Genomic DNA, 72,089 nt, shown 5'->3' with positions numbered 1-72,089 from the left:
TCTTGGTCAAATGCCCCCAGAGAAAGAGCCGGAAGTAATGAGAAGAAAATATTGTACAAGGACAAAAACCAATCGTTATACGCAGGTTGTGCAGAGAATGATGTGTGCGCCTCAAACAAGATGAGAGTAAAACAAAATACAAAGTTCTTGTAGAAGTAGTAGCATATCTGCAAAACAGCAACCGTAGGCAACGCATCAACTTTTCTATTTTGACCTTAAGAATGCTGATTTTAAGAATTGAGTAATTTCCCTTCTCTGACCCCTACCGCCCAAACTGATAGTGGACAGCTAATGTGCTTCACTAATTGAACTTGGCCTCTGGAAGCCAAAGGCATCCTTGGGGTGATTTCATAGTTCCTACATGGTGGAGATGATGGGGTCGCTCTATGAATTTTCCTTCCTTTATCGCATTGCACTCAAAGGTTGAAGGGACATTGTGTATCAATCCGATTGCAAGGACCAACTTGATCCTTCTTCTGTTTCTGTTTTTTTTTTATTATTGTTTTCGGTGTGTGTTGTTTTTTTTTTTTTTTTTTTTTTGGGGGGGGGGGGGGGGGGTGCAGATAGGGCTTAAAATGGTTTGGTTTGGGCCGGATCTGAGTATATCCATATCCAGATCTGAACTTTTTATCTGGATCTATATCGAATCCAACTTTGATCCTATAAGCTAAAACCATATCTGAATCATTATGCTTTCACTAAACCTGGATCCAGATCTGACTAACCGAATTACTTGATTTGGGTCAGATAAAATCCGACTGTTCAACATTATTTTGCTATATTTCTTTTCTAATTGCTATAATATTCTATTTTACCATTATAATTTATTTATTTTATAAGAATCCATGGTATATTAATGTAGTAGAAAAAAGATGTTTAGAAAAACATAAAAATGTAATTTTCAAAGCAATATATCATTTAGATCTAAGTGGATATAAGGATAGATCCGTCTCCAACCTGGATCAAGGAACATCAACCAACCCATATTTGATCCATTTTTTATTTGGATCTACTCCAAGGGTCCAAACCAGCTAGATTTGGATCACTCAGACTTCGGATAAATCCAACCCATTTTATGCCCAAGGTGCAGGATCAACAAGTTGAACGAAAAAAGACTCACAAAGCACTCCCAATCAAGTTCAATGCATTATGGAAAGTTAGTATACAAGGTATGAATGCCATACCATTGTAGAGATCCGTCTGTAGCACCAGTGTCCATGCACAAGTAGCAAACGCTCCAAAAATCGGAACTGGGCAATAGCAATGTCACTTGACATGACTGCCTGAGATTTTCAACCACAGAAGAAGATATTTAGAAAGAAAAAAACGAGGCAAAATAGAATCAACAAAGAAAATTTATTTACAAAAAACCACATCATGACATTGAGTTATTGATTGAGAATTCACCTGCATTCCTTCAACACCGCTAATACCAACTCCAATATCTGCTTCTTGAAGCATTCCCACATCATTAGCCCCATCACCAATTGCCAATGTCGTCTTACCGGTTCTAGTTTTAACGAGTCTCGTAACCTGCATTGGTTATTCATAGCAATTCCTTAAACCAAGTCATTCCTTGAGGAAAGAATAAAGAAAATTTTAAATTATATGCCACATCCATGTGAAGAAAAATATTTGAGCTTACAAGTGCTTTCTGTTTTGGCGATGAGCGGCAGCAAATAACAGATGCACAACCAATTGCTACTTCTAGAAACATGTTCTTGACATCATCCTCGAGAGCATAAGCTAGTGATTTCCCATCGATGATCAAAGCAAATGCACCATAGCTTCCACGTGATGCAGTAATTTGTGCCTTTGCCTCAATTAACTGATTGATAACACTTGCCTTCGATACCTAAAAGAAGGATCAATGGAATATGTTTTTAGGTGCCATAATGCATGTTTTTCAATACATCATGAGCTTGAACCCATGCTTCAATTGCACCGCGGCCATATTAAAACAGTGTTGCTTGAACCCATGCTTCAATTGCATCGTGGCCATATTAAAACAGTGTTTGGTTCTCTCATCATCAACTTTTGTACTCAAGATGCCGCAAAGTAAGATCCTCCTCCCCCCCCCTCCTTCTTTCAAAAACAAAAACAAAAACAAAAAAAGAAGGGAATATAAGTTTACTTTAGCAATTGTGTCTTTGACCTCTGCTTTTTCCAATGCTTTAATTTCTGGTGTCTCCAAGTTGATAATTATTTGCTCCATTCCTTGTCTAAGCAAACTACAAGCGAAACTGCACATTTAACTTAAGAGTAAGATATTTGGACAATTGGTAGGAGAAACTAAGCACCATATTAAAATTAAAATTAAAATACCCTCTCATACCCAATATTGATGGCAGTTTCCATCTTATCTCCTGTCAAAACCCATAGTTTTATTCCAGCTTGAGCAAGCCTGTCGATGCATTCAGGAACCTACAAGATAAGAAGAAGAGAATTCACTTCCGATTCCCAAATCCAATATCTATGATGTTTTCAAAACTCGGTTTGAAATCTCATCTCGTTCATGGAGGAGACCGATTTGTCTCGGATGAGTCAACTCATTTCAGATGATATAAACCATTTAACTTGGTTACAATGATTTATTCACATATACATTTATACAAAAATAATTATAACTTTTTTTATATAAAATAAGTTAGATAAGGAGATGTTTACTCATAGAATCATGTTTTATTTATATAATAGATATTTAAATAAAAAATTTTTATTTATTTTAATGAAATTATACAAAATCCCAGTTGACTCGGTTGAGTTTTACTGACTTGGATGAGATTTTCAAAATATCGTCCGAGTCATCTCGTTTACCTGGTGAGATTCCACACAGTTGAGATACCATGTCTATTCGTCTCGTTCATGGACAAGACTGAGAGTCATCTCAGTCTCTGACAAGATTTAAGACCATGATATCTACCATGCAATCACTAACAGTCCATTTCTTTGAGATGTTCTACTTACCCCATTTTGGAGTTTGTCCTCAACAGCCGTGGCACCAAGAAGAACCAAATCCTTCTCTATCTTCTCTGCCACTTCATCAATCACTTCATTCCGATCTGCACTGACTGAGTTCTTGGCTTTGGTGAATTCCTCATTAAACTCTTTGTATTCTTCCTCACCTAGTTCACGATATGCAAGTACCAATGTTCTCAAACCTGCATCAGCATACTCATTCAAATGGACCATAGTCTGCTCTTCAAACTCCCTCCCATTCTTTGCAAGCCTTTCAAACATGACACTGCTTAGGAAAAAATGTTGCAGAATTAATTGTAAATATTTTGTTTAATAGTAAGCAACAATAGCATTAAGTTAAAGTTGGTGTTGAACTTTACATACCTGTCAGCACCTTTACAAAGTAGGAATAGCTTGCCCTCCTCATTTCTTACTATCACAGACATCCTCTTTCTTGAGCTATTGAACTCCAAGATATTCAAAAGCTTATACGATCTGCAAAAAGAAAAATATATGAGACTAAACGTACAATCACTTTCAAGTTGTATAATCGCCTTGAATAGAATATATATATGGATCAGGATCAAGAGCCAGGTTTTTCTGTAGTGGGGGCAAACTATGGTTAGTTGTATAGTGAAGATGAATGGTTTTAGGGAGAAATCAAGAGGTTTTTAGTTAGAAGTTGAAGAAAATGATATTTAGGTCATTTCCAATAAATATTTGAGAAGAGCATGTAATTAGTTGAAAATGTAAGGGTGTCTCAAACATCTGTGGGGGGCAAAAATTGGAGGGAGGTGAGGGTGTGGGGGCAAATGGGGAGAGAGGTGAGGGAGTGGGGACAACTGGGGCATGTAATTAGTTGAAAATATAGGGGTGTCTCAAAGTTCTGTTGGGGAAATTGCCCCCAGCACTCCTTAGTGGCTCCACCTCTGTCAAGAGCTAACTACTTGGCTAACGTATTTTGTCCTATATGGGTTAGAAGTTTTGGAATGGGATGATTTTGGTGAGGTTGATCTCTATGTTAAGGAGATCCTCCTCACCAAAAATCAGCTCATTCCGAAACTTCAAACCCCAATTTACAAAACACGTTGGATGGTGATCCTGCCCTAAATATATATATGGGAAAAGGTTGCATGGACCGAGGTCCACATTTGAGCCATGTGGACTGCCACATTGATCCAAATGACACCTCATCCCCCTTGATTTGTGGTCTAGATTGGGTTTGAAAAAAATATCCTGAAAAAAAACATATTTTGGGGCTAGATCTTGAGTTTGAAAATGGACGACCACTGAACTCCTAGATTTAAAATTTAAATACAACAGTGAAAAAATCTCTGTTTTCAATTTTGTTTTTTTGAAAGTTCATAAAATTTTAAGCTCTACATGCACGTGGCACTTGATGGTGGTTTTGGGCATCACATTAGCATTTGTTTGGTCCATATAACCCCATATATATATATATATATAGGGGAATGCTAACGTCTAATACCTCATGGGGAGGTTAGTAATTTCCACTACATTCTTTTTCCAATAATACTCTTACCTATTTTATCTTTTAGCGAAAAAGACAAGGGTATATTAGTCTTTTACCTAATAAATAAATTTATTATGCCTTCAATAAATGCATTTATTATGTTTGCATTGATTGCCAAAGCTTTTACTACAAACAAGACATTTAAAATGCCCTTCATATATATCTATATGCGGGCTTCGACCCATAGCTCAGTTGGTTTGTCACATTGCAACACAACTTTGAGGTCATAGGTTCAAGTCCAGTTTACCCATCTATATATATATATATATATATATATATAGGGAGCGGTTCGGTAGCCCTAAAGTTTGCCAAGTTTAGTGCCAAACATTTTTTGTAAATCACTTTTGATGAGGTTAGAAGTTTTGGAATAGGCTGATTTTTTGTGAGGATGATCTCTACGGTGAAGAGATCATCCTCACAAAAAATCAGCTCATTTTGAAACTTCTAAGCCTAGTTTACAAGTTGAAGAATCGTGGACCGTCCAATTTTTGTAAATCACTTTTGATGGGGTTAGAAGTTTTGGAATAGGCTGATTTTTGGTGAGGATGATCTCCTCATCATAGAGATCATCCTCACAAAAAATCAGCTCATTCCAAAGCTTCTAACCCATATTTTGAAAAATGTTTGGCACCAAACTTGGCAAACTTTAGGGTTGCTGAACCGTCCCCATATATATATAGGTTCCTCTCGGATTATCAAACTGTTAAAACAAACCATAACAATTGCATTTGGAGGTAATCTAGTAAATGGATTCTAATGGGTATCCAGATTGTACTACTTTTGTTCTTATCTATTCTGTTTTTCTGCGTTAACGATCTAAAAGAAAGTAATTAATGAATAAACCCTGCATCTGGTTGATGTGATTTTGAACATTTCATCATAAAAGAATATCATTGATTAGAATTAGATAGTCTAAATGGACCCACATGTGTGCTACATAGAAACTAAAGAGGATAGAATAACGAAGTTAGTTTTCATATAAATAATGGGCTAAGATTAATTTTATATGCATAGGATCAGAGAATCTAACCTGTCGACTTTCATGCCAGACACAGGATTCAACTCATGCAATGAGATGCTTGTTTGTGTCCTCTGGTAAAATTCAAACCCGAATTCTCTCGCCGCAATCACAAAAGCTGCCTCATCTGGTGACTCAGCTTCGTATGAAATCTTCCCCGTCTCTTCATCCACTTCAGGTATGGCTGTATGACAAAGAGCCAATAAACAAAGGAACTTCTGAATGACATCCGAGAGAGGTTCGTTAACCCATTTTCCATTCATGATCCTTTCATCCTTAAAATTAAACCCTTTGATGGATGGTATTGTATCTGCATGATCATCTACCACCTCATGAACCATTGGTGACCCTTTTCTTCTAATCATTGACCTTTCAACCTCCGTCATGCCACGGCCATAAGCCGTACCAGCCACAGAACACTTGAGAAATTCCATAGAATTGCATGTCAGAGTTCCTGTCTTATCAGAAAGTATCGTGTCAACTTGACCGAGCTCCTCATTCAAGTTTGACGTACGGGCATGTGCGGGCTTGTCAGTTTCCTCATAGTACATGTGTAGGTCTTGGTTGATAAAGTGGCTCTGAAGAATTTTGACAATTTCTATGGAAACATATAGGGAGATGGGGATCAAGCTATTATACAACATCAAGACAGTAAGAAAATGTAGAATTGCTGCAATGGGTGCTCTTTTGGGATCAAAGAAAATTTTGCTTTCGTCTGGTTTAAGATACCATCGTTTCATCTTGCCATTTTCTAGGTCTTCCTTAGTTTCAATACCAAAGACAATTGATCCAATGGAAGCTACAAAGAACATAATACAAAACAAGAAGTAGACAATCTTATCCATCTTCCTCTCGACTTTGCTTCTCTTAGATGGCGGATCCATTGAATTTTGAATAACTTTTGTGTCATTACCCGTGAACATAACAGCCCCGTAAATGTAGTCCGTATTCCGAAGCTTTGAATCCCTAAGGAGAAGTTGTTGTGGTGTAAGGGAGTATTGTTGCTCTTCAAAATCCATAGTGCCAACAAAAGTGTATAGGTTTGCATTTGGGTCTTCACATTTAACTAAAGCCTTGAAATCCTGAAAGCTAGAGTCCTCATGTAAGCCCATAGTTACCTCTAATGCTTGTTTGAGTTTCAAATTGGTTTCCCCATCAAGGTTCATGGTCTCAACATAACAGATGGAATCTTCATAACTGGATGAGAGTAAAAGCAGGTCGGCTGGAAAGAATCCATCCTTCTCTACCTTCACTATATCTCCAACTCTAAGATTCTTCCATTCTGTATAAATAAAAATTCCATTTCCGCGGTGCACTTTAACCTTTCTGTTGTTCACCTCAATATCCTGAAAACATTTCCATATAATAAATTATGGACAGAGTGTAAAATCTTGCTAACAGATAAGAATGTACATGATTATTATAAATCTGTGTGTGAGTATATATATGTTTCCACCCACTTAGAATTAAAAAAAGAAAAGAAAAGAAAAGAAGGGTAGTATTTAGAAACAAATATGTACTAGAACTAACTCTTTTAACAGTTAAAACAATTAAACGAGGGAGAACATACTAGGGGTGCAACTTGGTCCAGTTCCAACCAAGAACCGAACCGAGAGCTTTGGATTGGTTTGGTTTGGTTTATAATGAACTTCGGTTTGGTTCCGGGTTAACAAAATGGAGAACGACCAATTTGGTTCAATGCTTTGTATAGAACCGAACCAAACCGAGAACCGAATTCTTATATTAATAAAATTATACATAATATTATTAATCTATTTAATAAACTATACCCATTTTTTATGGATAAATTGATTTTTTTTTTTTTTTTTTTTTATGGATAGATTAATAACATTTTTTTTTTGGATGGATGGATTATGACTTTCTTTAATTGCTAGAAAAACAATTGACTTTTGTTTGAACGGATTCATTAATGATATTTTATTTATTGATGGTTAGAATAATGATGAGATTTCACATTCATATTTATTTATTTTTATTAAAAATATGTTGATTCAATTAGATTTTTAAGATATTGGCAACCCATAGAACCGAACCAAACTGATCTTAGCTCGGTTCGGGTTGGTTTGGTTCTATGGCAATCTGGTTCGATTCTGGTTCTCATTTAATGGAACCGACCTAAGTCGGTTTGGTTCTGATTTGACCCTAAACCGAACCAAGTTACACCCCTGGAACATACAATATTATTGAAATTGCAAGTATACTGGAAGAATTGAGACCAGAAAAGGAAATTAGACTGTCATCTTGAGTTTTGAGCTAATATAAGCAATGTGAACTAAACCAAGGATGTGAAGGCATTGTAACCGACAGACTGTACAATGATGAGCCACCTCTCATTTCAATTGAACAAATTCTTTCTTGGGGAAAGAACCATTGATGACGAAGAAAAACAAAACCCAAAAAAAAAACTTATTTGGGGATGGGGGGCAATGACTGAAGATCTAAATAGACAATGGGTTTTTTCTTCCGCTTGACCATTCGAAACCTCAAAACTTTCCACAGACCAGTACAAGGATCAAACCCTTTAAATTTTAAAATAAATACTTTTCCATATAGGTGTCTTGAATATGAAAGAAACAACTAGGTTCAAACCAATTTCAGATCAATAACTTAACTAAATGATCATCATACTTATCAGTAAGGTATTAAATTTCAATTTCAACGTCTATTTAGGTCATCTTGGAAATGTAAATATGTCAACCAATGTGGAAATCAATACAATTTTCAAGGAAATGATGGAAATATTATAAAATGATAGAAATGTTAAGGAAGTTTCCATTGAAAGTGTAGGAAATAATAAAAACAATCTCAAAAGTCATCAAACTATAATAAACAGCTACCTCTCGAATATAATATAATAAGCAGTCGTGAATTATACAAATGAAGATTAGTAAAATTTCATGACACGTTGGCATGAGTATCTAAGAGCCTGACATGTGTGTACCATATGAATATTTCGATCAAAGTTTACCATTCATCGAAAATATTTCCACTAAAATCTTGCTTTTTTATATCTACCATTTGGTTATTTCGGTCAAAATTCACTATTCACCGAAATATTTTGTGAAAATGAAAAGTGACTTCCATCGAAATATATACATAAAGAAACTGTCAGGTTAATTTTCATGTTGGACCTTGTGGAAATGAAAATATTTCAGTATATTTCGTGGAATATGTCGAAATTTAATACCATGCTTATCAATCACATAAAGATTCGAGAAAGTTTAAGAGCTAGTTAATTGAATTATAAAACAAATATTGGTATTTAAGTTACCTGCTTTTTCCTCCTCCAATCTTCCACGGCTTCTTTAATCATCGTTGTCCCAATCACAACCAGAAGAGGAATGATTGCACTAACAGCTGAGTAGGGCGCAAGGGGTGTGAAGGCTAAGCATCCGGTAACGAGGAAGAAAAAGTTGGCAACTCTCCTAAATTGCTCGAACAAGGACTTAGGGACGAAATTCGCGAGTGTGTACTTTGTAGTTCTAACATAATTGCTTCCATAATTGAGGATTTGAGCCTCAGAGCATCCTGGGTTATTGCAAAAGACCTCTCTCGAGAAACCTGGTCCGCCAATATGCAAACTTTCGTCCTTGATCGATGGTCTACTACACGAGAAGGATAAGATTTTGCTGAAATGTACCTTCTTTCTTATAGCACCTCCAGTCATTCTCTCTCACCACCAACTGAAGCTCTATTGGGGGAAAGAAAAACTGAAAAATCAACCAAACAAACACTCAAGATTGCTAATTCAAGAGCAGAAACTCCTTATAAAATGCAGATTCTTCAAGAACTACAGCAACCCACCAACAATTACAAGAACCACAACTCCAGAACATCAATTTTTTTGCTAAAAAAAAGCCACCACCACCACCAATGCCCAAAAACCCTAGAGAAAAAAATGGAAATAAGAATATAAAACAAAAATCCTTCAGAGAATCAAATATGTAACAAAGCTCAGATTAATTTCACAATTGTAGGACCAAATAACATAAAAAGATTTACTCAGATTCGGACCAAACAACAGAGATAGAAGCTTGAAACAGCACCAACCCCTTTTAAACTAAATTCCTTTTGCACAAAACTGTAATTTTTGTCCGAAAACGAAAATACCCAGAAATAATCTTCCAAACCCATAAATCAAAACTCCGAATGATACACATTTGAAGAGTCAAAAGGGGAAATTTAATGTTTTTGTTAATATCAAGGCCATGGTGAGAAGCTTTGACGATTAACTTCGATCCTATCTCCCAATTTGACTTTAAAACACGCTTACAAGCTTTCGATCTCAACCCCAGAAACTTTCAACATCAATCACTTCTTCTAGAATGAATCCAGCTTTAAAATTGTAAATAAAAAGAAAATATATGAATCCACGCGCCAAGAACTTGAATTTCGGGAGAAATATTGCAAATTGTTACTAAAAAAGAATTAATTAAGTACAGAGATCCTGAGAGTTACTTTTCAGGTAATAAGGGCGAAAGGTTCGCGTTTCCAAGATCTTCTATGAGCCGCAATGGCGCGGAGGACGCAAACGTGTGGACCAGCCGGTCAGGTCAGAGCTTCACACGTGCTTCTTCTTTTTTCTCAATTTTAATCATATTTTCATGGAAAATAAATTAAACACCCCCACTAGAAAGAACCCTACATGGACTTCCATTAAAATTACAGATTTGCTATTGCCACACCTATTTTTACTAACGCCACACCAACTGTGTGCCATTCTTTGATGCCTCATATAGGAATTGGTGTGGCAATAGTAGCTCTCAAAGACTATGATGTAACCCTTTGCTTCTCCTAAAAATCATTTATCTTATCTTTTATGATAAAAATTTTTGGGGCATGCTAGTTGTTGATCACTTAGTACTAGTTGCACCCTGTCACTTAAAAAATCTTCATTGCATTCAATTCATATGGATTGCACTCCAAAAAAGAAAGGAAAAAAATATGCACCTAATCTTCATTTTCTTTATTTTTTTATCAACCAAAGTCTATGATTGATTGCAATGTCATTCATCTTCTTCATCACCACTCCAAAAAGATAATAAAAAAATAATTGCAATCCATTTTTTATTATCTTTATCTTTTTTCTTATCGATAAGCTTGTTTTTAATGAGTTCAGTTACTCAGTGTTGACAAGATTTGAACTTAGGCCTCTGGTATCATCACCCAAAGACTTTACCAATAAACTTAGCCATGATTGACAACACCTAAAGAATAAGAGTAGATAACGGCAAAGTGAGTTGAAGGATAATGTACTACAACCATCTATGGAATGCATCTAATACAATTAAGATAAGAATTTTACCCAAAAAAAGGGTATATTTTTTAGGTTGGGATTTAACCAACAACTTGTGATTTGCAAGTAATTGATCCATTTTTCTTTAACTTGTTCAATCTCTTCAAATTTGTCTTCAAACCATCATATTCAACTTCATTCTTGGCAAAAACTCCTAAGTTTTATTTCCGGAAATATACTCTTGAATCTCTCCCAAATCCCAATTTGTAGAAGTGTAACTATGTGGAAATATCACATATCTTATTTTATTATTTTCTAATTTTATTTGTGAAACATTTCTCTTTCCCTTTTTAAATGAACTAGTGAACTGCACGCGCATTACACGTGAAATATTGTATAACTTCATTACATTGTATACTTTTCTAGAATTAAAGTGTATATATTATTTCAATGAAAATACAGTTGGATTTATTGATATTTCAATTTCACATTATTTTTAATGATGGGGTCCAAGTTATAAAAAATCTCTCAAATGCATAGAGGTAAGCAGACAAACATATTATAAAAGACTAAATGAAACTTAATGTCCTCGATGATGTCCTAACTTGCATTATTTAGTGCCTTCATAGTACCATTATTCCCAATAATTGGTAAAGAAGTAGGCTTCCACTAATGAAATTTAAAGCTAATTAGATGTTTGGAGTTTAGTGGTAGGAGGCAAGGTCAGGACCTCTATTTCAATTAATCTATTGAGAAAGAGAGATAGTACCTCCCCACAAATCTTGTTCTTTTCTTTATATTGAAGATTGAATAGGGCATCTACATCATTACCCTGATTCATGTTCTTGACAAATTATATCAAAAACGTCTTGCAAAGGTGATAAAAGGATGATACCGACTTCGTTTGTAATAACCTAAACCAGGTCAATGCTACTCCTTGAAGACTTGCAGAGAAAGCTCGATAGTGTTTTGTTTCGTATTGTAGAGTCGTCACTTGCTAGTAGTAATAAAGGTGGTTGATGGGGTCAGTCGTACCGTCATGCTTATTAAAGCTTCGCATGTTGAAATTCCTCGGCATAATGGCATCATTTCCTTGATAAATGGTGTGACCTGAAAATTCTTATGGCTGAGAATATCATGTAATCTACCGATCTATACCTCCCTGAGGCAAGTAGCTCTCTGAAGTCTTCCCTTTTCTTCCTGAGAAATTCTACAACATCCTCCCTACTGATTGTGTCTCCACTTGCTCAACCTACCTGAAGATCTTGTTCTAGTACCTAGCCTTATTCTTGGTTCCAACACATTGCCCCTACTAGCATATGAGCTTCTTGATGATAGGCCCCCAGAGGATGTAGATGATATTCTAGTACCTCTTGATGTTCATGAGCTACTTAGGGGGCCTCCCTATATTTGTTTTTGGTCGTGTGTTCACGTTTAGCCTCACTTGGCATCGTGTTGCTCTTGTACAACTTGTTAAATGAGGCAACTCCCTCAAATTTAGCACGACCATTTGCGCCCTCAATTGTGTTATTGTTATTCGCAGCCTGGAGGTCACCTTCATTGTTTGTTTCCTATGTAATAGTACAACGACACATTGTCTCTATAGTTAGGCAAATGTTTGGACCTCCAGTTGTGCCCTCAACAACATTCTCTCGTTGTAGTCCAACATGTGATCCCATTGCTCCAACAAATTTTGTTGCAGTCCTTTCATCTGGGTATAGAGGTTATGGAGTGAAAGTGACTTGGTAGAACTAGATTGTTCATCCAAATATATGGGAATATAATGAGAAGGTCCAAGAGTATTTGAGATGTTGTCCATGTATTTTCCAGTAGAATTTGTTATTGTGTGGGTGTGTGGCAAGATAACTTTCAAAAAATTTCCAACAGACGATGCCAAAAGTATGGAAAGCTTTTTTGACTTCCTTTATATAATGGTGGTCTGAATCTCATCTTTTCCTTTGTGGCTTCTGGGATAGTAAAAGGTAAGAAAGTGAGAAGGATGGACCCCGATGTGGTGCTTGCCAAAAATCCTCAGAAGTTTAAGTCAGATATTCAGTGTAAAGAAATAGACAATAAGTATAGATGGTGTTGAACATTAAAATTGCATAAATAAAAAGGTATGGAGAATGCATGTTTTGTGTCCTAATCTAAACTTCGAACCCCCCTAATTTTTTAGAAGGGATTTTACAACCCAAACCTAAGGACAAGTGTCATCACACGGTTGGTCTTAGTAAGATGTCATGTTGGACGTGAGTTGGATAGTACTTACTTTAATTGGGGATTGTGTCCATGCCTCATTAATGTCTTCAATCGAGTTTGATTGGTAGTGTTTTAATGCATTAAATGTTGAGTAGGCATGATTATATTGTTTAGAGGTGGGTGAGTCAGAGAATGTCACTTCCACTTTTGATTTCATAAATACTTGTAGATATCAGGTTTAAATGGTGGGTTTGTTGCATGAGAGAGTTTAGATCACCATTAATGTTTTGTCTCATTGTACCTAAAATGTTGAGGCCGAATTAACAAATTTATCGATCTAAGAATTGACATGTTTCACTTTTAGCCACTTGGGCACAAGAACGATCGCATTATTCCTTAGATTTATCCCCTCTTGGAAAATGTTGAATGTTCTTGTTTTAGATGCTTGATTCATACTGTGTTAACTAGGGATTGTGAATATACATGTTTTTTCCCTTTCTAGTTATGCTCGATTTTTGTTAAGTACCGTTTTCGATTTTGGTTGGTGCTTGTCATGATGCATAATGATTCCAAGGACTTTGCACACAAGTTAAATTCAACATTTCGTATTAGATTTGTCCTTCTCTTCAGGACACATGTCTTAATTCCGCGGTGGGATAAAAATGGTCTCCACAAAAGAGTAAAAGAAGAAATATAGTAAAGTTAGAGGGTATTATTAACAAAGGGATGAGGAGGAGGAAAACAATAAAGTTGAAAGTGGGCAAGAAAGACAAAAAAAAAGGATTGTCTGGACTCATACCTTTGTCTCAATCTTTACACCCCACAAAATTGTCGTATAGTAGGACTTACCATTGTGTTTTATTTTATATCTAACTATGATAAATTATAATATAGATTATTGGGAGGAGTCAAGCCTCCCGACGATTTTAGATCCCAATCCTGAGCCCGATCCTAAACATTATTTCGGTTTAACCCAACCCGATAAGTAAATGAGTCTAATAGCATTCTACCCAAATTTGATGAGTCAAGTTCAGTCAATGAAAATCCTATCCATTGATAGTCAAGATGATTATGTTATTTGACCCACAAGCATGGTTTTAAAACTCAGTTTCACGTCTCGTCTCGTCCAAACTCGATACTGAGTCGTCTCAGACGAGTTTTCTGACAAATTTGAGACGTCTCGTGAGACAAATCAAAAAATTGAATGTGAGTCCTAAATCTCGGTCAAAAAAGTGACTTTGTGAGTTGATCTTGTTCAGTTCCAATACCGAGTTAACTCGGGCGATATGTTTCGTTCTCGGACGAGTTTTAAACCATGCCCACAAATGCTAATATGTTAAATCCCAACATTAATCAGTACCCAACGAAACCTAAATCAAAACACTTTTCACTATCTTTCCTCATCTCCTTATATCAACCATCAGGTACTAACCCAATGGTAGCTGATGTCATTGATGTAATCTCTATAATAGAGAAGAAACCCATGTAGTAATGGTTTGGGTCAAATCATTGGGTCGATCGTGATCCAAACCCAAACCCAAAAGATTAAAGAGATGAGAGATTGAAAGATAATTGGGTTGAGAGAAAGAGATATGAAGTTGCAAAAGGGAGGTAAAAAATGTCCCATGAGAAGAGAAAATTGTAAACGTACCTACAAATTAAACCCATGTCAAGACCCATGTGAATGAAGTAGAATCTTGAAAGCAAGTTTTAAGAGATGGAACCGCAAGGGGTTGGCCTGGTGGCGAGCCAAGCCTTGATAAGTTCCTTGGGAAGAGTAGCTCAAGTGTTTAAAACCCCACAAAGTTATGAATTTCTTGGGGTCACCCACCAAGGTCCGATTGACCCTCGACTCAACCTGTCACACGTACAACTTTCTAAGGGGGCGATGCGTGTGATCACAAGATTAGTCTCACCTGAATGGTGGGGATACCCACGATATATTAAAAAAAAAAACCTTTTAAGAGATGGAACTCAAGAATATTGATGATTAGTTGATTACGAGGATAACAAACCAAAATCAAGTTTGAAAAATGGAGGCTCCAAACCTAAATTCAAACATTTTTCCAGAGTGATCAAAATATGAATTGGGTATAATCTAAATTTAAAAAAATCATTTTTCAGTCCAAGAGCCTATATGAGGTTAGAAATACTTTGATTTGATCAAAACATAGTATTTTGCCTAAAAAAATACTAAAAATTATTCAAAATTACCAAAATGCTTTTAATCATACAAAACCCACGCCATAACCAATTTTTACCAAAAAAATAACTTCAAAAACAAAATGTCAAAGATAAAAAAATAAAACAAACAAAAAGGGGGAAAAAGAAAGGAAATGAGAAAGAAAAGAAAAAAAACTAATGAAAAAGAAATGAAAAGAGAATATAATAAAAAATAAAAATAAAAGTAATTAAGGCCACCTCAACTCAAACTCACTCTACCCACCTTGAATCAACTCATAACTTGACTCACCCCAGTATCTAAAAATAAACCCCAAACTCAATCCCACCAACTCACCCGTTTCTCATAACACTAAGTAAGGATGCAACTTGATTCGGTTTGAGGTCAAATTGAAACTAAACCGACATAGATCGGTTCTACAAATTCGGAACAAAAATCGAACCAACTATCCCCTAGAACTAAACCAACCCAAACCGACCTTAGTTCGATTCGGTTCATGGTTCTCATAAATCAAGGAGAGTTAGCGTTCAGTTTGTATGAAGAAAGAACTTCAATCGTGTCGTTTGTAAGAGCTTCATTGGGGGGAAAACTTCAATCGAGGATATAAAGCTTCAATGGAAATCATTCAATCAATCTAAAATCTATTCAATTTCTTTGACTTTGAGTTTTTTAAGTTTGTAATCGATCTTCAATGGAAAACTTCAATGGAGGAGGAGTGAATGAAGGAAAAAAGAAAGCTTCAATGGAAGAGGAGTGGATGAAGGAGAAATAGGGTGACTTGATTGAATTAAATTATTTATTTTTAATTTGGTCTCAAAGAGTTTGAGTAGCCTTATTAATAGAATACATCTTGAGGCTATGTTGACCGAGGATAAGGCTAGGTAAGGTATTTGTAATGCCATGAAATTTATTATGTATACCGAGGAGTTAAGTCAACTATATTGACATGTTTTCTTATTAAGTTCTAAAATAAAATGAATTATTAAAAATAAATCATGATATTATTAATCTAAAATAACAATTTCTAGAAGGAGAATTTGTTAAATGAAATGTACCATTCGAGGAACCTTATCATGATTATAATCAAAAAATTAGAACATTTAATTGAAATGGATAAAACTCAAAATTTTATAGGAAGTTTACATGGTCAAACAGACATTATCATTGAATTCAAAAGCATTGAAAAACATAGTTTAGACTATAGGCATACTTAAATATGAGTTTAATATGATAAGTTATGAAAATATTAATTTTATTAAAAAAACTTACAATATAAGGGGTATTTTGATAAATAGAGAAAATTTAGTGAGGAACGTCGAAAATCCGAGAAACACAGTATGAATTAGTTTAATATAACAGACATAACGGAGAAAAAAAAATATATTGAAAAATAATAATAATACTTAATTATTTTTATATTATTAAAATATTAAAATAAATTATTTTATTAAAATTTGATTTAATTATAATTATTTATATAAAAGGGATATATTTAAAATTATTGAACTGTTAAAAGGGTGGATTAATTAAAATAAATATAAATATTATTATATTATATTATATTATAATATATTATAAGTTAAAAGGTGTTAAAAGATTTGATGCATAGTTGCATTTCGTTTATATATTATAATATAAAATATTATATTATTATAAAATAAAAACAAGTTGATGTTCATTATGCTTGTGAAATTGAAATCGACATAGAGATGAGTAAGTTCGAAAGTAGATTTGCACATGTTGCGTTCAATCGAGATTTAAACGCATTTAGGATGAAAATTAAGATTCGATAATAAAGATGAAAATATCAATGACTTCAAGATCTACTTAGTCATTAGATTATTTAGTCAAATCGCTAAGAAAATTAATAGAAAAATTATTTTTATACCATAAGAATGCGTAAAATCCAATTGCCAAGGTAGGAAACTTATAATTTTAAATTCGTAGTATAATTTTTAATGAAATTTATTTTATTTCAATTTTAATAGTTATTTTCAAATTTATTATGATTTAAATTCAAAATCCATGCATCGAGTTATAGAATAATTCGTTTTATATATTTTCTTTGATATTTAAATACTGCGAAATACAAATAAATAAATTTGTGTGAGTATAACTAGAAAATCAATTTGTTTAACAAATTGATGTCTATGCTAATTTTCGTAGAGTGTTCGTTTTAAAACTATTTAAATATTTTTTTTAAAAGTATTTTCATTGGGTGATTATTTATTAAAAAAAATTAAATGTTTATAAGTTTAAATTTGAAATCAAGAATGAAAGTCTCGATTATTTATAATCAATAATGGGATTCTCGACTGTATGCATTTGTGTTGAGGAATTTTCAGGTTTAGAGTGCTTTTGAACACTAAGTAATAGAGCATAAGATGCAATTAAGACGGTAACCATAGGATGGTAAACCTACATATTTACTGTTTTTAATATACTACTACATGTTTATAATTTTAAAATACCTGGGAATATCGTCACACTTAAAAATTTATTTTAATTTATTTTAAATAAATTTTAAAAAATATAATTATTATTTTTATTATCCATTAAAAGGGTAATGAATGCCCATAAGATTAATCGGTAACTCTTTCTGGAAGCAACCAATTAATTAAGAATAATAAGGGTTTGATATTATTTTCGGTAATATGGGATACCACTTGATAATATCTTTGTACTTATTATTCGAAAAATTTCTATCTTATTTTTATTGAAAAATAAAAAATTATACTTTAAAGATGATTTGTAGATGATTAAATTAATTAAGGACACATGCATATTGTGGCGCCCCGCCGAACGCTAACACAAATCCCCATGTCAGATCTCGAGGTATTATGTAACACCTCGAAATTTCGGCATGGTCTCCTCTGTTTATGTTAGCATTTCAAGGCGTTCAACCTGCACCTGATAACCGACATACAATCCTGCATACATATATAAAATATAATACTAGCGGAAGCTTATATACGTCTAATAACATACGAAAGATCAGAGTGCGGAAGAATAACTAGAATACAGGATTATACAAAATTTCTCACTCTAACAGAAATCCTAACACTCAAGACAGAATCTATAAAACTATTTGGGGGATTTGACACCACTAAGGGTATAACCCTAGTACTTACCAGGTGACGAATTCTGGTTGTCTATCTGACCAATCAAATGATCCACATTCGTACTCTATACTTGTCTCGCCAAGCTCTGAATCTGAAACTAAAAAAAATGGAGAAGGAAAGGGTGAGTAACAATGGTTACCCAGTAGGGAAACAAACAATTTCTGCCAATAACCCCTCCTAACATGAACGAATAAGCATACTGAATCATTTTAAAATAATCAAAGTTTTACAGAAGAAATTACGATTAACTGGTACATATAGCTAGGGATGAACAACTAAACATTTTAAAACTCACATTACATCGATCAGCAGTACTCACTATAACATTATCTTTTTATACAAATCTAATTGATCAAAGGGAAATAATAAACATGGATTTCATTTTATATATCAAAATAAACAACAGATACATAATACACAATGGTGGAGTATTGGAATTAGAGTGTTGGGATTCACGACTGGATCGCTCCCAGTCGGGACATGATGTTATAATTTCTCTCTGACTTTTAGTTCCTGATTTTGTGGCCGGTCGCTGTACTTACCACGCTTAGTTGACCATTTATCCGGCTCAGGCTGGCCGTTTGACGTGACGGTAAGCAATAGGTCTCTTTTCGATGTGTCAGAACGTTCGACTACTATAGATTGTTAGTGATCACTGATCAATCATCTTCGTCTATGCCTATCAGGCGTACATGTGATTCCCAAATATACAAACCATTCGTATACGACCACCTTTACATTACAAGTTCACTGGTAAAGATAGAGAGAAATAAACCCGGATTCCAGTTGTGACTCCACTCTCATACGCGTCCCATACCACGTATAAGCTTGGTGGCCCCTACCGTACATCCCAGGATAGTACACCACTCCGGATGATATGACGCACTATCCCTTCAGGCATTCACAAACTCTTTAACAGCTCACAAAATAGTTACATATATATATATATATATATATATATATATTTTCATTTGAAAACAAAAGAGAAATTAACAATACAAGGTTGAGAATAGATATCCAGTTTCCTACCATGCAAGTGTGGCCACCTGGCCTAAAATAAATAACATAACGGAAATGTAAACAGCGCCTCGTGCTAACAGAAAGGAAATAAACATGCAACCAATAATATTATCCATGGATATCTGTTCACCAACCTACACCCAACACAACAACGTAAAATGCAGACATCACCCCTCGGGTGTGACTCTGACATTTTACCGTTTCATACCCTTTTTCCCTTTTTTCGATTTTTACAATTTTCAATCTCTTCAATAAAACATCCATTTTCTGATATTCATCAACTCAATATGAGTTCATTGAATATTAAATCACATTTTCCAACTAATGAATTTATTTTTATCAATAATATTGAAAAAGAAAACAAATTTTATATCAAAACGGGATCCGAGCAGTGCATAAGACCCAATTGATGGAAATAACCCGTTAAAATATCCTACCCACGTATAATTTGTTAAAAATACAATTAAACATATCAAACATGCAATTTCTGACGTGAATTGTTGAAATAACAAAAGAATTCTATATTTTAGAAATATATCCAAAACTTTTCCGATAAAATCATAAATGCAATTTTCACAATCTATGATTACTAATAGAAATTGAGAGTTCCTTACAATGTCTAGGCGAAAAGATCAAAGCGTGTGCGCGGAAATCGAGACGGACCGAACTTTGAAGCAGTTGATTTTCGAAACCGGCCCGGTGATTTCGAAGATCTTGATGTGTTCGTCTCTTCTCCATTCTACGGCGAAAGACGGTTTGACCCCGAAATCGATGAAATTCGAGGTTGAAGTTTTCGAAATCCACGTATATACGTACGGCTGATTTTTGACGATACGGGTTGAAAAAGACGAGAAAACGGAATGAATTTGATTGGGTTATGTAGAGAATGAGGCTGCGGACGTTTCTCCCTTCTGAGTCGGAAGACGGTTTGACCCCGAAACGGACGAAATCCGAGGTCAAAGTTTCAAAATTTTCGTATCCAAATACGGCTGATTTTTGACGATATCGGGTGAAATAGAAAGTGAAATGAAGAAAGGTTGGGTGGGTTTTGTAGATAACGTAGCTGCGGACATTTCTCCCTTCTGCGTCGATCGTCAACGGCGAGCCGTTTGTGAGAGATCTGAGGTGGAAGATCAAAGTGAAAAAAAAAATTTCGTTTTTATATGTTTCGGCCGTATGGACGCGTTGGGGAAGATGAGTTTATAAAAAAAAAATTAAAATATTATTTATATGAAATTTGGGACGAATTTGGTATTTCGCCTATTGTTTTGATCGACGATAACTTGGCCATTCGGACTCCAAAACTGACGAATGAATACTCTATTTCGCCTAATTTTTCATTCCGGATCTAATGGTGTAGTCAATTTCTAAAAATTATGTCTCCATCAAAAATTTACATTTTTAGCCTGAGGTGACCCCTAAACTTGATGTCGTTTTCGTTTTTGACGATAATTCGACTTCCTGATCTCCAAAAATGACAAATAAATAATCCATATTCAATAATTTTTTGTTACGAATCCAATGGTATAATCGAATCTTACTAATTCTTTCTCTAACAAAAAGTCACTATTTTAGCCTGGTCCGATCCGGTAATCGAGGATTTTACAACTTTTATATTCGGACTCGCATTTGAGCGTGCTTACAAGCTAAACTATGTTTTTCGATCATTTTGAATCTAATGGTAAGGTTTGATTCCATTAAAAATGATCAGAACAAGGTCCTACAGTTTTACCCTAAGTCCCACTTTCAAGATTTTCTTACAATTCCACTATTTATTTTCCTCGAGATACGAATTAAAAATTCGTGATGTTACACATATCATAGAGGTACGATGAAGCTGGCTTGTCAAATGATTATTTATAATCAAATGATTGATTTTCGTTAGGGATCAACGGCTAACCTGAGTCGAAAAACATGATCAACCAATGATGGGAAATTACTAGACCGACCATAAAATCAGGAACTAACGGTAAGTTCCATACTGGTTAAGTATTGGAGCATCGATATACAGATCGATACTTTTATATCATCGCATATCTCATCATTCTTATTACATAACCATTAGAATTAATGTTCTTATGACATATTTATGTTTATTTTTTTCCATTATGAGATAAAGATATTTCGTTATTGTTTTATTAAAATTAGTTTGTTTCGAGTGTTATTCATTTTATTTATTTATTTAAAAATCTATATTATTTATAATAGATTAGCTTGTTTATCTATTCACATTAGGACTATTAATTTGAAATGTGAGTTTATTATTGAGTAATTTCCCTATTACTCACCCTATCAATAAAATATTACAGATGTCACAGTTATCAAGATATTTATTCTTGATGAAGAACATTATATAAATGGATCGCAATATCAAGATGATGAACACTATTTTTATTATATGTGAGTTAAGATTTGAGTTTAGTGAAATTATTTTTTGTAGTTTTGAATTTTATTGTATATATTATCATACGTATGTTGGGTATTTGTGTATGTATATGTTCAAAGAGTGAGAGTTAATGTTTATGACGTGGACAATTGTTTATTGATATGAGATGCGTAATTAATCTATGTACACTTTTGAGTTGTAATTAGAGTATGTTTTTTTGAAGTGATATATATTTATTATGATGGTAATTGGAATGCAGTGGATATATGGATTTTGATTATACAAATATATTTATACATGTGAAAATTTTTAATAAGTTCAATTTTTAGGAAAAATTCTATCAAAATTAGTTGGAATAAATTCATATTGTATTTAACCTTTGAAGATCTTAATTTGAAATTTTTTTTCATTCCACCTTCGAGATTTAGGAAAATCTAAATCCTAAAACGGGGGTGTGACAATATTGTTTTCTCCCTAAGTTATTAATAAGGGTAGTGAGATCCTTGATTTAATTTTTGATTTGACATAAAACTATCTCATTTATTTTTGATTTGATATAAAGCTGTATCATTTAATTTAAATAGAGTTGTGTCATTGATGAGTTAGAATAAAATAAATTTATTTATATTATTTTATACCCAACTGTCAAATCGTCCTTTACATGTATTTTGATTCGGTTCTCGGTTTGGTTCGGTTCTAGGACACTTCTAAATCGAGAACCGAAACAAAGTAATCAGTTTTTTAAAATTTTAACCCATAACCAAATTGGTTTTATATAAAACCAAATCAAATTGCCCCTAATTAGTTCGATTTGATTTACTTATCAGTTTAGACCGATCCGACATGCACCCCTAACACTAACTACCCAACTCACCCATTTTTTACAACACTAACTACCCAACTCGAACGCAACACAAACTCACGCCACCTCAACTCACATTACTACTTGCCTAACCTTATTATCTCACAATTCCCTCAAACTCCACACGTCATACGCACTTACAGAATCCCACGAGGCTCACACCTCACCCACATTAGTGTAAGCAAAACACTTTCCTTACTAACTTAGTAAGATTTTAAGCCTTTCTAATGGCCGTTTTGCTCAAATGGATTACCACAATAGCAATCCAACATCACAACACTCTAAATTTCATCGAAAAACTCAGATAAACAAAATAAATAAAAAAACGATATCTTTTGGACTATATCCAAGGTTTTGAAAATGGGCCGTTACCAAACTTCCATATAATTCCCAAGTTTAAAATAAAATTTTATTAGTGATAAATAATATTTTTTGTAAATTTCCTTTTCCAAAGTTTATAGAATTTTGTCCTATACAACTTTGAAGCATCAGATCATGTTTTTCGTAAAATCCTTACTTAGTAAGGTTAGTGGGACTCTAATTCTTACTATAACTCCATTTTAACAAAAAAAGACTAATGGAACCACTTCTTGATTCCACTCCTCTATAAAATCTCACGTAATGCTGGGGTGATGAGATTTACTATAATTTTCACATTTTTGACGTGGAGGTGCACATATAACCATAGATGCTTTTACTCGTATCTTGAGGAAATGCATTTATGGCTATGTGCACACCTCCACACCAGAAATGTGAGAATCTCAATAAATCCAAATGTCACCTAAGGATTTTCCAAGAAAACATTATGCCAATAGGGGGCCACTAGATTTTATTAAAAGGGACGATGGTCCCCACTTTATTATGAATAGCATAAAATGGGTTGAACTTAACCTAAGATCCGATGATCAAAAAATGGAATGCAACAAGTTTGGATACTTAAAGTAGATCCAAATAAAATAAAATAAAGAAAAAAGAAAAAAAAAGAGAGATTTTATTCCCACACCAACCTTTGCTAACGCCACTCCAGTTCATATGTAAATCACCAAAGAATTAGCACACATTTGGGGTGGCGTTAGCAAACGTTGGAAAATAGATCAAATGTGATTTAATCCCTTGACTCGACTTGCATTCATGTAGGATACGATCCATTCTTAAATATGCCTGAAACCGATATTATAGCATGGATTTGAATAAATTAAAAAGTTCAATGACAAAATAGAATACTATTGTAGCAAATGGATTTTTGACGTTCAATTGCTACGTAATACAGAGTTACCACCATTCCTCGAGTTAATTGGATGTGCATGACAACCCAATTTGATTTTGACATTTTACATTTATTTCACTGGCGAGTTGACTTTAGGAAATTAAAAATCTATGAATTAAACATTTGAGTTCGGAGCTTCAATTGTGAGTTGAGAAAGGTGCTAGACACCCCGACTCATTTGTTTATAAACCACTTGATGATTCGACGGGGTGTGTGCAAGTATTGTTTTTAAGGTTTATTGAAAATTTGAAATTTTTGTAATTTTCACATTTTTGGGAGGCTTACGAATAACTCTTAAAATTTAAAGAGGATCCAATGAATTTTGACAACTTTAAGGTTTTTAAAGACGAAAATCCAACATTACACAAGTTTTTCAAAAAGAATTTGCAACATTTTGAAGATCCCATGTGAAATTTTAGATTTTCATAATACTTCTTTGTAATTAAAAAAAAAAAAAAAAATTCAACATGCCATCTTCTATGTTGCAAAATTAGTTTCAATTATACTATTTGCAACCATAAATCTGATTTCAAACGAGTTTGATATCGAGAAACTAAGGCTTAAAATTATACGGATTTTATTCAAAATCCGAGTGATTCGAATCCAGATTTAGCGGGTTTGGTTTCATCAAGTATATCCAAATTAAAATGTGATTTAGAAATGGGTTGATGTCCCTTGATCTGAGTCAAATACAGTTTCATCCCTATATCCATCAAGATCCGAATGATATTTTACTTTACAAGATGTATTCTTATACTTTTAAATCATCTTTCATCAATTAGGAACGATTGGGTGTACTGGCCAAGGCCTTTCTTCAAAATGAAGAGGTTTGAGTTCAAATCATCATTTAGTTACATTTTAACAATTTTATTTAAAATAATCTTAAACGGTTTGACATTATTCGACCCGATGATCTTAACTAGTGTGATTCAAGTCGAATTCAAATAAAAAATATGGATATGGACACATTCATATCTAACCCGTTTTAAGTAGAGAAACTATGAAAATCAAGGAAATTGTATAATGCAAACGATATTACGTGTTTTATCAATTTTGATCCATATTGACTAGATCTGAATTGACAAATGTATCTAACTCGATTAGATATTCATGTAATTTTTTATTTTTTATTTTTATTTATTTTATTTTTTTGTGACTTAGGTATGATTTGGGATAGATTGGGAATTGTAAATTTCATTGATCATGCTTTCTGTTAAATGAATCAACCCATACCTAGGTACGTCCCTATAATTTGTCTCAACAATTAAAATTGGGTTTCGATCGAATTAAAATATGATCTTAAATCAACAGAAAAACATAAATAATAATTTATCAATTTTTGTAATTTATTGATTTTGGAGTCAATTTTAATCGGATTTGGACAATTTTTTTTTTCATCTGGTCCGCATTGTTCTTAGGAGAATTTATTATTTAAAAAAAAAAAATGAGTTTGTATCATAAAGAAATGATAAGTAAAAGAATTGTGATAATCTGACTACCCCACGTGGCAAACTCAATCAACTATCCTAATGTGACAAGTTTAAGAGTCATAGATCTGTGTTCCTCGGGATACACAGCTGCACTTTCTCATAAAAAAATGTATCTTCAGGGAAGTGTGTATCCCAAGGAGAGTAGATCTATGATTTTCAAACTTATGAATGCCACGTGGGGTAGTCTGATTATCAAGTCTCTAACTAATAAGATCTTGCAAAAAGGCCTTGATGATATCATGTTGACATCAGCAAGAAATGATTATCAATCATTTCTAATCTTTTTTTTTTCCATTATTTATTCTCAAATTATTTTAAAAAATTTAAGTTTGTTTCGTTCTAAATTACTATGTTAACGTGTTCACATCTTGTTAGACCATCTTAATTGTTTTATTACCACTCCAACTTTGACTAATAGCACCCCAATTGTGTATTAATTCTTTTGGGATTTACAAATGAATTGGGGTGTTGTTAGAAAAAGTTAGTGAGACAATATAATATCTTTAAAAATAATTATCGAAAAATTGCAAGATCAAGTTTCCCTTCTTTAAGGTATTTTCTTTTTTAAAGGATAAAAAAGTATATTTTTTTAAAATCTTTGTAGAATTATTTATGGCCATTTAATAATTTTATGTATATCTCTTAGATTTTGTATTACAAGCATGGTTTCAAAATTCTTCCGAGATTGAGATGTATTGTTCAAGTTGTCTCAATATCAGGCATGGACAAGATGGACGGACAAGTCAATTTTTCGTACGAAATATTAAATCCCACGATCATTTTTCAATTTTTTTTAATGAGACGTTTCAAATGTATTAAAAAACTCATCCAAGACGACTCAATATCTGACATGGACCAGACAAGACGGGAAATCGAGTTTTAAAACCATGATTACAAGAGACCATTCAATATCTTCCACATCATCTCTCTCTATACATCTATCAACATCTAATTAAGGGAATGTTTGATTGTGCAAGTAAAATAAATGAAAAATCAATTTCCAAGGAAAATGACATTTTTCATTTATTTGATTGCATATGTTTATGGAAATTTATTTTTCACCCTAATCAAAATGTCCACCAAAATATAGATTTCACTTTCCCACCTATTTAAAGTGTTTTACTTTTTCTTCTTAAAAAGATTGTCTTGTTCTTGAGTCTTGAAAATGAAAGGGAAGGGAATAACACTTTGAGGTTGAAGATGAGCTAAAATATGTTTCCTATTGAGGTTCAAAATAATAGATATTGAGAGTTGCTATTAGCACTCCAATTTCTTAAATAACTAATTAAAGAATAAAACAGACTTTTCAAACATTGCAATGGTTTGACTCTAATTTTAATCTTAGCATTACAAAACATTACAACAGTCATGCAAACAATTTCAGTAGTTGTTTACAGTTATTAATAGGTTCATATAAAATCCAAAACCCAAAAAATAAATAAATGAGAGAGCTTCTATTGGCACCCCAAATTTCACTTATTCTCAATCATTTACTTAATTTCTTTAATTTTTAATTGATGTGTAATAAATAAAAGTTGGAGTGCAGATAGAAGTTCTCTAGATATTTTAGAAAAGAAAAGACTTTTGGATGAAGTTGAAGATGAGGGCATTTTTATCATTTTGTTAGTCTCTAATAGAAGACTGTTGTAAAAAAAACGATATATCATCATTTGAAAATTTTGGGAAAAAAGAAGTGAATTTTTTTTGAGTCGTGATTTTCGGACTCGATTTTTTTTCACTTGATCAGTACTTGGCTAACGTGGCAATGGCATAAAATCATAGATCATTTTTCTTCGGGATGCACAAGGAAAAAAATGTCAATTGTTTTGTGCCCTTGCCACATCAGTTGAGTATAGACCGAGTGAAAAAAAGAGAGTCAATGTTTTAAAAATTGAACCAATAATCAAATCGATTTTTTACCTAATTGGTCGGATCGAGGTCGGACCAGGGTTCAATTTGGTCGGACCTCTTATATAATATAACTTCGTAGTTGCTATTATAGTTGATGCTCACCATCATTCCCACATTTGGTTCATGGGAGGGAGACTAAGAGTCAGGGTTCGTTCAAAGAAGACTTAAAACGACCTACAATTTCCCAACCAAGGAAATCCATTGGGGTTTAGGGATTTGATCTAATTTCTCTTTGATACAAGCTCCATTGGGGATTTGATTTATGTTTAAGAGTTGCATATGATCCAAACAAAGTCTTGTCTCTCAAGAAACATTGAATCTCTATATTCTTCTACTCTTAAAAAAAAAAAAAAAAAAAAAAAAAACTATAACAAGAGAAACGAGAGTTGATTGGAGAGGAGGAGATGAGGTTTTCAAAGACCTGATAGTTTGTAGAATAGGCGGTTCCAACAGTTTAACCTTGAAGAAAATCGTCGGTTCTATAAAATTTATCGGTTCCTAATGAATCGAACCAAGATTATTAGAATATCTGGTTTGATTTTTAAAACAGTGAAAAAATCAAATCTGAAAATCATTAACCTTTTTTCTTTTCAATAATGTTAAAAGTAACCTCGAGATTGTCCCTCACATCGCACATCCTAACATGAAAGTGTATAAGAACCGTAGATACTTTTCATCATGACACGTGGGAAAAGCATCTATGGTTCCTATACAGTTTTAGTGTGCGATATGAGGTACAATCTTGATTCTTTTTTATTTATTTATCAAATTTGACAAATATTTAATGGATAGTGCTAGAGTGACTTCAAGATTGTACCTCACATTGCACTTTCTTGATGAGGAAGTGTGTAGAACCATAAATGCTTTTCACTAATAATCTTGAGGTCAGTGTAACATAACTCTTCTCTCTCTCTCTCTCTCTTTAAATTTCATAAATATTTTATGAGTTGTATTCTAGTGACCTCAAAGTTGTATCTCACGTTGCACTTTTCGTGACGTGAAAGTGTGTAGGAATCATAGATGCTTTTCACTCATCTCATCATTATTCATCTTGAGTGTTAATATTCTAACTAGAAAGTCAGTTAATACTCATCTAATGTGGCACAAACACATAACAATAGAGATGTTTTCTCGGGATATACTGTTATAAATCATCATAAAAGATGTGTGTGTATCCCGAGAAAATAAGTCTATAACTCATGTCCATGTCACATCAGCTAAGTATTGATCAAGTGAAGACTTTCTAACTTGAAAATCATTACTCATTCATATTTTATCTCAACTTAATCTACAAATATATGATTCAGTGCACTTGGCCACGTTAGCATAATGCGAAACGTAGTAGTGTTGTAGGAAGTCAGTTTAGCATTTTTCGAGATAAAAATAGTTAGAAGTGTCAGAGTTAGGGTCATAAATTTCAAGATTTTTTCGTTTATTTTCTTGTCTTATTATCATTATCATGCAACGTAAGAGTCAATAATTTATTGCCACGTGTCATAATGGGTCACAATAATTTTTCTTTCAGAGTATGGGCTTTAATCTTTTTTAGCTTGTTCAATGGATCAGATCTGAAATCCCAATCTTTCTTAAATATGAATCGAGGATTTCTGTCATAGTTGTTTTGCATCAATAGTTAGTAGGTGATTGGCCAGCCCGCCTTTCACCTCTACACCCGAAGTGACTCCTTCCTTTGGGTTATGTTGACCATATTGTTTTGATCGAGAATGTTAGAATTTTGGAGATAAGTCCTTTTGTACATGTGATTGTGACATTTTTTTTGGGGGACAAAATGGCGGTGATGTTACATCGAAGGGACATTATATCTCGTTTACGTGTCTACGTAGGGTAGCTAATGCCCCTAACGGCCATGTTCTTCAATAAAAGCTAATGGTTGGCTGTTTGAGTTGCATGCAACTCCTTTCATTTTTCTTTCTTTGGAGGACTTCCCATTTTCTTCTCCTTTCATGGTGTAAGCTCCGTCGTTCCAGAGATGTCTTCCTCCATGGCCTCTTCTAGAGATGGAGTTTTGGCTTTTTAGCTCAATCTGATCTACGAGCACCCTGACGGAACGGAATTTCATTAAGAAGCCGTTTGTAGTTCCTTTAAGGGGAGAAGACGCACACCTCGCGGTGCCTGAGAGCCGTGGCTACATCAAGTTGTAATCTAATAAAATGTGGGAAAATAGGTAAATTACATTATATTTTATTTAAGAATAATGCTGAAGTGGCTTTAAGATTGTACCTCACATCATACAACCTGATGTGAAAGTGTATGAGAATCATAGATGTTTTCTCGAGATACAAGTGAAAAAGCATCTATGGTTCCTATCCTCTTTCACGTCAAGAGTTCCAATCTTGAGGTCACTCTAACACGACTCTTTATTTTAATATATGAAGTTTATTTAGATTTTATATATCAAATCGTATTTTATCCAATTGTAATTAGATCGGATTAGGATAATAAATATTGGGATTCGATAATAACCCGATCCGAGTACTACTCATTTTTGTTTTGTATGTCCATGAAAGGGTAGAGTTGGTAGATCAATTATAATCAAAATCAAGAACCAAGCTGATTTTAACATAACAGGTCCATCAAAAGAGTGGACCAATCATAAATAAGTAAATGATCTACCCAAAAAATGGCAAAATGATAATATGAAGTAAGTTAACGTTACCCAACTCTAATAATACAGGATATTAACCCAAGAAGAGAAAAAAGCCTTCAATTCCAACAACCAACAACTAACAACCAACAAGTCCAAGAAAATAAGATACCCATGATGACGTATGTGTGTATACATACATCACATATGTATGTATGTATGTATGTATGATGATGGATACATTCCATCCAATCATAGTTTAGATTCTTCAAAATCAACCAGTTATGTGATGTCAGATGTTGTCTTAATTCCTTAAACAATGATCTCTTCTTCTTCTTCTTCATCTCCAATTCTCAATCTCACCATCAGATCCACCCAACATCAAACCCTAACAACACAAATTTCTTCTAAACAAATCTCAATTTCACAAACACAAACAAAAGCAACAACAATGAAATCTCCAATCCTTCCCATCTCTCTCCCTCCTTCTTCATCCTCATCTCAAACTACAACATCAACATCAATGTTGTTAAATGGAGATTTAGATGATCTACAACAATCTCATGTTCTTCTCATCCCAACTTCATCGTCTTCTTCATCTTCATTATCATCTTATGAAGATGAGAAGGTCATTGAGAAAAAACCCTTTTTTTCTAGGGCTTTTAGTTATACTAGATTCACTAACCTCACCAAAAACCAGAAGAGACGACGCAGAGTTCCTAGTGATGCCCATCTTTCTTCTCATACCCTCCAAAAGTCTCTTTCAAGGGATGTAGGATACATCACTGCCGAGACCAATTTCATTACTCGTCTTGGGTCCAAGCTGTTGCGGTGTCTCGGGTACTATATTCTATTTTCTGCTTTTGTTTCTTCAATTTTGATACTCATATTGGGCATTTTGATTGGTTCAATTTTGATACTCAATTCATATTTTATTGTTGTTTGAATGAATTATCTAAGGTGTTCGATCTGCATTTGATCAATTTGGAGAAGATTTTTTTATTTTTTTTTGATATCCATATTGGCACTTTGATTGGTTGAGTTAATATAATTTTTGGTCGGAATATTTGGGTTGCTTCAAAATTCTATTATAATTGTTGTTTGAATGCATTATTTTAGGTGTTCGATATGTTTGATCGATTTGGAGAATAATCTTGTTTATTGGCATTTTGATTGGTTTGGGTTAACAGAATTTTTGTTTAGTATCTTTGGGTTGTTTCAATTATTTAACAAAATAGTTGTTTGAACGCATTTTTTAAGGAGTTCAATGTATTTGATAGATTGGGAGAAGAATCTTGTTAAAAGGAAAATGGGTAGGGGAGAATTTACAATTGCGGGTGTGGAAAACAAAGTTGCAATCGAATTAGCGATTCATGGTTGTTGTTAGTTTGTTCCATTTGGCTTGTACCTTCTCCATTGACTTGAGTGTACACGGAATAAGTGTCATGTTGTGTACATCTCCCTTTTAGTCGTTGTTAGAATTAATAATCAGATGAATCACCCTTCCATCCAGTCTTGCCCACTACTAATAACACGACGGTACCATGTGAATTTCAGTTTTGGAACTTGATGGAGAACTTGCATGTTGTGCAAGTATCAATGAATGGTTTTTATATGTTTAGTATTTTTTGTTTTTGGCTCATAAGCATTAAGAAGTTTGACGGAAGGCAGGCTGGCAGGGCATGTGGTGGATCCTTCAATTTGTGAAGTATTCATCTTTAGTTTGCAGACGACAAATTTTCTCATGAAATTTTACATTTGAGAATGCTTCTTAAATGATTTGAGGAAATTTGGGGCAAGCGAGAAGTTGAACGTGATCTTGGTATCACATATTGTGAAGCAACTAGTTTGGGTGGGTTGGGTTTTGCAAGATGGAGTCTGATAATAAGTAAGGGTGTGCTTGGAAGCTGTAGTTATTTGGATTTGGAGTTGGAGTGGGAGTTGGTTGGAGTTGGAGTTCATTCTAACTCCTTAAATGAACTCTAATGTTTGGTTTCCTATAGGAATTCAGTTGATGAATTGTTCGTATTTGACCGAGATCTGATAGGACTCCTCTATTACTTGGAAATTATTGCATAGTCAATAAAATTCAATCGAGTCAACTGGGTTTTATCTATTTTGATAAAATAATTAATTTTTGGTAACGTAAATTTTTTTTTTTTTATGATGAAATATATTTTAATCTAGGGCTTAAAATGGGTCAGGTTCGGACCAAAGCTGAGTATATCCATAATCAGATCTGAATTTTTATTTGGATCCGGATATGTATCCGAATCCGACTCGGATCTTATCAGCTAAAACCATATCCGAACCATGTTGATCACACTAAATCCGGATTTGGATTCAACCTGACCAATTTACTTGATTCAGGTCAAGATAATTTTGAATTGTTCAACATTTTTTATATTTGCTATATTATTCTATTTTACTATTATAATTTATTTATTTTATAAGAATTCATGTTATATTGAAGTAGTAGATAAAAGATAGTTTGACAAGTAAAAAAATAAATTTCAAAGCAATATATCACTCGTATATAGGGATGGATCTGTATTAGAACCGGATCCGACTCAGGGTAAGGGACATCAACCCATATTTGACCCATATTTTTATTTGGATTGATTCCAAAGGTCCAAGCCTGCTAAATTCAGATTCGGATCACTCAAATTTCAGATAAAATTGGACCCATTTTATGCCCTATTCTAATCACCTTATTTTATTAAAAAAATTATAATTATTTAAATAGGAATCTAGATTATAAATAATGTAAAGTGAGTTGAATGATTTATATACAACTAGATTGTTGGGATTAAAGATTTGTGTATAGAGTTGTAAATCCTACGCACATAGGTGGGAATTGTAACTCTTTTAAAAATGAGAGTTGAGGACCTTCTTGGAGTTGCAACTCCATGGAATTGGTGAACAAACAATCAATTAGAATTTTAAGGTGGGAGTTGTAACTCCAACTGCCACCAACTACCATTTCCAAACACACCCTAAATTAATTGTGGACTCTGCATTTCCCTAAAACTATAGTCTGTTTGGGTTTGGGGCTATGGAGTCCCTCAGTCATAATGTTTCTACTTTCTAGGTAAAGCCTAATAGGTAGTTCTGCAAAAATGATAGCATATCTGGCTTGAGCTTTATTGCAGGATGCTTCAATTCAACGTACGATTCCACTTTGGAACCTCACCACTAGGCGTACTTCGCTCTTCTATTTCTTAATGCCTGGCAACCTCTACAATAACTTTGTCCAACTCATCTTGAAAGACGTTCTTTTATGAATTGTAATTTTTCCCCATATCTGGTTAAATATTTGAGGATGTAGTGACATCCCCTCCATCCTCTTAATTTTTGCTTTGTCTTCGGACTTATGGTTGGATAGTGTATGGTGTTATTCAATGATTTGTTGCCATGGTGTGAGTTATGGAAACTAAGTTTGTTTGCACATTGCATGGGAGTTATCTTCTCTTACCTTGTGTGGATGACATTCTTAATGTTTTTGTAGCATCACCTTATGTTTAAATGGGTCCAGCACTGGTGTGGTAAGAAGTCGGTCGTATTGATGGCTTTTTGTAGTGCTAACATTGTATTGTCACTTAAGAACATGGAAGCCATTTTTGAACATTGTCTCAAATTTTTTTTTTTTTTGCTTTAACATGCCTTCATTTTTTTTTTCTATTTTTGGAAGGTAATACCTTCATTTCTCTTATCCCTATAATCTAAGATTGGAAGCATTGCTTTAGGCTGAGTAGTTTGGTGGGCAATCTTTATGAAATCATAGGTAAAACTTTGACTGCTGTAATCTCTGACTCTTCCCTTTGGAAAAGAGGAATTTGATTAGAATTAGACAAATTATGATGAAAATCTTGTGGCCAATGAATGCATTGATTCAAAGATTTAATCATGGATTTTGGTTTTTATTTGTAAAATCAATATGGATAAACCTTATGATCATGTTATTGAGGACTTTTGGATAATTTACTTGGAATATTGTGTTTCGAGTTGAAGTGGAAAAGGGGTGAATACTATGTTTCAGTCTTAGTGAGTGGTATCTTTTGAGGAACTCTAGGGGTTTGAAGTGGGGAGATCCCTCGTCTCCCTTCCTATTTAGTATTGAGTTGGAACCTTTGGGGAGGATGGTTTGAGTCGGGTTCATTGGAAGTTATTGAGATGGGGAGAGTGCATAGACATCTCCCATATACAATTTGTTGGTGACATATTTCTCTTTATCGAGTCTTTCATAGATCACTTCAGATTCTTGGGGTGACTCTTTTGTTGATTTGAGATTGTTTTGGTTAAGCATCAATATGAGGAAAACCATAATACTAGAATGGGTAAGGTCGATTGTATTGATAATTATTTAGAAATCCTTGGTTGTAGTATTGATTTTCTTCCTTGGAAATATTTGGGTTTTCCTCTTAGGACACAATATAAGTCTGAGGAGACGTGGGATCTTGTCATTGAGAGGTTCGAAAGGAGTCATTCTTCTTGGAATAAGTTATTAGAGTGGGTAAGGTCAATAGTATTGATAGTGGAAAACTGTACTTATTAGAGTTGGTAAGGTCGACGGTGTTGATAGTTATGCAAATATTTGTTGTGGTATCAACTTTCTTCCTTCGAAGTATTTAGATTTTCCTCTAGGACACAATTTAAGTCTAAGATCTTGTCACTGAAAGGTTCAGAATGAGACTTATTATTGGAAAAGGGGCTGAGAAATGCTCATGAGAAGTACTTTATCCAGACTTCCCATTTACTATATATCCATTTTCTCTATGTAGATTGGGATTGTCAAGAAATTGGAGCAGCAGTTGGACTTTCTTTGGAATGATCAAGAAAATACCTTAAAATATCACTTAGTGAACTGGCAAGTGGTTTGCTCTCCTAGGTAAGGAGTAATTTGGGGATCGAGTGTAGATTCATAAATTTTTGTTCAGACTTAGGAGTTGAAACATCTAATTTTTGAAGAGGAGTCATAGTTACTGGGAAGATATGTGGTGCATCGGTCCGCTCCTAGAATAAGACTTCAATCTTTTTTCCCCACTTTCTTCTAGGAAAGATTAACTTAATTATTTGATTATTATCTCACCTTGAAGGTACCCTAATACCCCACCAAGAAAGTGTTGAGTGTTGCGTATCGTGCCTCCGTTCCTGGGTGTTACGTGCTCATGTTACGTACCCTTGTTTAGCCTGTGACCCTCTTATATTCATAGTTGCACCTTTTCCCAATTGATCAGTCTTTTGGGGTTAAATTGTTTGTCAACAAATGGTACTAGATGTTGGGGGCTAGAGTTGGAGTGGTCTATTCTCGATTAGATCCTTTATATTCCACCACGTGATCACATTGTCTCTGATTTCTGAGCATCCATTGCATGGGGTCCCAAAGTACTGTTTAAAGTTTTTTGTTTTTTTGTTGCATTATCTTAATTGTTGATCACTTAATTACCTGAGATTGGATGATGTTTGATTTCTGTTATGTGTGAAGGTAATGGTGAATATATAAATCATCCTCTAGATATCTGAAGTCACTTTCCAACTTGATTAGCTATCTGTACTAAGTTTGGTGGTCGACTTTTTCTGTAGGCTTAACTCACCTTTCTCTTCCTGTAGGGTGCCTCCAAGGGCGATTTCTTCGTTTTATGATCCTTTGGAAGATTTTGAAAGAAAGAAATAGGATGTTTTTTTTATAGGAAGGAACCATGTGTTCAAGATCATTCTGGGTCCTCTATAAAACATTTATTTTTCTCAAATAAAAAATAAGACAAAAAATGTCATTCCCTTGGTGTTGTTTCTAGTGGAGGGGTTAAAATTAGGATACATAGTAAAGGGATTTGTTTTCCTGAGAAGTTTTCGCCTCTTCCAAAGAAAATTTGTCAGTTAGCGCATATATTACTTAATTTGATGCATACGCCCATATACAGATAGAAAAAAGTGCACATACATCCACATGAAAATATAACTTGCAGAATAAATTTTGTCAATGTATTTTGCCATGAACTTGAAATCAATTATATTATTTGTAGTGATTCTTCTATTCTTTCTGATCATTTATTTTAATTCAGGTTAGGTTACGGATTTATCACAAGATTTCTTGCCCTCGGGTGTTATTCCATACTAATTATGCCTGGTTTTCTTCAAGGTGCGTGCTTTTGTGTAGATCTGTTGCACAAAATGTTTTTGATGCATTGACGTCTGATTGATTACTTGCAGCTTTTTCAATCTCTATGTTTGGATATTGATAATGCTCTTTGAATAAACATTATATACTTCGTAGTTCTCATAACTGTATAATTCAGTCATGTATGTCCAGTTTTTGAGAAGCATGACTAATTTGTTAATCTGTTTGCAGTTGCATATTACTATTACACTTCAGGTCAAATCCGGAGAAATATAGTTTATGGAGATCAACCAAGAAATAGGTACCAAATTCTGGATTCAGGTTATATTTGTATTGTTTATGCAGTGAACCAGCACAGCCATTTTATTTTCATGGGTTCTTTGGCAAAGATAGCTGATGAAGTTGTGATTCTGCAGGCTCGATCTGTATTTACCTGTAAATAGTGACGGGCCAAAGCCAGTTATAGCATTAATAACTGGTGGAGCTTGGGTAATTGGGTGAGCATTTAAGCTTGTAATTTATATTAAAAAATTGCAGAATTGTTTTAAGCTGATGTAGAAATAGATTTTAAATGCGGGAGAGTTGATTGAGATGCTTTGGTCATCTGCAAACCAAAAAGGATGGGATAGTTTCAATTTAAATGTAACAAAACTAAATACATAATGGACGAGTAATACCATAAAGCAAGATATGAAGCCTTATCCCTAATAGCCATGTACCCAATATGAAGGTTAGTATGAATCTTCACCTTGTCGTATGTTTAAAGTGTTGGTTGGTAAGATTTGGTTAAATAAATACCCTCTTGCTTCATCTGAAGCTATTTACTTCTCTTAAAGTTCATTTGGGCGTTTTGTTGGTGCAGGTACAAAGCATGGGGTGCTCTTTTAGGTCAACATTTATCAGAAAGAGATTTCATAGTAGCATGCATTGATTATAGGTAATCTCTCTTACTTTAGTAATGTCATGTTGTAGTACATCATGCATTTGTGTGTACCTTTGTACATACAATCTATGTTGCACACCCCAATTTTGTGTAGTTGTTGGAGACATTGGAATACTGGTGCTTGTGTAACAGTCTCCATGTTAAATCTATTCCGGAAAGGACTACAGTTCCATTTTCTAACCAGTTCATTCGTCAAAACTTAGCTTATGCTATGAATAGCATAGCTACCTATTGAACTATGTGACAAAGATGCTGAACTTGTATCAGTGTCCAACATCAGTACAAAGTGTCAAACAGACTGTCCTCACATACCTAGGGTGTGTTTGATAAGCGAAAGTTAGCAACTCCCGCAAGTTGCCAAAGATTGTGTGTTTGGAAAGCTCAATTCATGAGAGTTGTCAACTCACCAACTCTCCAACTTCCTAAAATTGAAGCATTTCAACTTTCACCCTAAGAGGTGAAAGTTAGGAATTCTCGCTCTCATCCCCTTTTTTTTTTCATTTTATTTATTATTATGATAATATGAAAATAAAATAAATAATATTAAATTAAAAACTAAATAATAATAATAATAATAATAATAGTAATAGTAATAATAAAAATAATATTATAACAACAACAACAATAATAAAAAAATAAAAATTATAATAATACCTGTATTGTTATAAAATAAATAATAATAACTTAAAAAATAAATAATAATAATATTAGTAATAATAATAAAATTTATATTACTATTTTATTATAGTAATGAGAAAAGAAAAGATAATAAAAATAATTATTAATAATAAAATAAAGAATTATAATAAATAAATAATTATAATATTAATAAAACTAAAACTAATTAATGATTGTAAAACCTATATTATTATTTTATTATAGTAATAAGAAAACAAAAGATAATAAAAGTAAATTAATAAAATAATAATAATAATAACAATAAAACCTATATTACTAAATTTTGGTTACTATGAGAAAAAAATTGATAATTGAAAAATAAAATAATATTAAATAATTAAAATTAAAATTTGAAAAAAAAAAAAAAAAAAGAATTTATCTTCAACCTCAAGTAGGAAGTTGGATTTTTAACAAAAGTGTCTTCCTATCTTCCAATGGAGTTGGAGATCTATATAACTCCTACGTGAATTCTTATAAGTAGCCAAACATAAAAGTTATAATTAACATTCATTGTCAACTTTCAAAAGTTGAACTTCTGAGAGTTGAATAGTTGAATGTCCAACTCTCATGGTGAATTCTCACTTATCAAACAGACCACCAATATGCCGACATGTCCTGTTTATTCCATATGTTGAGAAATATATTTTTATAAAAACTTATATAAAAAAAAAAAAATTTAATTACTTAATTTAGTATTTATACAATTTAGAATAATGTATTTAAACAAGCTGATGAACATTAAAAATCATGACCAATATATTTATAATAGCTTGAAAAGTCTACTTAATAAAACACAATGTTGAACCCTACTCCCTTTTTTCTTTATAAGTAAAAGCAATTTGAATAAAAGAGGGGTTGGGGATTTAATCTCGCTATGAATCTCAAGGAAAACTTTTAACTTCATTGTCTCTTCTCTTTATTTCCAAGATACTCTTGAAACTTTATTGTCTTTCCTCTTCTACCCCTTTTCCAAGAATACCTCTCCAACTTTGTTGTCTTTCCTCTATTACAGTACTACCTCTTTTCCAGTTATACTCCTCCAACTTTAATACCTTCCCCCAAAGAGGATGACCATGCCGGTAAGCACGGACAAACTCCAATATATGAATAAAGTAACAATGTCTAAAATCTCATCTCGAGACAGTCTGTTCTGGGTAAAACCAAGACTATCTTGACTAGACAATTGAGTCATTCTGATTTCCGAGAATATCTCGAAACATTCAACCTTTTGCTATCAATGTTTCGTTTGGTGTTGGCTAAGACATTCATGTTAATAAACTTTCTATGACGTATATGAAGATTTTCATAAGAGTGTGTCAGCTTGTATCAGACTCATCACATGTGCAACATGAAAAATTCTTGGAAAAGGGAATGACTATATGACATAGCTATTTAAAGACATTTGATGAGGTATTTAAGGTTTTATGCCAATCTTTATCCAAAGACTTTAAATTATAGATCTTTGTTCTATGGGTTACATTTTTGATTTCTTAAGCCCTCAGTTGTACAGTTGGTTTGAGTGACTATTTGGAGTTTGGTGGGTAAAATGGGTTATGTTCTTTACTAATTCTTCTTCTTGGGACATGGGGCCCATTGGTTTTCTTCAAGAGCTCAAGAGGGTTAAGGCAGAGGGACTTTCTATCTCCATTTCTCTTAGATATCATGTATCAAATCATTGGTTAAGTTGGTAAGAGGTCGATGAAATACCGACCAAAAAAAAAAGAGGGTGATGAAAAGGGGAAAAGGTGTTGGATTTGTTGCTAATGTTGGAAGCCAAATGGTGTATCAATTCAAGTTTGCTGATGATACTGTGATTTTTATCAGATGCATCTCCCTCTCAACTTGTATTTCATAGAGGCATTTTTCACTATTTCGAGCTGGTCTCAGGTCTTACCATTAATCTCTCTAAGAGAATTGTCTTTGGGGTTGAGGTGTGCCTGATATTGCTGAGAGTAAGTGTCTTAGGGTGTGAGTTCCCTATATCCTATCTTGGTCTTCCTTTTGGAATTGCCTATAGGACTAGGGCCATTTGGGAACCTGTCATTGAAAGGAGTGTGTTGCAGACTTGGATCCTAGAAATCCAAGTATTTGTCAAAGGGTTGCAAGCTAGTCCTAATGAAGAACACGCTAGTGAGCATTCTTATGCATTTCATGTCCATTTTCTCCATCCCTAGAAGTTTTGAGAGGGTTTTAGATAAATTGGTCCGCGAGTTATTGTGGAAGGGCATGTATGGGAATCGCAGGTTTCACCTTGTTTGATGGAATCCGGTTTGTGCCCCAATAAAGGGAGGTGGTTTGGGAACCCGTATTACTCGTATGGACATCTCTTTGCTACAAAATGTTTATGGAGGTTTATTGAGGAGAATAGTTTGTGGAAGTGAGCAATTCAGTCGACATATGGATCTAAAAACCTATGATGGGAAAGTGGGCCAGTGTTTATTTCTTATTGTTGTAGTGTTTGGAGAGGAATTACCAATATCTTGCTCCCTTTCAGGAAGATGGCCTTCAAAGTTGGAAAGGATGATTGAGTTGGAATTTGCGATTATTATTGGTGTGGTGAGTACCCTCAAATCTCAATTTGGTGAGTTGTATGCTATTTCGGAAAAAGAATAATTCTGGTTCAGAACTTCCTGTTATGAACAAAGGATAGCTTTCAATGATTGAAAGGTTGACTCCTTGGGTAGCTTCCTTAGTCAAATTTCCGAGATCCTTCTCATTCTTTCAAATGAAGATGTTCGAGTGTGGACAAGAAACTGTAAGGGAACTTTATTGATAAAATCTGACTATCAATCTTTCTCATTCTTGCATAGGCCTTCTTAGTTCTTACACGGCCGCCTCAGTCATTGGGGCTCAATAGTCCATTCATAGGTGGCTTTTTCCATTTGGACCATTGAATTGAATATGGTTCTGACGGTGGATCATCTCATCTCTTGGGCTATCCCCATTGTGAATCTTTGTTCTTCTTGCAAAGCTTATTGCTCAATTGATTTTTATTCATTGTAGCTTTGCAATAGCCTTTTGGTATAATTCCACTCATCTTTTCTGCATTGAGTGGGTCTTTCCTAATTCAACTTTCCTGTTATTTCATATTTAGAGATCTCATCCTTTTAGATCACGTAAGAGAATCCTTTGCAGCTTCCTGTCATTTGCAATTTATTGGTGAATTAGGAAGCAGAGGAACAAGTGCGTGTTTTCTGAAATCATATCATTGTTCTACTGGTGTAGGCCCTATAAGGATTTCAGAGGATTCTTTTTAAAGACTTTTTGTTTAGGTGGGATTTTTCTTGTTGTGAAAGTCATAGTGGGTATTGTGTTTTTCTTGATTTCCGTGCTTTTGGATAGTTTTCTAACCTCCCAGTATTATTTTTCCTCTTTTTTCAATGAAAACTCTTTAGCTATCAAATATATATATATATATATATATAAAGCTTCTAACTTGAACGACTTTACCTTGGTCTTCTGTAAATCTTGTTGGGATGTCATTGGAAGAGGTTTTATGAGGGTTGTGCAAGAATTCCAGTATTGGGATTTTTTGGATTAGTTCCGAATTCCACTAGCCCTCTCATCTCCTTCATTTCAAACAAGGAAGGGCATATGATATCCCCAATTTAGACTGATTAATTTGGTGAGAAGTGTTAACAAGATTTTAGCTAAATCCTTCGCTTTCAAAGTCAGTATTGTTCTTCTCTTGATGATCTCCCCTGCAGAAGGGACGTTCAAAATAGAAAATGCATCTCTATTTAACAGACACAAATAGGTGTGTTGGTATTCCATACTGATAAAATTTCTGACATAGTGACTTGAGAAGCTTAACATGAAGATCCATTCCTACAAATATATTATTATATAATATTTTAGTTAGAATTTTTTTCTTCTTATAAATGAAATAATAAAATAAATATATGGAAAGTAAATGAAACATTCTTGTACACAAATAAAGTTGTCCGATTATTTTTCTTTTGTATTTACATCATACCAAATATTATGAAACCTCTAATATTGCAGAGAATTTATAGTAAGACGCAATTTGCATGTTGCACGTTTTTGCTTACAAGACAAGCAAACAACTGTTAGGGGTTAAGAAAATATATAATAGGACACTAGGAAATGAAAATTGTATGTAAAAGTATCCAATGCAATATATGGTACCTAAAAATTGAGATCTTATCACACAGACATATATGTTGAGAAAATTGAAGTATGAGTATCATTGTTTGTGTTTAACAACTTACTAACGTAATGCATGGGCCATGGAAAATCACCAGCCATCTTTAGTAATTATTTTTCTCGAAAAATCACCAAAACATAGGGTGACGCCGTCTTTAATGTCAGGATGTGTCAGATATGTAAGGTGTAATTACTTATATGACTTCATATAGAAAAATTGTGATTTGAATGATATGTAATGTACTAAACATTCACTACATATATGTTCTTAATTTTTGTTCTCTTTGGTATTCATTGATTCCTTTGATCTTGTTTTCATATAACAAGATTTTGCTTTTATAAATTTCATTCACCTACATATCCGAGTTATATATGAATTATTCCTGAACGGCTTGGATCACAGATTGATAAGAAAATTTTCCTTTATTAGTTACTATCCAGAGGCATTGGGTATTTTTTTAAATTACTAATTTTAGTTTTCCTATTCAATAACCACTCATATTGGCCTCTTAAGCATAACACGTATCTATCCTTATGTGAGCATTTTGTTGTTGGTATGGGCGCAGAAATTTCCCTCAAGCGACCATTAGTGAAATGGTGAAAGACGCTTCCCAAGGGATCTCTTTTCTATGCAAAAATATTGCTGAATATGGAGGTGACCCGAACAGGTACTAGATGTCTTTTCTGGCACATGACAGTTCACCTTAACTAGAGATGTCATTGTTTGATTCGTGCGTGTTTGTGTAGGATATATTTAATGGGGCAGTCAGCTGGTGCACACATTGCGGCTTGTGTCCTCGTGGAACAGGCAATCAAAGAATCTGTGGAAGTAGAGAGTAGTTCTTGGAGTGTCTCCCAGATAAAAGCTTATATTGGTTTATCTGGAGGGTAAATATTTCATGTTGTTCATATTAAGTATGTGTGAAACTTTCTTTGCTGAATATCCAATAAGAATTCTCTAGGGTTGCAACTTGGTCTGGTTCAAATCTAGAACCGAAGCAAACCGGAAGCTTTGGGGCTGGGTTAGTTCGGTTTGGAACAACTTGCGGTTTGGTTTTGGGTAAAGAAAATGGAGACTGATCAATTTGGTTTGGTTCTCAATTCAAGGCTTGTATAGAACCGAACCAAACCAAACTGAGAACCGAACCCCGTTATGAATTAGGAGATAGATTAATGACTTCTTTTTTATGGATAAATTAACGAATTTTTTTATGCATAGATTAATGATTTATTATATGAAATTTCATGTTTATTATTATTTTTCCATTAAAATGTGCTGCTTCCAAGTAGGTTGATAGGATATTGGCAACCCATGGAATCGAACCGAACCAAACCAACCTTAGCTCGGTTCGGTTCTGATTCTTATTCAGTGGAACCGATCTATGTTGGTTTGGTTCCTATTTGGCCACAAACTGAACCAAGTTGCCCCCTAGAATTCACTTGATCAGATGATCCTGGCCATCCAATATAGAAAACGATGCTTGTATTTTTACCCAGTAACCTGATAAACCAGGTGGATAGGATCATACCCAAGGAATGTCGTGCTTCTCTTTTCTAGGATTTTTTTTTTTTCTCTTCTCTTTGCAATAGTTGCACAATGATAGGGAAATATATTTATATTTTTTTCTTTCAACAGATACAACTTGTGTAACTTAGTTGATCACTTCCATGGACGTGGTCTGTACCGTTCTATGTTTCTCAGGTATCCATTATTTCTACTTTGTAGCTAGTCAGTCTTTTGCATCATATAATTGATCGATTAAACCGTCATTACAGCATGATGGAAGGGGAGCAATCCTTGGAACGCTTTTCTCCTGAAGTAAGGGTTCAGGATCCAAGCAATAAAAATGCAGTTTCGCTTTTGCCTCCAATCGTCCTTTTACATGGGGTTGCAGATTATTCAATACCATCAGATTCCAGGTGTGAGTCTTATCTGAAATGAACTACTAAGATTGTGAAATCACCCATTTTGTTGTTACCATTCATTTGAGTTTAGGAAGCGTGCTGTTTTTATATGCTTCCCATTTTGTTAACTCCTTTCTTTTTTGGAATAAGCCTTCTTGGGAATTTTGGTCTCCTACATTAATTTGGATAGTAGTGGGATATTATTTTAGAGGGGTGGATAATTTTGATAAACAGGTGAGAATTGTTCCAAATTTCGTTTTGGTAAGGAACCAAGGCGATATATTAGAGAGAGAGAGAGAGAGAGAGAGAGAGAGAGGGGGGGGGGGGGGGGGTTAGAATAAGTCTATATATGTCCTTTTTAGTCTTTTCCTCTACTATGATTATGTAATACCTTTTAAGCCTGATTATGGCTAATTAATGGATTAACCTTTTTTTTCTCCTAATTTCAATTTGGTATCAAAGCCTCTCTCTCTCTTTACCTCCATCGATCTTCCACTCCTTCTGCGACAAACCCATTGATTACTCTTCGTTAAAGCAACACACACACTCGTCTTCAATTCGTATCACCCCTACAGGGGTTCTTCGTCACGACACAACCCTATTGCATCATGCGATAGGGAGTTCATACCTGTTCAGAGCCTGTGATTAGCTGTGTTCACAACAATGATGCTGTTTGAGGATTACGACACCTATAGTGGCTTTGTCTAAGCCTTGTGACATCCATAGTGGATTTCTTCAAGCCTTGCGACTCTGAAAGCATGTTTTTTTCAACTCTTGCGATTACAGTCTGCCTTGTACGGCGTTGATAAGTGACTGTTTGAGCCCTGTGATCACAGCAGGTGTATGATTCTGGGCAGGCGACACCAGTAGGTGGCTGCTCTAGTTCGTGCGACACTTGTGGGTGGCCATCTGGGTTTCTTTATCACAGCAGGTGACTTCCTTGTCCTGTACAAAACAACAGATTACTGTTATAAGGCTTGAGATCATAGCAAGTGGCTGTTCTTTATCGTTTGATCATCGTCAGGGTCATATGAGGGTGGTGGCAGTTGTTTTGAACACCTACAAAGGCCTATGATTACAGCAAGGTGCTATTTGGGATCGTTCTACCAGTAGTATTACTCCTAGAGAGTCTACGCTTGCGAGATTGACTGCTCGGATAACCCACAACAGTGTTTAATTAGATTTCACGGGTGCTGTGGTCACTTTATCCTAGGGAGTTGTATCATCATCTTACTTGAACTCTCTTCCAACCATAGTATTCGGATTCTTCGATGGCTTCTGAGACATCCTCGTCCTCGATCACTGGTAATAGTAATGGATTGAGCGGTCCGCCTTCTCACTCAACCGACTTTCCAGGTATTTAGATTACTGCAATGAAATTAGATGGTCCTAATTATCTCCTCTGGGCACAATTAGTTGAAATGTTTATTGGTGGAAAAGGAAAGATCAGTTACCTCACAGGGGCAAACAAACAACCTTCACAGACCGACAACTCTTACTCCCATTGGTTTGCTAATGATTCTATGGTCCGTTCTTGGTTGGTTACTTTTATGCAACCACACATTGTGGCTGATTTTATGTTTTCCTCGACAGAAAAATAGATATGGGATTCCACAAAGAGCATTTGCTCGTAACGTCAGAACAACGTCAGGATTTTCAACTTGGAGTGTGAGTTGTTGTGGCTCAAGATCTTATTAGCTGACCTGTGTCTTCCTGTGCCAGTCCTATTCTTACTGTATTGCGATAACAAATCAGATATTAACATAGCGGCAAATCCAGTTCAACATGACAGAACAAAGTATATCAAAGTTGATCGTCATTTCATTAGAGAAAAGATTGTTTCTGGACAGATTTGTACTCCCTTTGTTCCTACATCTCAACAACTTGCTGATATTCTTACTAAGGTGTTAGTAAAATCATCTTTGAAGGTGCCCTGTCCAAGTTGGGCGTTGTTGACATTCACGTACCAACTTGAGGGGAAGTTTTAGAATAAGTCTATATATGTCCTTTTTAGTCTTTTCCTCTACTATGATTATGCAATACCTTTTAAGCCTGATTAGGGCTAATTAATGGATTAACATTTTTTTTCTCCTAATTTGAATTGGGGGTGTTTCCACTTGCATCACCGAATTTAAGTAATGCAAACCATGTTTTTATAGTATACCTGTCTTTTATGACATATAGTACACCTTTAGCTTATCTAAACAATTAAAAAGGAATAGAGGATAAATGTTATGAATATTTGTATATTTAGGTATTTAGATATGTTGATGTATCCCCATCACTAATTTCATCTTTTGTTTATAGGTCTTGTTCCATTTCCTGTGGATAGTTTATCTCTTTTAATCTTTTGCTCTATGTTGTATAAGGAATTTAGGGATGTTTTCTTTGAAGATATTCTTGTAAGGTGGGATAGGGTTTGTAATTTAGCATTGGAGTACTGTTTTCTTTGGGTTCCCCTTTTGGATAGGTTGCATCTGTTCCTAACCTGTTGTGTGGTCACCTCTACCCCGGTTCTCTTTTTTAATGAAATATATCTTTACCTATAAAAAGTAAAAAGGTCTCATTCCATTAACTTAGAGACATGGAATGAGACAGATTTGAAACCTTGTTGATGAGGGGCTTGGGTTGTAAGGTGAGTGATTACCGTCTGCTTATCTTGGTCTTCCATTGGGAACAAACTATCAATAGGAAGCGATAGTAGATGCAATTGGCATGGGGCCATCAATAGTAAGCAATTCAGATTCATATCGATTTTGAGAGTAATTGCATCTTAGAAGAGGGCTATCTTTAGTTTGATGAAATTTAATCAACAATTTCATTTTGTATAAATTTCAGTGGAAATAACTATTCATTTCGTGAAATACTCTTTCTTGAATAAAGTATTATAAAGTTTATCAATATAACAAAATTAAAATTTCTTATAAAAAGGTTTTGTAAATAATAATTAAGATAATAACATCCACTCATAAAAAAAATTTGCACTGAATGTTTCATTAGTATAAATGTATTATGATTAGTTATGTATTTATAATATTCATATCGACATATTCTAAGCATATTAGTATGTCCATATATTTGTTATATGTAACTCGAATGCTCTCAAGTCATTCTTTGGTTCATACGTGAGTATTGGTTGATGGATTACTGTTAAAACCCATGATTCTGATTGTTTTAAATGGGGCTCATTCATTCCCATCCATTTTTTGTAGGGTACATGTGGTCTTAATCATTGTAATAGTGACCTCTTGACATGGGACACGATCAAATTCTCATGGACTTGTCTCGTGATACTGACCAAAGAAATTATGCTTTCTGCAGTAAAATTTTTGCAGATGCTCTTCGGAGAGTTGGAGCTCAAGCTGAACTAATTTTATATGAAGGAAAAACCCACACAGATTTGTTTGTTCAGGTAAAATTTATTGCAAAAGTTCTTTCATCTTGCTTGAGGGCAATTTGAGTTGTTCTCTTTGTGTCAAGGACATGGTTTTTGTGTCAAACAATTAGGCGCTGTGTCTATGTCCATGCCCATGCCCATGTCTATGTTCTGAACTAGAGAGAAAGAATGATACTTGGCTTCCAAAACTAGAAGGTAAATGCCCATGTTTATGTCCCAGATCTCGGGAATCTCAGGAAACGAAAGAAAAAAAAAAAGAAAAACTCCACTTCTTGTACTCATGTTGTATCGATATCTTTAGAGAGCTGCTATTGACACCCCAACTCTTACTTATTACACTCTAATTTCTTAAATTATTTATCACACCCTAATTAAAAACACACTTCAAACATTACCTAGGTTTGGCTGAAATTCTAATCTCAACATTACAATGCTCGTTCAGACATTTTCAGAAGTTGTTTACAATTATGATTAGGCTCATATAAAATCCTAAACACATAAAATAGAAATGTAGCAAAAAAATAAATAAAAAAATGAGAGAGCTTCTGTTGACACCCCAACTTTTACTTATTTTCTGCCATTCACTTATTTTCTTTATTTTTAATTGGGGTGTAATAAGTAAAGTTGGGGTGCCAAATACAGCTCTCTATCTTTATTTGTCTATATTAACTCATAAATGAACACTGAAATGTAGATGTCCTCACACAGCTGCACAAGCTGCACAAGCTAAGCCATTTTCTATACTCCATGTGAAAATGCAGGATCCATTTAGAGGTGGTGAGTCTGAACTTATCAATGATATAGTTTCTTTCATCTATGCTGGTGATCCGGTGGCCCTTGCCAAAGTTGTGGTGGCCCCTCCTGCAAGGCGTCTTGTTCCAGAATTCATGTTGAAGTTGGCTGGTAAAGTCAGCCCCTTCTAAGCATTTTCAAAGTTCCAAGGTTCTTCATTGGTAACGTTACGTCTTGTATGCATATATATATATGCAAAGGGCACGGACGCAACAAGGCATTGATATTTAAAATTGAAGTATTTGGGCGACATGGGTTGTATTCCAATCTTGTCATTTTGTAAATACTGTGACCCAAAAAGTTCAATTTTTTAGGTATTTTCGACTTTTCTTGTTTTTCTTTTTTGTTGTTTACCTAATTAGTTTACTGTAGTCCCATTTATTAACAGATTTGTAAGAAAATATGAAATACTGTGCTCATGGGTGTTATTCTTTAAAGTAATTTTCGCTATTGGTTGTGTGGGTGCACTTAGTAACTAGTTAGGAACTTCCAATTTTTTGATGGTCATTGCTCAAAAATTCGTTCTATTTAATCTTATTTGAAACTTCCAACATATTGTTGGAAATGGATAGGGTTTGGATGAGATTGGCTCCAAATTAGTGCTGATTCAATGAGAAATTTATTAGATATCAACCTGATTGGATCTGTCTCATTTTTATGTTCCGATCCAATCTGATCTGAAGAAATCAAAAATTTTGAGTCAGTCCTAATTCAATTTGATTCATTTTAATAAAAATCATATATATATATATATATAGGAAAATGTTCGGTATCCAACCATTTACCCAACAATTTGCCCAACATGTTTTGTCTTACATGGGTTAGAAGTTTTGGAATGGGCTGATTTTTGGTGAGGATGATCTCTAACTGTAGAGATCAAAATCGTGGACCATCCATTTTTTGTAAACCATTTGTGATGGGGTTAGAAGTTTTGGAATAAGCTGATTTTTGGTGAGGATGATCTCTATACAAAAAATCAACCTATTCTAAAACTTCTAACCCATGTGGGACAAAACATGTTGGGTAAATGGTTGGGTGTCGAACGGGACCTATATATATATATATCTATGGTAGTGTTCAATGGCAAACTTTTTGGCAAAACGTTTTTCAAAACATGAGTTAGAAGTTTTGAAATGGGCTGATTTTTTGTGAGGATGATATCTACGGTGAGGAGATCATCATCATAAAAAATCAGCCCATTCCAAAACTTCTAACCCCATCAAAAATAGTTTATAAAAAATGGACAGTCCACGATTTTTCAACTTGTAAACATGGGTTAGAAGTTTTGGAATGGGCTGATTTTTTGTGAGGATGATTTCCTCACCGTAGAGATCATCCTCACCAAAAATCAGCCCATTCCAAAGCATCCAACCCATGTTTTGAAAAATGTTTTGCCAAAAAGTTGGCCCTTGAACGCCACCATATATATATATAGAGGGTCCCGTTCAGTAACAAACATTTTGGCAAAACATTTTTCAAAACATGGGTTAGAGGTTTTGGAATGGACTGATTTTTGGTGAGGACGATCTCTACGGTGAGGAGATCATTCTCACCAAAAATCAGCCCATTCCAAAACTTCTAGCCCCAATTTACAAGTGGAAAAATCGTGGACCGTTCATTTTGTGTAAACCATTTTTTATGGGGTTAGGAATTTTGAAATGGGATGATTTTTGGTGATGATGATCTCCTCACCGTAGAGATCATTCTCATCAAAAATCAGCCAGTTGCAAAACCTCTAACCCATGTTTTGAAAAATGTTTTGCCAAAATGTTTGTTGCTGAACATTTCCCATATATATTCAAAGGCCATATGAGAAAATATATGTAAAAACAATGTAACATTAATAGAATTTTGAAATATGGGTTAGAAATTTCGGATTGAGCTGATTTTTTGTGAAGATGATCTCTATGATGGGAAGATCATCCGGAAAAAAAAAAAATCAGTCCAATCTAAAACTTCTAACCCCATTAAAAGTGATTTAGAATGTGGACCGTTGATTTTTTACCAATTTTTGTCACTAATTTGTAAATCACTTTTGATGGATTTAGAAGTTTCTGATTGAGCTTATTTTTTGTGAGGATGATCTTCTCATCATAGTGACCATCCTTGCAAAAAACCTGCTCAATCCAAAACCTCTAACACTTATTTTGAAAAACCATTGTTTTTTCATATGTTTTTACATATGGCCCTTGAACCGCCCATCATCACCAAAAATCAGCCCATTCCAAAACTTCTAACCCCATAAAAAATGATTTACAAAAAATGAACGGTCCACGATTTTTCAACTTGTAAACTAGGGCTAGAAGTTTTGGAATGGGCTGATTTTTGGTGAGGATGATCTCCTCACTGTAGAGATCATCCTCACCACAAATTAGCCCATTCCAAGACCTCCAACCCATGTTTTGAAAATGTTTTGCCAAAATGTTTGTTGCTGAACGAGACCCATATATATATATATATATATATATCTATATGGGTGACGTTCTTACGACCCATATTGCGACTCACATTGTGACATCGTTTTTGTCTTATATGAACAAAAATGTTTGGAATGGGCTGATTTTTTATGCGGATGATCTCTGTGATGAGGGAATCATCCTTGCAAAAAATCATCACATTCCAAAACTACTAACCCCATCAAAATTGATTTACAAAAATTGGACGGTCTAAAAATTTTCAACTTGTAAACATGGGGCTAGAAGTTTCATAATGAGCTGATTTTTGGCAAGGATGATCTCCTCACCATAGAGATCATCCTCACAAAAAATCAGCTCATTCCAAACATTTTTGCCCGTATAAGACAAAACACTGTGTCGCAATGTGAGTAGCTTTATGTGTCTACGGAACCCGACCCTACATATATATGGGTAGCGTTCAATGGCAAACTTTTTGGCAAAACATTTTTCAAAACTTGAGTTAGAGGTTTTGGAATGGGTTGATTTTTGGTGAGGATGATCTCTACGGTGAGTAGATCATCCTCATCAAAAATCAGCCCATTCCAAAACTTCTAACTCACGTTTACCAGTTGAAAAATTGTGGACCGTCCATTTTTTGTAAATTGTTTTTGATGGGGCTAGAAGTTTTGGAATGGGCTGATTTTTGGTGATGATGATCTCCTCACCGTAGAGATCATCTTCACCAAAAATTAGCTCATTCCAAAACCTCTAACTCATGTTTTGAAAAATGTTTTGCCAAAAAATTGGCCATTGAATGCCCCCCCATATATATATATATATATATATATATATATATATATATATATATATGGGTCAGGTTCAAAGGACAACCATTTCTACCACATATAGACAACGTGTTTTGTCTTATATGGGCAAAAATGTTTTGGAATGGACTGATTTTTGTGAGGATGATCTCTGTGATGAGGGGATCATCCTGGCAAAAAATCATCCCATTCCAAAACTTGTAACTCATCAAAATGATTTACAAAAATTGGACGGTCCACGGTAATTTTTCAACAAAATTGGACTCTAGAAGTTTCTTAATGAGCTGATTTTTGGCAAGGATGATCTCCTTATCACAGAGATCATCCTCACAAAAATCAGTCCATTCCAAACATTTTTGCCCATATAAGACAAAACACGTTTCTAATGTGTGTAGAAATGGTTGTCCTTTGAACCTGACCCTATATATATATATATGGGTCCTGTTCCCCAACCCTAAGCTTTACCCTACATTTAACAAACGTTTTTCTTATATAGGTTAGAAGTTTTGGAATGGGCTGATTTTTGGTGAGGATGATCTCTATGGTGAGGAGATCATCCTCACCAAAAATCAGCTCATTCTAAAACTTCTAACCCCATCAAAAATGGTTTACAAAAAATGGATGGTCCACGGTTTTTTAACTTGTAAACATGGGACTAAAAATTTCGAAATGGGCTGATTTTTGGTGAAGATGATCTTCTAATCATAGAGATCATCCTCACCAAAAATTAGCCCATTCCAAAACTTCTAACCCATGTAAGACAAAACACGTTTGCTAAAGCTTAGGGTGTTGAACATTTCCATATATATATATAGAAGGAAATGTTCAGCAACAAACATTTTGACAAACATTTTGGCAAAACATTTTTCAAAACATGGGTTAGAGGTCTTGGAATGGGCTGATTTTTGGTGAGGATGATCTCTATGGTGAGGAGATCATCATCACCAAAAATCAGCCCATTCCAAAACTTCTAACCCCATCAAAAATGGTTAACAAAAAATGGACGGTCCACAATTTTTCAACTTGTAAACTGGGGCTAGAAGTTTTGGAATGGGCTGATTTTTGGTGAGGATGATCTCCTCACCGTAGAGATCATCCTCACCAAAAATCAGCCCATTCCAAGACCTCTAACCTATGTTTTGAAAAATGTTTTGCCAAAATGTTTGTTGCTGAACGGGACCCATATATATATGGGTCCCGTTCAGCAACAAACATTTTGGCAAAACATAGGTTAGAGGTCTTGGAATGGGCTGATTTTTGGTGAGGATGATCTCTACGGTGAGGAGATCATCCTCACCAAAAATCAGCCCATTACAAAACTTCTAACCCCATAAAAAATGGACGGTCCACGATTTTCCAACTTGTAAACTGGGGCTAGAAGTTTTGGAATGGTTTGATTTTCGGTGAGGATGATCTCCTCACCGTAGAGATCATCCTCACCAAAAATCAGCCATTTCCAAAACCTCTAACCCATGTTTTGAAAAATGTTTTGCCAAAATGTTTGTCAAAATGTTTGTTGCTGAATATATATGTGGGGTGCGTTCAATGGCAAATTTTTTGGCAAAACATTTTTCAAATATGAGTTAGAAGTTTTGGAATGGGCTGATTTTTGGTGAGGATGATCTCTACGGTGAGGAGATCATCCTCACCAAAAATCAGCCCATTCCAAAACTTCTAACCCCATCAAAAATAATTTACAAAAAATGGGCGGTCCACGATTTTTCAACTGGTAAACATGGGTTAGAAGTTTTGGAATGGGCTGATTTTTGATGAGGATGATCTACTCACCGTAGAGATCATTCTCACCAAAAATCAGCCCATTCCAAAACCTTTAACCCATGTTTTGAAAAATGTTTTGCCAAAAAGTTTGCTAAAAAGTTTGCCCTTGAACGCTACCCTATATATATATATATATATATATATATAGGGAAATGTTCAGCACCCTAAGTTTTACCACACATTTTAACAAATTTTTTTGTCCTACATGGGTTATAAGTTTTGGATTGGGCTGATTTTTGGTGAGGATGATCTCTATGATTAGAAGATCATCCTCCCCAAAATCAGCCCATTCCGAAATGTTTAGCCCCATGTTTACACGTTGAAAAATTGTGAACCGTCCATTTTTTGTAAACATTTTTGATGGGGTTAGAAGTTTTGGAATGAGCTGATTTTTGGTGATGATGATCTCCTCACCATAGAGATCATCCTCACAAAAAATCAGCCCATTCCAAAACTTCTAACCCATGTAAGACAAAACACGTTTGTTAAAGTGTGTGGTAAAACTTAGGGTGCTGAACGGGACCCATATATATATATATATATATATATATATAATATATATATATATATATATAATATATATATATATATATATATATATATATATGGGAAATGTTCAGCACCCTAAGTTTTACCACACACTTTAACAAACGTTTTTGTTCTACATGGGTTAGAAGTTTTGGAATGAGCTGATTTTTGGTGAGGATGATCTCTATGATTAGAAGATCATCCTCCCCAAAAATCAGCCCATTCCGAAATGTTTAGCCCCATGTTTACACGTTGAAAAATCGTGGACCGTCCATTTTTTTTAAATCATTTTTGATGGGGTTAGAAGTTTTGGAATGAGCTGATTTTTGGTGAGGATGATCTCCTCACCATAGAGATCATCCTCACCAAAAATCAGCTCATTCCGAAACTTCTAACCCATGTAAGACAAAACGCGTTTGTTAAAGTGTGTGGTAAAACTAAGGGTGGCGAACGGGACCCTATATATATATATGGGAAATGTTCAGCACCCTAAGTTTTACCACACACTTTAACAAACGTTTTTTGTCCTACATGGTTAGAAGTTTTGGAATGAGCTGATTTTTGGTGAGGATGATCTCTATGATTAGAAGATCATCCTCCCCAAAAATCAGCCCATTCCGAATGTTTAGCTCCATGTTTACACGTTGAAAAATCGTGGACCGTCCATTTTTTGTAAATCAATTTTGATGGGGTTAGAAGTTTTGGAATGAGCTGATTTTTGGTGAGGATGATCTCCTCACCATAGAGATCATCCTCACCAAAATCAGCTCATTTCGAAACTTCTAACCCATGTAAGACAAAACGCGTTTGTTAAAGTGTGTGGTAAAACTAAGGGTGGCGAACGGGACCCTATATATATATAGGTCAAGTTCAAACGACAACCATTTCAACACACATATAGACAACGTGTTTTGTCTTATATGGGCAAAAATGTTTGGAATGGTCTGATTTTTTGTGAGGATGATCTCTATGGTGAGGAGATCATCTTTGCCAAAAATAAGCTCATTATAAAACTTCTAGACCGTCCAATTTTTGTTGAAAAATTATAGACCGTCCAATTTTTGTAAATCAATTTTGATGGGGTTACAAGTTTTGGAATGGGATGATTTTTTGCCAGGATGATCCCTCATCACAGAGATCATCCTCACAAAAAATCAGCCCATTCCAAACATTTTTGCCCATATAAGACAAACACGTTGTCTATATGTGTGTCGCAATGTGTGTCGCAGGAACCCGACCCTATATATATAGGGTTGGGTTCCGTAGATCCCTATTAGGACTCACATTGCGACACACCATTTTGTCTTATATGGGAAAAAATGTTTGGAATGGGCTGATTTTTTGTGAGAATGATCTCTATGGTGAAGAGATCATCCTTGCCAAAAATCAGCTCATTATGACACTTCTATCCCCATGTTTACAAGTTGAAAATTTTTAGACCATCCAATTTTTGTAAATCAATTTTGATGGGGTTAGAAATTTTGGAATGAGATGATTTTTTACCAGGATGATCCCCTCATCACAGAGATCATCCTCACAAAAAATCAGCCCATTCCTAACATTTTTGCCCATATAAGACAAACGGTGTGTCGCAATGTGAGTCGTAATAGGGTCGTAATACCCCATCCATATATATATATATATATATATATATATATATATATATAGAGAGAGAGAGAGAGGGAGAGAGACCATCCTACAAAAAAAAAAAAAAATTTGGAATGAGTTGATTTTTGTGAGGATAATCTCTTCATCAAAGAGACCATCCTCACAAAAAAAAAAAAAATTTCAGCCCATTCTGAAACCTCTACCCTTATTTTCAAAAATGTTTGGCACCATGTTTGGCTCTCTTTAGGGCCTTCGAATGCTTTCCAAATAAATACATATAATGTAAATGTAAGCCATTTGTTTTTCAGATATATTATGGAATCAGATATATTAGGACTAGGTTGATCAAAATTCAATCTGATAAGTTATAAAATCGGTTTCTTATTAGATTGGGTCCTTTTCAGAACCCAAATCCTTGATCCCGGCATGTAATTATTGAACGAAATGGATTGGAATTGGGATCCAATCTGATCCATTGACAACTCGTAACTATGGTCTATGGTTATGATGAGTATTAGATTGTGCATAGTTAAAAAAAGAAAAAAAGAAAAAATATGCAAGTTGAAGTTTTCGAAAGGGGATGCGTTATTTGCACCCACTTTTTTTTTCTTGTCCCGCCCACTTATTGGTTTCACCCATTGAAAAAAGTGGCTGAAAGGAGTAATTCTATTTTGCTCATATAACCACATCCCAACTGAATCTCATTTGGTCTCTTCATTATTATTATTATTATTATTATTCTCTCTCTCTCTCTCTCTCACACACACACACACACAATCACTCACCTCTCCCTTTTTTTTTTTTTTTTTTCTTCTTTGCATCTACATAAGTTTCAACAAGGATTTCGTGGAACTAGAGTAGAAAAAATACCCTTACAACTTGTAAAATAGGTTAACAATGATCATGGAAACCTCAATTCTCAATCTAAAAGAAAATCGTAACAATGAAAATAAATAAATAAATAAAACTTCATTTGAAAGGCTAGTATAATTCTCTAATATAGATTTGGTAGGATTCTATCGAATCTACTTAAAAGAACTCAGTAGGTCTTTTATAGCCTAATCGATAGGTTTCTACGGAGTCTTTTCACGTAGATTTAGTAGGATCTTACCAATCTCCATGAATCTTTTTATTATCTTCTTATTGAACACAAAATAATTTTTTTTTTAAGTGGTTGTGATGAGTAATTTCACTATTTATTAGAAACTAACATTTAAGTGAGTTGATAAAACAAAAAAAGTGGGTGCAAAAAGCTTGCCCATTCTAAAAAGCCAGAGGAAGATTTAAAAGAATGTAGATTATGACAAAAGAGAATTGAGTGGAGAAAAAGGAATTGTTCCACCAGCCCTAAATTTTATTCGTTTTTGGTGTGGTCTTATGATGAAAATATGATGATGATCACAACTATTGTTACAATTATCTGCTTGGAGTGATTTCAAGTGAGGAGATTAACCACGTGGCAACCCTTCGTTGGATGTCCCATTGTGCGCCATGAGAAAGTATTGGGCATAAAATACATAAAAAAAATATATAAATTTTCATAAATTAGTCTTTTTTTTGTTTAGTGGGTATCTAAGAATTAGGGGTGTTAGCGGGTACCCAATGTACCTAAAATCGATTAATCGGTTTTGAGTCCACTATGAGAGATCTGATTAATTTTCGGGTCGGTTATGGGTAGTCATTTTAAGGACCCATTAAGAGTCGGGTCTCCACCGGACGGGTACCCATTGGGTAAACGGATAAATAAGGTACTTTTTTATTATTATTTAAGATGATGTTTATATTTATTATTTCATAATATAATTAATTAATAGTAATTATTAATTATAAAGAGATATTCAAATATCCAATATCTTCCCAAAGTTCAAATGGTACAAACAAATAGAAGAGTCCGACTAGCGTTACTAAGTTGGTAAAGATTTCACCCTTACTAAGGGTCCTTGGACTCACCTTGTGATATCAAAAAACATGATTTGATGATTCAGGGTTGTAGAGGACAAAATTCTATGAACTTTGAAATTTAAAAAAAAAAAAAAAACATTCAAAATTCAAAAGTTATTTTTCACCATTGAATTTTTAAAAAGTTGGGTGGAAGTTTGGTAGCTGCCCATTCTCGTAACCTTGGATCAAGTCCCAAACAAATTGTTTTTTGAATTTATTAAAGGGTTGTGGGGTATTACGTTGCTAATGTGGTAATCCATTTGAGCAAAACGACTCTTAGTATTTAAGTCAAAAATTTTTTTAATTGTAACGGGTACCCAATGGGTATTGGGTAGTTTTGTATTTCCGAGGGTCTCATACCTGGAATCAAACTTGATCGGAACCAAAACCGATGTTTAAGTTCGGGTCTAATTCTGGGCATTAGGGGTGCAACTTGGTTCGATTTGGTTCAGTTTGAGGTCAAATTGGAATCGAACCAACCTTAGTCGGTTCCATTAAATGAGAACCGGAATCGAACCAAATTGTCATAGAACCAAACCAACCTGAACTGAGCTAAGTTTGGTTTGGTTCGCTTCGGTTCTATGGGTTGCCAATATCATACAATGAGTCATTAATCTATCCAGTACTAAGTTTTTTTAATTAATTTATCCATTAATAAAAAAAAGTCAATGGTTTTTCCATTAATAAAAGAAATTCATTAATCCATATATATATATATATATATATATATATATATATATATATATATATATATATATATATATAATCAATTTGTTCATAACAAATATGTATAATTTGTTAAATTAATTAATTTATAATTTTATTAATATAAAGATTTGGTTCTCGGTTTGGTTTGGTTCTATACAAGGTATGAACCAAAAATCAAATCAAAAGGTCAATTCTCTACTCTATTAACCCGGAACTCAACATAAATTTATTATAAACCGAACCAAACCAATCCAAAACTCTCAGTTTGGTTCGATTCTCTAATTGAACTAGACCAAGTTGCACCCCTACGGGTATAGACCCTGCAAGTTGTCCATGCAAAAAAGATAAATTATTGTTGTCATCAATGGCGAACCCCTTAGATTACAAAAGCAGGTTATGGTTTAATCTAATATTATAAGTAATTTAAGGAATACGATTTGAGGTTATATACTTTGGTGTTGCAATCTTGTATTATTTATTTTATTTATTTAATTAATGATTTACTGATATTAATTATATGTAAAAAATTAGTTTGGAGGAAGGAGACTTAAGATTTGATGTTGTACGCTTTGAGCCTAATCTTTGTTGCTATTTCTTTCTCTTTTATTTCTTTTTTTATACTTATATAATGAATAAAATATAGTTTATGAGGTAAGCACCAAAAGGGTCATTTATTAGGTCAAAATTATTGATGATTTAGCTATGTCGTTTACCCAAAAGAGGCATATACCCATTTTGTTATTTATTTATTTTTACCAAAACATGCACCCATTGTAAATAACATTTGTGATTTTAATTTTTTAGCCTTCTTGTGAATTTACAAAATTATGAAAAAGCCAAAACTATGTTCAGAACTTATTTTTATATGGAGAATGGGTATAAAGGTAAATTTAGCTAAGTGCGTTAAAACGCGAATTTTAGTTGCGCTTTTCATTACCAAGCACAGCTTCTAAAAGTTGCAAATGCACCAAAAGCAGGTTTGAAAAGCGTTTTAAAACGATCTTAGAGCCCATCGAATAATGTTGTCAGTTTTTGCTAGTAGGTTCTACTAATAGAAACATTTGAAAAAATCAGCTGAAAAAAGTTTAAACTATGAAAAGCTTATTTGATAAAGTCCTATAAAAGTGTTGTGTTGTTTATTAGAATCTAGTAATTACTATTTGATACAACTGTTGGATTCTAGTAAAATGACAGGATGCCCTTAATGTTTAATAATGTACCAAGAATGCATTTAATTTAACAGAATGATTTCAATAAATATACAATTATACTAAAATATAAATTTAAATATTTTTAATTAAAAAATAATTAATTAATGTTAATACATTTTTCTTATTTTGATTAAAATTTAAGTTTTGAGCATATTGTGTTTATGGAAGTTCTTGGATTATTATTTATTTGGGCGAAGCTTCATACGGAATTCTTCAGTGTTTCCTTTGATGACTTTGTGTTTAGATGGGGCCGGCTTTGTAATTTGTAGTTCTTGCATTTTTTTTTTCTTTTGTTTGTTTGTCTTCTTGTTTGAGGGTCTCCTCACCCTCTTTTGTAATTTATAAAATTTTATACTTATAATAAAGAATAAGTTTTGATTAAAATATTATAAAATAATGAAAATACTTATTTAATAATAATTTAGATAAATTTATAAAAACTATAATTCTACCAAAATTTTGACAACATTTCCTTTAAAAAATGACTTATGAAAATTTATTTGATAAAGAAAATACTTGTATAACTCATATAATACATCCACATAGCATCCCATACAATACCATTGTATTCTAAAATCATTTAAACATAACAACTAGAGGTGCACACTGGATCAGGTAAATCCGAGAACCGAATCAATCAAAGGCCTTTTGGATTGGATTGGTTCGGCTCGACTTGAGCATGGATTGTTTCAAGTACGGATTGTAAAAAAAAAAATCGATTGATTTGGTTCGATTTCATATTAGGGATATAATAGAACCGAATCAATTTTTTTATTTATTATAATATATATATTTAAAAATAAAATATAATCTTAAAAGACAAAAGGTAAAAACATTCAAACAATAATAAGTATGTTCATGTTTTATTTATGCACGTTATGTGTTATGTGTGACGCTTTGTTTAATATTTATTTTTGCTTAATTTTAAGTTTTAACTATTTTAATTTTATTACTAAAAATAATAAGTATGAGAACCGAGAACCGATCCGAACCAAGGTTGGTTTGGATTGGATTTATTTGGTTCTATAGGGTAATTGGATTCGTTCGGTTCCAAATTTGTAGAACCAATCATATTTGGTTCGGTTCCAATTTTGCCACAAATCTGAATAATGTGCACCCTTAATAATAATCATAACTAATAGGAAAATGTTGAAGTAACATTAAAATTGACATCGATTCTCACATTGTTGATGTGGATGTATGTACGTGACCATAAATGCTTTTCATCGAGATATAAATGAAAAAATCCATGGTTATGTGTGCACCTCCACATTAGTAATGTGAGAATCAATGTCTATTTTAATATTACTCCAACTATTTTCTAACTAATATATATTCTAGAACTGAAATAAGTAAAAATACAAAAAATATGTGTCCCACATATGCATATAAGAAGTATTTGTCATTCTTCTTCTTTGCCTGTACTATTTTACTTTAAATGACATCACCATTGATAATGTCAACTTTATTTGTCTATAAACAAGATTTTGCATGCCTCTTCAACGTAAAAGAACTTATGAATTAATATTGTCAATGTTAATTATCTATCACAGGCACCAATATTAGTATCAATGATATATTATTTGACAAGATGAACACGTATAAAACATCCTTCCATAATTTTTCTTTATTTTAAATGTCACTAATGTCGTCAGTCGATCATATGAAGAATGTGGATATGTGTAGTTTGCCATCAATATTATTCATCATCTACAAAAAATTATAATTAAACATGAAATTTTGATAATAAACTTAAATGAAACAAAATAGAGTATGTATTGCAACATCAAAAAATAGTGACAACACCTACAATACAAAGTAATAACTACAATGAACAAAATAATGATTTTTGATTCTTAGTTGGTTTGGACGACCTACGAGGGAGCCAAATACTCCCGACTAGTGCTAGCCTCTTTTTCCATGGATCAATTCTCCTAAAAAATGATATAATTCATCTACAATAACATATTTTCTGGTAAAATTGTGAAATGTCTTATAAACAACAATCATATTTGGTTGTTTGTTCAATCCATATGAACGCATCAACTTCAATATTTGTCGCTTTATCTTCAAAACCTTGAAAGTTTGTTTGATCGTGTTTCAAATAGAAGAATGTGGATTATTGAATAATTTTTTTCGACCACTTGCTCATGACCTCTTATACTTTTATGAATGATATCAAACTCACCACTATTTTATTGTCGAGTTCACCACTTTTTATTTATTATCGAACTCACAACTTTTTATTTATTGTTGAGTTCACCACTTTTTATTGTCGAGTTCACCATTGTTAATTTATTATCTAACTCGATAATGAATAAAATGGTGAACTCGACACTGGTAAAACCCACCTATTTTTTATTTTTGAGTGTTTTCAACCAAGATACACGGAAAGATCAACGACTAAATGGTGAATTCAACAACGAATAAAATGGTGAACTCAACACTTGAAATAACGACTTGTTTAGATGATTTCAAACCAAAAGAACCCTTCTTGATAGATTTTGATCCAAAAACTAAGAAAAAAGTGAAAAAAAAAATCTTTAAAATGGCTTCTTCTTCCTTCTTAAATCCTTTCCAACGGAATTGAGTCTCTGAAACTCGATTGAGATGCCAAAAATCCAATTTTTTTATTTATGAAAATGATGAGTTCAAACGATTAGGGCATTCAATTGTGAAAAATGTGGGAAATGCAGTCCAGGGTTTGTTAAGAAAAGAAAAGTTTACTAAATGGACTATTAAGAGACACCCAAAACTTAGGAATTATTTAGAAAAAAGTCCCCTTCCAGTGTAGTCTAAGTAATTTTCTCTCTATTTATTTATTTTCAAACAATTCTTTTCAGTACCCTTTCAGTCATACTTGTTCAATAATTTTTCACACGTTTCATTCACAAGGCATCCTCCAGTTGTGATAAACTGACACTCGAAACTTGGTGCTCTTTGTTTGTTCCCTAACATGGCAATGCATAGAACGTAGATCTTTTTCTTCAAGATACACAAGGATAAAGATTTATGGTTTTATGCACTGCCATGTCAAGAGCGTACAAAGAGTGATTTAAACTACGTCCCTAAGCTTTGAAGAGTCATTCTACTATTCTTGAAGCTATTTAAAGATATACAATACATGACATCTTCTTCGTTTCCCCTCCTCTTAATTATTTACAATGATAACCCTCATTAAAGAAAAAAAGATAAAACTAATCTTTATAATCAATATCTTTCTTTAAACCAAAATATTCTCAATCAATCATTACCCAAAAATAGAGTTCCTAATTGATAAGATTACCTATTTATCTCAATATTGTTTTAGAATATATTGATGATGGCTCGAGATATACATTGAATCTATTATGCAACCAATCATCGTGATTTACCTTGTTCATGCCATGTGTCAACGTTAGGTTTAGCAGCCAATGTTAGAGAGCCAACATTGAGTCAACGATTTATCTTATATGACTTAAAAGTTTTGTATTGAGCTGGTTTTTTGTGAGGATGATATCTATGATGAGGAGTTGATCTTGACAAAAAATCAATCCAATATGAATCTTTTAACCCCATCAAAAGTGATTAGAATTGTGGATCGTCGATTTTCTATCGATAATTTGCAAACCACCTTCGATGGATTTATAAATTTTAGATTGGACTATTTTTTGTGAGGAAGATCTCCTCACCCTAGAGATCACCTACACAAAAAAAATCAGTTCAATCCAAAACTTTTAAACCATATAGGCCAAAATTCGCTCCCTAACGTTGGTTTTTCAATGCCTCCCATATATATATGATTACCTTAAATTGGTCCTTATAACAATTCAAATAATTGTTCTTGAAGTCTATATGCTTTCAAGAGGTTCAGTGACCTATAAATGTTCATCACAACAACCTTTAAAATATCGTATTCTTTAGTTAATTCTATCTATTGGGTATCATAATCTTTAGATAATTCTATCTATTGGGTTTTGATCATTTTTATGATGGGCTTATAGTTAAGTGGATTTAAAATAGTGCCATGTGGCACACAAAGAAGAAATGGAGTTGTGTAACTATCAACTCCTTACTTTTTGGTCACCAATCACCTTTGCTCATAGTAATGGAGAGAGAAAGACAGAGAGAGTGAGAGAGGGAGAAAGAGAGATTATCAAGACCATTAGAAAAAAAATAGAGCGTGGTTTCCAGCTCAGAGACTGTACAAGATAGAGAGTCAGTGTATCACGACTCTTAAAAAAATTACAAATTTTAGTCCTATTGAAAGTCAATAACTGTTGGCATGAAGTCAATAAAATCTTGTCCTACTTTGCATGATTTGCTTCATCGATAACATGTGTAGGGAGAGAGAGAGGGAGAAATATTTGATGTCAAATCTGGAGGAGAGAAAGCGACAAATTTGATCGCAAATCAAGAGAGATAAATTTGATGTCAAATCATATAATTTCTTTTAAATATCCCAAAGGACAAGGAAGGATGCGAAATTTGTTGTCTAATTAACAATTAATACAATATAAATTAGAGTGGGGTGGGTGTCCAAATTCATTGAAAACCATTAGAAAGAAATATGATTCTTCCAAAGGCTTTAGTATTATTGTCGTTAGTATTGATATCTAATGAAAAAAAAAAGAACTTTGAAATAATTTTTGATTTTTAAATTAAATATAATAAAAAAAATTATTTAAAATTAATAGTTCAGATATGCATAAAATACTCTCATAAAATGAAATTCGTCCCTATTATGATACCATAGTTTGAAGATGTTTATTCTCCAAGATACAACAATTCACATTTTCAAAAGAGTACTCTAATTAGAATGTAACTTTGAACTCGACAATGTTGTGTGCTCTCATAACGAAGAATAAAAGTATACTGATAATCGAAAATTTGTTAAGTAAATTATTAGAGATGATAAATTTTAAATTGACTAAATAAGATAATATAAATAAAAGAAAAAGTGACTGTTTTGAACAATCACAAACCGTTTCAAATTGTGTTAGTTCAGAACAAACATAAAACTTCTTCGTATTGTATTGATTCAGAACAAAACAAAATGAATTAAAACGACTAGAATTTTAAATAAAATGGGTCTTAATAATTAAAGCAAAAAAAGGGTCTTTGCATGCACTCATGCATTAAGGTTTTCGGATTGGTGGATCAAAATTCCAATTGGAACTTTGGATTTTTTTCTTAGGCCCCAATATACACGTGTGAGCCCATTCACTACTTCTATCAACTTTAAACCTAGTAGAAGTACAACTATTTAAGAATTGCAAATCAATTCTTCTCATAGTAGATATATGACTAAAATTACTCAAGACAAAAAAAATAATACTAACAACTAAAGCTTAAAGCAATAAAGTAAAAAAAAAACATAGAGCATAAAGAAAAGTTGGGATGGATTTACCCTATGGTTTAAAGATTGGTTTACCCTATGATTTAAACCTATTGAATATTAAAGGGTTTTCAAATTCAACCTTCTAAAATCCAACATTTAGTATCTTTCCTTTGCTTTTTTTTGATGATTTCCTTTATTTTTGTTCCTAAAATTTTATGTGTTTGTCAATTGCTAGAGGAGAAGTCATACACCAGTAAGTACCATGTTGTTTCTAATGGTTTCCTTTAAGTGTATTGATTTTTTAACTCAACTTTAACAAAATAACACAAAAACTCAACGATGTGGCATGTTCAAGAACCATAGGTTTTCCCTTGGGATACACAACTGCACATCCCCATAAAACATGTGTAGTTCTGTATCCCGAGGAAAAAATCTACAGCTCTTGCACTTGCCATTCAGTGAGTTTTTGAGTTACCCTGTTAAATTGAGTTAGAAAATCAACACTCTTTTCAGAATAACTCAAACCCACTGATGTAGTAGGTGCAAGAGTTGTATCTTTCCTTTGCTTTTTTTGATGATTTCCTTTATTTTTGTTCCTAAGATTTTATGTGTTTGTCAATTGCTAGAGGAGAAGTCACACACCAGTAAGTACCATGTTGTTTCTAATGGTTTCCTTTAAGTGTATTGATTTTTTTAACTCAACTTTAACAAAATAACACAAAAACTCAACGATGTGGCATGTTCAAGAACCATAGGTTTTCCCTTGGGATACACAACTGCACATCCCCATAAAACATGTGTAGTTCTGTATCCCGAGGAAAAAATCTACAGCTCTTGCACTTGCCACGTTAGTGAGTTTTTGAGTTACCCTGTTAAATTGAGTTAGAAAATCAGCACTCTTTTCAGAATAACTCAAAAACCCACTGATGTAGTAGGTGCAAGAGTTGTAGATTTTTTTTCCCTCGGGATACACAAATGCACATGTTTTATGGGGACGTGCAGTTGCGTATTCCGAGGGAAAAATCTACGATTCTTGCAGGGTACATGTTAGTTGAGTTTTTGAGTTACCTTGCTAGGTTGAGTTATAAGATCATTACACTTTATTAAATAAGATCAACATAATAGAAGAGTAGTGAGAAATGCATGCAGTTGAGTACGCGACTGATGTGGCAAGGGCATAGAACCATAGATTTTTTTCATCGGGATATATAAGAAAATGATGTGCTATTATGTGCCTTTGCTATGTTAGTCGTGTACCCAATCGCGTACCAAAACCAATTGCATGCATTCATCATTTATTCATAATAGAAATATGAGGTCATATTATTAGGGATACACATTTCATATTTTTGGGGCAAGTTTCTATGGACTTGAGCATTGTTTTCTAACTTTGATAGATTTTTCTGCTATTTTCAGGTGAAGGAATTGACGAAAGATGATTCGTGGATTTTTTATCCACCAACTCAGTTTTCTACCAAGACGACAAGAACTTTTCATTTTTTTTTCCTAGAAAAGCATTTTGTATTTGGAACTTTAAGTTGTAACAATTTTTATTTTAATCCGAGAAGGCTCGGCGTATAATAGTTCTAGGGAAGGAAGACAATGGGACGAAATTGTCTCGGCCCCCCGAGTTTGTACATCGAAATTAGTGTCGGTGACTCGAGTCAACTCAATTTGTTCATCCCCGTCTAGAACGGGAGGTAATATTCGAACCACCTGTATAACTCTCGTTAGTGGGTTTCTGTATTGATTTTGGATGATTAAACTGTACACCTTGATCTGCACATAGTAAAAAGGGCCCTTACGAGGATGACACTATAAGATAAGAATCAGATTTCACCGATATCTTGCTCTTTTAAGAAATTGATTCACAACCAAAAGATTAACTAAAATTGGTTAGATTCGACTCTAGGGTTCACCGAGCTCATTAAGAAAAGCTAATGAAAATTCATAAAATCAATTTATTATCATCAAATCCCATATTTTTACATTTATGAATTATCAAATTCTATTATGCATTAAATCCCACATTTAAGAAAAAAAAAAAAAGAGAAAATGTTTAAATTTTTGCCAATGTGGAAAAATGGGAAAATTTCAGAAAAAGACGACGATATTTGTAACACGGGAAAAAGTTACGTGTTTTTTGCCATTTTTATTGCTAGGGATGCAAGTCGCAGTTTAAACACGACTTTTTAAAAAAGTAGCTGATTTTTTTTTTGTCTATGATCGTGAAACTCAGGGAGAGAAAGAGAAATTCTCCACATGACAACCCTCTATTGGAAGATTGTATTGTTGGTGCATTTGCACCAAATCTTATCCTACATTGCATGATTTGGTTCATCAATGACCTCTAATGAGATAAAGGGAGAGAGATTTGATATCAAATCGTTCATCATTTAACAAACATATCCTGAGGAAGGATGCAAAATTTCTTGTCTAAAAATTACTATAAATATGGGTGATTAGGGGTAGACTAACTAGCAAATTAATTCGAAAAACATTAGACCGATGGTTCTTCCAAAGGCTTTACTCTTGTTTTGTTTTCTTTTGATTTCCTTTGCTTTTGTCCCTAAGAGCATTCTTGCTCGGGAACTAGCAGCAGAGAAGCCTCAAACTAGTGAGTATCATCATCTCATTTCTAATGGTTTTCTAAAATAACATCAAATATGAGGCCTTCTCATATTATTATTATTTATCTTCTAACATCGAAGGATATTTGACTTTATAAGTTACGATATAAATATCAACGAGGAGATCTTCACTTCTATCATCAGTGAGATCATCACTTTTAGAATAAATATTTGTGATCTCGTTACCTCATGGCTTAATTTTTATTAGTGAGATCGTCACCTTAAAAATATAATAAATACTTGTGATCTTGGAATGAAAATGATCAGTGTACGAAAATGGAAATTTTAACAAAAGTTGTGCATGTTTTGGGAATTTTTTCTTTACAATATACTTATTACTGAAATTATAGATTACATTCCAAATCATGAAACAAAAACCCAACTCTTTTATATAATAAAGAGAGGAGGGTATAAATGTAATTTGAATATAAATTAAAAGAAGAGTAATGAAGTAATTTTAACATATATTTAACTAGGATATTTTGGGTACAATTTTTTTTTTTAATAAATACTATTCATTTTATTTCTTATCATTTTGGTATATGAAAAAACTTATTTCCAAAAATGGTAAAATAGAGCCTCATTTTGGTAATTTTTCAATTTTTGTGCATGTTTTGATAAATTAGCTTAATTTCATTATTTGATAATAAAAAAATGTTGTTATAATATAAGTTCCATTTTTTTTTTTTTTTAATTAAGGTCGTTATCATTCTAATTTTAAATCGTCTTCTTATAATACCATACAGGAATGAATGTTGGCGAGGATGGGGACAATGAGCAGGTCAAAATGAATCTTGATGGACGTCGGCCGCCCTGCCCTGTGCATAGGCATATTAAGTGCCCACCAAAGCCACCGGCTAATCCTTAGACCACAGACACAGCTTATGGTTCAAGGAAGGTGGCTTAAGATATGATGTTATATGCTTTTCGGTCCATTTGTGTTGCAATCCTTGTTTTATTTTCCTTTTTTTTTTTTTTTAATGATTTACTAATGTTATTGATGTAAAAAGGCCCACCCTAAAGGTGATCCTATAGTTAGGATTAATGATCTAATATAATGGGTCACTCATAGGCAAAAGCAAGCATCATCTATATACATATATATAATATTATGATTTGTTTTTTAGTTTGGTGTTTTTTTTTTTTTTTGAATCAAGTTGATGATTGAATGGAAAATTATCAAGACGTGAGGTAAGACGACGACGAGAAGAATACAAGAGTTTTATGAGCATGGATCCCTAGATCTAGTGATGTAAAAGCTCAAGGAAAACAAAAAAAGAAGAAGAAAAGAGACATGAGAGTTAAGTCGTTCAGCGATATTGCTTACATCCATGAGCAATGATGAGATCCTTATCTATTATTTTTGTATTGCCCTCTGAATTTTAAGTAATGCTGAACGTAAGTAGCATGCTTGACCTATTGTTGAAATTGATGAAATTTGAGGGTCATGTGTGGTTTTTGACGTAATTTTGTTAGAGACATTACTTGGCAGGTAATGTCCCTAGAGGGGGGCGTGACAGGGATACTCCTCTATACCATTCCTTGTTCTTCTCTCTGCGAATGGTCCGTAGCAAAGTTTGTTCTAATCCTATTAATATTTTTTTCTTGTTAAGAGTTTTGGCTACTCCTTTCTTTACCCCTATCTTGGAAGTCATATCTATAAATAGTAACAAAACATTAAATTGATAAGCCAAAGCTGTAGTAAAATATGCCTTAATCCCATGGACTCGACACATGGGTGAGTTTAAATTGTAAAATCATACATCAACAATCATAAGAAGCAAAGATGAAAGAAAATTTTCATCATATGTGAAATAATTAAATTGGTAAACCTAAACCTTTTTGTGATTCATAAAGAATTCCAATCTCGAATAAATATTCCTAACTTCAATCAAAATTAGTGAATAATAAGGTCAAGAATTAATCTTTTCTCTAGATTTAAGTATTAAAGATCAAAATTTCAGTGAATGTTCTCAACAAAAATGACTTTAAATTAATAAGCAACAGTGGTTGTTTAATTATTTATTTTTCTATCATAGATTGTTAAAGATTTTCTCATCTTTCTTAAATTTAAAAGAGATTATTGAAGTTATTAAAAAAAAAAATTCATAAAAATCATGTCTTTAAGTTTAATGTGGACAATTTCTTTTGAAAATATATTACTTGCAAAGATCTTTATAATTGGTTTGATTTATTTTTTTAAGGAAATGTTACAATTAATTGGTTCTTCCTATAAAAATTATTTCTCCAAATCTATATGCATTTCGATCAAACTTCAAGAAAACAAATTGAAAATCGATTTTCCATAAATAAAAAATAAAAATAAATAAATAAAAATAAAACTAGTTAACTAGAGTACAAAACACAACATTTCTCCCAAAATCAAGATCATAATGAAAAAAAAAAAACTAAAACAACAATATTTCTTCTCAAATCAACGATTATCTATAAAGGAAAGAAGAACAAGCTTGATGAGAGCAACACTACACAACTTATACCGCAATAGATTTTGTCTTACCCAAAATCAGAGTTTTGATGAAGTGAGGTAGAAGAGAATGGAGAGGTAGAAAGATAAAATAAAGAAAGATTTTTAGGGTATGTATAAAAAAGGGATGAGAGTATCCCATCATTGGTTCAAAACTTTTGGATTTTGATTTTGAAGTCTAGAATCTAAAGCGAAACAAATGAGAATAAAACTTATGAAGCTTGAATTTTAAAGGAGACTACTTCCATTAAGAATTTAAAAGTGTTACCAAACACACACTTACTTGATCTTAAACTCCAAATTCACTAAATTAATATTGTCAATCTTGACCTTGCGATCAAAGAATTTAATAATGACAGCCTATGCTTATTTCTCGACAAAGTCAAATAGGATACCCCAAATCTGCAAAAGGTAGATTTTGAGGTAGATGCAAAAAACTTACACTTACTTGGAATTTGTGATGATGGCATGAAATACTTGCCTCCAATGCTCTTAGGTGTGCCTGCAACACATCCTCTCCAACACATATGTCAAATTACAGTACAAAAAATAATAGATAAGTAGTGTAGGAAGAGAAAGGCATACGTTATAGTGCTTTCTTCCCTTTATTTATAGAGGTGAAACTCTAAGATCTCCTTGATCTTGTTACCAATTTTGCTCTTATCTATTTTAGTAAGTGTTTCTTGTTTAAAAAAAGTACTCAATCAAGATCCTTCTCATATTCATTTATTCATTTTTTGAGATTTTTCTCTATCAAGATTCTAATCTCTTTTGAGCTCAATCCCTGATTTGTAGGGATTTGGACTAACTGAACCATTCTACCAAGCATCTTTGACCCAGTATCACCCCAACCAACCGAAATATAAACCCATGGTTAGGTTGTGACTGAGCCACCAAATTTGCTTGAACATTTGACTCGAATCTCCATGGCTTACTTGGATCTATAGGTGCCACATGTCACCCCTTGGTACTCTACAAATAATATCCTCCACAATGATGACTATGGTTAAGAATTCCGGGTTGGAGTGATTTAAAGTTAAGAGATTTTTCACATGGCAATCCTTCGTTGGAGGTTCCTTATGTTATGTTCACCACATGAAAGCATTGGGGCATAAAATATATTTTAAAAAAAAATACGAATTTCCCAAAATTGGTCATTACAATTCAAATAATCGTTGACTTGAAGTCAATATGGTGTGAATGTTCATCACACCACCCTTGAAATATCATATTGATTGGTTAAATCTACCTTTTGGATTTGAATACTTTTATGATGGGCTTATTGGTTAGTGGACCCAAAAAAATAGTGCCATGTGGCACACATAGGAGAAATGGAGTTGTGTAGCTAGCAACTACTTGCTTTTTGGTCACTATTGCATACGGTGATTGTGAACATGATCACAAAGTCAAAGTACTGATTTAAAGTCAAAACGGAAAACTTTGGAAAAAAAAAAACGTTAAAAACAAGAAAATACAAAATACAAAAAATATTAAAATATATATATCTAATGAAAATTTATAAAATCAATTTATTATAATTAATTTCCATATTTTTACAATTATACCAAATTCTATTATGCATCAAATCCCACATTGAAAAAAAAAAAAGAGAGAAAATGTTTAAAATTTTGTTTGTGGAAAAAACGGGAAAAATCATAAAAGTGGGCAATTTTTGTGACACGAGAAAAAATTACGTTTTTTTTTTTTTTTATCATTTTAATTGTTAGGGATGCAAGTACATTTTAAACGCGACTTTTTCAAAAAAGATCACTGATTTTTTTAATATGATTGTGAAGCTCAAAGAGAAATTCTCCATATGACAACCCTCCATTGGAAGATTGTATTGTTGGTGCATTTGCACCACATGAAAGTATTGGGGATAAATACATTGAAAAAAATTAAGAATTTTCTTAAATTATTCCTTATTGAAAGTCAACAATTGTTCACTTGTAGTCAATAAATCGTATCCTACTTTGCATGACTTGATTCATCAATGACCTCTAATGAGAATGAGATAAAGGGAGAGAGGTTTGATATCAAATTGTTCATTATTTAACAAACATATCTCAGGAAGGATGCAAAATTTCTTGTCTAACAATTATTATAAATATGTGTTTTCTTTTGTGTTTTAGACTATTGTTATAGTTTTTTCAGGATTCTGGCAATTTTTAAATAAGAAAATCTGCAACAAAAGATTTAGGTAGGGTTATGTCTTCATTTTTAGAGTCATTAATTAGGAGATGGAAATCATGGATTTGAGATGATACATCTCTATCCTCACTATTTTGAAAGATCACAAAACTTCCTATGGCATATTTTTTTATTTCCAGCATTTTCTAAAACATATTTTTAACTAAAATTTCCCAAATCTCTTTAGTCAGCTTACATGTGCAATATATATCAAACAGTTCGTTAGAAAGTGCGTTGAGAATAGTGTGCGTACATATTTTGTTACCTTTCTCCTATAGTTTCAAGAGCTCTTGATAATTTTCCATAGCTTCCATAGGCATAGGTTCTGTTAAGATGTGGGTTAGGTTTATCATTTTCAGTAAGGAAGAAATCTTTTCTTGCCAACATTTGAAGAACGTACTGTTGAACTGCTCAACTTTTGAAACATTCGGAAGAAACTTCGTAGTAATCATTACGATATCCATGTTAGCAACATCTATTATATACTCTTAAAATTGTTGAAAAATTGTTGATGCAACTAACAAGAAAAAAAAATCAATTGCAAGAAGAACGATTGAGGCATGATAAATCACTGCCCTTAAGAGTATATCTTGCCCACAAAGATTGTATCTTGGTGCAATTGATATATTGGAATACACTCCAGGTTGCAACAATCAGA

The 72,089-nt window shown here is 33.5% G+C and overlaps 2 protein-coding genes across 6 annotated transcripts in view; one reads left to right on the top strand and one right to left on the bottom strand.

The window, feature by feature from the left end:
• The window catches only part of LOC147394570 (putative phospholipid-transporting ATPase 9), an 11,558-nt gene extending 1,417 nt beyond the window's left edge, over nucleotides 1–10,141 (bottom strand). The window contains exons 1-12 of one of the 5 annotated variants that reach the window (XM_086453202.1): nucleotides 9,990–10,123; nucleotides 9,336–9,417; nucleotides 8,803–9,241; nucleotides 5,523–6,856; nucleotides 3,343–3,453; nucleotides 2,968–3,244; nucleotides 2,336–2,424; nucleotides 2,135–2,243; nucleotides 1,646–1,855; nucleotides 1,408–1,533; nucleotides 1,185–1,283; nucleotides 1–167 (exon numbers count right to left, since the gene is read on the bottom strand). The exon at nucleotides 1–167 is cut by the window's left edge and continues 25 nt beyond it. In XM_086453202.1, coding sequence (XP_086309328.1) covers nucleotides 1–167; nucleotides 1,185–1,283; nucleotides 1,408–1,533; nucleotides 1,646–1,855; nucleotides 2,135–2,243; nucleotides 2,336–2,424; nucleotides 2,968–3,244; nucleotides 3,343–3,453; nucleotides 5,523–6,856; nucleotides 8,803–9,198 — 2,918 coding nt within the window. In that variant the 5' untranslated portion in view covers nucleotides 9,199–9,241; nucleotides 9,336–9,417; nucleotides 9,990–10,123. The other 4 variants (XM_086453199.1, XM_086453200.1, XM_086453201.1 and 1 more) reach the window with 4 other exon arrangements.
• Nucleotides 10,142–30,050: 19,909 nt separating this feature from the next.
• On the top strand, nucleotides 30,051–48,261 carry LOC147394569 (isoprenylcysteine alpha-carbonyl methylesterase ICME-like). Its single transcript, XM_086453540.1, has 11 exons — nucleotides 30,051–30,651; nucleotides 35,874–35,950; nucleotides 36,161–36,230; nucleotides 36,346–36,426; nucleotides 36,792–36,866; nucleotides 42,284–42,385; nucleotides 42,465–42,605; nucleotides 43,354–43,419; nucleotides 43,494–43,637; nucleotides 46,944–47,034; nucleotides 47,781–48,261. The coding sequence occupies exons 1-11, from the start codon at nucleotides 30,131–30,133 to the stop codon at nucleotides 47,940–47,942; spliced, it is 1,530 nt and encodes a 509-aa protein (XP_086309666.1). The 5' UTR covers nucleotides 30,051–30,130; the 3' UTR covers nucleotides 47,943–48,261.
• The last annotated feature ends 23,828 nt before the right edge of the window (nucleotides 48,262–72,089 follow it).

Source organism: Akebia trifoliata, chromosome 9 (genome assembly GCF_017979445.1).
Source record: "Akebia trifoliata isolate Shusen 1 chromosome 9, ASM1797944v1, whole genome shotgun sequence".
In the NCBI taxonomy this organism is placed as follows: domain Eukaryota; kingdom Viridiplantae; phylum Streptophyta; class Magnoliopsida; order Ranunculales; family Lardizabalaceae; genus Akebia; species Akebia trifoliata.
Note: the sequence above shows the minus strand (reverse complement) of the source record. Positions and strands in the feature narration are given on the sequence as shown.

Bases quoted from the DNA above. Each gene is read 5' to 3' on its own strand.
- LOC147394569 (XM_086453540.1), top strand. From the start codon at position 30,131: ATGATCTCTTCTTCTTCTTCTTCATCTCCAATTCTCAATCTCACCATC. The intron at 36,427-36,791 runs GTGAGCATTTAA...TTGTTGGTGCAG, and splicing joins GGTGGAGCTTGGGTAATTGG to GTACAAAGCATGGGGTGCTC. The intron at 42,606-43,353 runs GTAAATATTTCA...TTCTTTCAACAG, and splicing joins TATATTGGTTTATCTGGAGG to ATACAACTTGTGTAACTTAG.